This window comes from Nothobranchius furzeri, chromosome 2 (genome assembly GCF_043380555.1).
Source record: "Nothobranchius furzeri strain GRZ-AD chromosome 2, NfurGRZ-RIMD1, whole genome shotgun sequence".
In the NCBI taxonomy this organism is placed as follows: domain Eukaryota; kingdom Metazoa; phylum Chordata; class Actinopteri; order Cyprinodontiformes; family Nothobranchiidae; genus Nothobranchius; species Nothobranchius furzeri.
Window position 1 is genome coordinate 57,289,545 of NC_091742.1, and position 72,089 is coordinate 57,361,633.

At 42.5% G+C, this 72,089-nt stretch overlaps 1 protein-coding gene across 2 annotated transcripts; it reads right to left on the reverse strand.

Moving 5' to 3' along the window:
- Positions 1–6,321: 6,321 nt before the first annotated feature.
- On the reverse strand, positions 6,322–10,456 carry LOC129165198 (uncharacterized). Of its 2 annotated transcripts, XM_070546706.1 has the most exons (3): positions 7,988–9,384; positions 7,864–7,892; positions 6,322–7,727 (listed from the first exon to the last, which is right to left on the reverse strand). In XM_070546706.1, the coding sequence occupies exons 1-3, from the start codon at positions 8,199–8,201 to the stop codon at positions 6,972–6,974; spliced, it is 999 nt and encodes a 332-aa protein (XP_070402807.1). In that variant the 5' UTR covers positions 8,202–9,384; the 3' UTR covers positions 6,322–6,971. The 2 variants fall into 2 exon arrangements, with proteins under 2 accessions (XP_070402807.1, XP_054603732.2); XM_054747757.2 differs by adding an exon at positions 9,890–10,456 and having other exon boundaries at positions 6,322–8,128.
- Between the last annotated feature and the right edge of the window lie 61,633 nt (positions 10,457–72,089).

Sequence of the window (72,089 nt, forward strand, 5' to 3'; positions counted from 1 at the left end):
CTCCAGTGATGCCAAACACTTCCTGCTGGACATAAGAGAAGGAGATGACATCATGTTGAGTTATTAATGCTGACACTAGTGGAAGCATGACAGCATAGATTTGTAATGTGGGCTTAGATGGGCAATGTCAAAAGAGTGTGCTAATTATTAAGAGGGGCATTTTAATCCAGAGCTGTATTGCATTGATGCAAGTGTGTGTGTGTGTGTGTGTGTGTGTGTGTGTGTGTGTGTGTGTGTGTGTGTGTGTGTGTGTGTGTGTGTGTGTGTGTGTGCGCGTGTGTGTGTATGTGTGTGTGTGCGTGTGATAGGTAGCAGAGCTGGCAGACTCTAGCTTTGACAGCAGCACATACTATTTGTTTACGAGCTCACACCACATAGTGTATAAGTATCACAAGTACATGAGTCATGCGGTGAGGAGGCTTCCCATGCCGCAGCATGTGGGTGCAGGGCCTGTGATATACTTGACTTCTACCAGCAGGTAAATATATCCAAGGGGCAGAGCACACAACATGTTGTTGCTATACTTTCCTCAACACGTTGTGTATACCTGGAGCAGTAAAAAAGAACATAGATGTGAATAACGGTCAGGGCAGAGTCAGATTTTAGTGACATCTGAGCATCTTCATTGAAAACTTCAACATGACACCATTAAAGGAGGTGTCCATGTTGTTGTAGGAATTTCAGAAGTAAACGAAATGCATACAAATGCGTCAGGATAAATCGGCCCTGGCATTTTTACAAATCGCCGGCCATCAGTTGGCCCTCCCCATTGGGAGAGCGGTGGGGTGGGGGGTGTTGCCGCCCGCGGACTCGTCTCTAGGGCGAATGTGAGATCCAATATGGACTGGGACTGTTAAATTACAAGCAGGGCCAGACCGCTGCGACCGGGAGCCCTGGCATTCCAGATCAGCTCATTCTCCACGGGCGGGCATCAGCGGGACATTAGCTAGATGCTAACGCGGTAAAACAACTCCTACTTCATCGCTCTACTGCATTTTTCTGGCTAAAAATGCCTGGAAAAACTCTGTTAGCTTCTGGTTACCGTGCAGCTAATGTTGTGCAGATCACCAACTGTGGAGTAGTGTCAGCCCAAGCTGGACAAGCAGCCCACTTGGTTAAGCGGCCCACCGGGACAGTACCAGAATGCCAGATAGGCCAGTCCACCCCTGTATGTAGGTGAATAAAGTACCAAACACTGCTTTTTGGCTGTAGCGTTTATTGCAACATGACACCTTCGACAGTAGTTAGCTTTGGAAGAACATGTGGCCTTCTGGTTTATACTTGTACTGTTAAATAATTTCATTTTCATTCATAATAATTGGGGACATTTGGAATATACAGGAAATGTTATTTGTGTTGACTCAAAGAAAACTAAAACAAACAATCCTTAAAAATATCAGGAGGTAGAGCGGGTAGAACAGTAATCAGAAGGTTTTAGGTTCAATTCCAGCTCTTGCAAGAGGATGCTGCTGTTGTGTCCTTGGGCAAGACACTTAAGCCACCTTGCCTGCTGGTGGTGGTCGGAGGGACCGGTGGTGCCTGTGTTCGGCAGGCCTTGCCTTCATCAGTGCGCCCCAGGGTAGCTGTGGCTACATTGTAGCTCATCACTACCAGTGTGTGAATGACTGATTGTGCTGTAAAGCACCTTGGGGGGTTGAAGAACCCTAAGAAGGCGGTATACAAATGCAGGCCAAGGTGGATGTCAGAGTTGAAGTCGCTCTGAAAAGAGCTGTTGTGTCTGTAATCACTTGCAGCGTCGCAGAAAGGTTCTGACTCAAGTTCAAAGGAGTTTGGTTCAAAAGATGCTTCTTTCCCGATATGGCCGAATCGGGGTCAGCTGGAAACTGAATTACTCGGAAAGTCATTCTAGTTTTAATAAACCACAATGTTATGAGTTTTGGGCAAGTTTGGCAAGTCAGAATTTGACACGTTTCTGCATATTTACCAGCATCCTTCAGAAAGCCACGCCTTTCTTCAGATACAAAATACAACTACAGAATAATCAAAGTATAAGCTAAATGTAAAGATATGATCCTTTGCACTTCCTTTTTTTAAGGTGACTAGGTCCTTTCCACGTTTGCTTATTTGAACTTTCTCTTTCATATTTTCTTTGCATTGAGCTCGTGTCCCTGCACAGACATTTATCTTTTACATTTCCTCCTCCAGGCGTTCTGATTTCTTCTTAAACATTTTTATTTCTTTAGATTTTATTAAGATACTTACTCCCCTTTTTGTTCCGTTCTGTGGTAGGTCACTATCTCAGACATTTTAAATGCTGTACAAGCACTTCAAATGTGAACTGCCTCTACTCTGAAAGCTCGTATTACATTTGACCAAGATCTTCTGGTTTGCAAGATTTATGCTCAGTATCATAGTTGGGCATGCTTGGATACAAACACTCACCAATAAAACACAAAAGAAGAGAGGACCAAACGCTAAAATTTATTTTTTTGTTGACTTACTGGAAATAGTTGAGCCAAGCATCAGTTCTCGCTAAACTATGTCCAACATTTAGAGCAGGGCTATTCAATTCCGGGCCAGGAGGGACGGTTTCGAGCATGTTTTAGTTTTAACCCTGCTTCAACACATCTGATTTCAACCAGCAGGTGATTAACAGGCTTCTGCAGAGCCTGATGAGCTGCTGCACAGGCGACTCAGCCACTTAATCTAGCGTGTTGGACCAAAGAAACCACTAAAACATGCTGGATACCGGCCCTTGAGGCCGGAACTTGAATAGCCCTTATTCAGAGGCACATCAAAGTCAATTGACTACAGTATTTCAGTGCAAAAAAGGCCCTCTCAATACAATGTGATACCATCGATTAATATTCTGTCTCTTTCAACACACCACCACCACTCCATTCTGCATTGAAATGCCTCTATATTAGGTAGTTTGATAAGGACAGACAATTAAAGTTGTTGGATATTAGATGTAGAAGTACACCAGATAGTTGTATCCAAAATACATTGGTAGAATGATGGAAATTGAACTCCATCTAGATCAGGGGTGTCAAACTCTAATTCGAACTTGGCCCAAATAAAAAACTGGAATGAGCCAAACTTCATTTTTATAGAAAAAGTGACAGCTAAAGTGCACATCTACAGATATGTATTTGTTGAAGCTTTTCAGTTGGAAATGAACTTATTGTTGGAGTGATATTGCATCTGCAATTATCTAATTACACACGAGCAAGTAAAATGTCAAAGAAAACTGGAGTTCAATCAGCTCTGTCTGAAGGTTGGTTGGTGCGCTTTTCACATCAGCTGTGAACACATTACTGAGTAGTTGGGAGTCTCGATTTCTGAGCTTCAAATTTGGCTAATCGCTGAGCCAACTTGGCGCTGAGTAAGAGAAGTATTTTCAGTTTGTCCCACATTGAGAAGTAGTACACACGTAGATAACGCTAATGACTGTAAACGGAAAAGGAGGGGGAGTTTTCACTGATGCGCTAATGCCGCAAAACACTATGGGACTATGGGAATTGTACTCTTTATGGGATATGAACCAGCAGCCCATTTCAAATGCATATGATCTGTGGGCCAAACATAGACCAGATTTGACCCGAGGGCCAGAGTTTGGCACGTGTAATCTAGATCTTTGTTTTCCAGATTAACCATTTGACTCATTCTGTAAATCAATAATAGTCTGTTTTTGTAGTTGAAAATTGAGCGTAACATTCTCACCTACTAACCTGCACACAATCGTGCTTTTGTTTTTTGTTGGTATAAAATAACCAATTATAGCCGAATAAATAAGGCAAGTTAACATTTAAATAAACAAAAGCCAGGTAGCAACACTTTGAGTGGTAGTTTTCTGTTTCTGTAAGTTATTTTTATTGGTGAAACTTTAATCTCATACTGCAACCAGCCACTAGAGGGAGTTTATTCTGCCTTCAACTGACACATTATTTTTTTAGCATAATAATGTAGCGTTGTGGTTTTATGCTCTTTTATGAAAGAGGAACCATGCTACGTATTAATTCGGAATATTAATTTTAATAAATCAATAACCAAATTTTATATTGTTCAGAAGACTCAAAGGTTGTTTTCATCGATAAACTGACGATAATATCTGAGTGTCTGTGTTTCAGTTCAATGAGGAAACCAGTTTCACAATTAAAAGTTTTAATTCTTCAAATTAAACTAATGATTTTGAATTTGACAAACAGGAAATACAATCAACATTGGTAACTTTGTGGGACAATCTTTTTAACAGTTGATATGCTGTTCTGGCTCAAATAGACCTTCTGGTGAATTTATGAAGATTGAGAATGTTGTGGGAGTGATCTGAGGTGAGATGGATTCGTGTGTGCATCTGATTTTGCTTCAGGAAGAAACAGGTGTCTGAGTGAAAAGTGATGGTTTGAATAAACTTAGGTTTTTAGTTGGAAAAGATGCATCAAAACGCTAAACACCGTGTTCTGTCTCACCGCATCCTTGTGGACCCTCTTTCGGATCCGGGCCGTGGAGGATGTTGGTTCATCCAGATGACACCGGCGGCTGACAGGAGACGAGGTGTCGAACGGACCCGGTCCAGAGTTGCCCTCGGTACACGTTGATGGTAAAGCGTTTTGTCGACGCGCTTTCTTAAGTTAATTCACTCAGAAATCAAAAGACTCGGTAATGAGTCTGCGTTAGAAGTCGCGATTCAGCTATTCTGCCTGGCGTGGCAGAAACAGCGTGAGAGAAGGGGGGGGAATTGAGCCCATGGGCTCCGTTCCCCGTTAGCGGTTGTTCACAAGTCCTTCCTCTCTCGTTGCCCAACACGAACTGAATCATAAGACTGAAAACTTACCAAAAACCTTTCTCTTCTCAAAGCAAAACCTGTGCATCATCAAATGTGTCTGGAGTTTACTGTGGGAAGGTGTGTGTGGGTGTGTGTGAATGTTTGTGTGCTTGAGTGTGAAGGTCAGTACCAAACATTCTCAACACTATCTAATTATGGATTCATTAAGCCATTATAATTACCCCAAAGCATAAGAACCATTCATTTGATTAAACACATTTATAATGAGCAAAATTATAATGGTTATTTTAACATTAAAATCAAGAAAAAGAAGTTTAAACTTTATGTTTTGACTTGGTCTGGGTACAACTCATGTAAACACATCTTCTGGTAGACTGCAGGTGGCTGATGTTATGGTTTCCTCCCAGACTCGCTGGCGTTCAGGACTTAATCTGTGGGTGAAAGTTCTCAATGACCCAGCTGTGACCTAGCTGCGTCCAGCACCACCTTTGTGATAGAAAACCCATATTTCCTCACGTTACAGTCCCCCCTTTTTGTGACGACATGGTGGTCAAGCAGAGGCCACCTGACGTCACAACCACAATAACATGATGTACTCGTGAAGGTAGACATCCCAGATGAAGGCAGGAACGATGAAGCGTCACCACAGGTCACGTGTAGAAGGGAGTCTATCCTGATCAGATCATTAAGGCCAAAACTGTTGCAATCATTGTAAAGTAATCCACTTAGGAAATCTTGAAAGCAGAGCTATTTCAATAGCAGTTAATTTTCATCAGCAATAATGCAAAGGTATTCAAAGGATAAGCAGCTCGTATGCCACACGGAGCTGGGCAGGTGATGTGTTCCTCAGGCGTAGTCCAGGCGAAGTCCAGTGACGACCTCGACACCGCTCGAACCACGACCGAAGCCCCATGCGACAGGAAACCAGTTGAAGGATGGTGAAGACGACCCCTCTGATGGGATGTAGTCCATACGAGCTCGGAGAAGGAGACAAAGTGAGACAGCCCACACGATAGATAGCATTTGATGCAAAACAAAGAAATCAATCAAAACCTATCTATGGGTGCCTCTGGGAAAATGTGGATGCCTTCTGTGAATTATCTAAAGAAGAAATGTTCGGCACCCTGCTCTACATGTCATGTAAAAACGTGATGCAGAGAAAACACAAATAAAAGAAAGCAAATCCTAACTGATATGTGAAACTCAGCAGGCTGCACTAATTAAAGGCATATATAAAAGAAATAATCATGAAAATGAAGGGCAAATTGGCTTGTGGCCCTTTAAGGGAAATAGTAACAAAATAAAATTAAATTTGTAATCAAATATAATCATGCTACACAAAGCACTAATAAAAAGATAGAGATGTAAATCAGTTCTAAAAATGTAAATCAGTAGGTTAGTAATCCCTAAAGATGTGAGTTAGTAACAGGACCCTGGCTGGAGGCAGGTAACCTGAAAAAAAAAAACCAAAGGATATCACATTTGTTAAAAATTCATCCCACAAACGAGAGAATTTGTAACGGTCCACCAGTCAGTGGAAAAGAATCCGGTCAGAATAGAGTCGGTCAGAATAGAGTTGTGCAGTAAGCGTTTTGAATCTGGTATTGCGGACCCACAGAGACACGAGTTTGGACGTATCTGTCGGAGCAGGCTCATAAGCGATTTGGTTATCAAACTGTTTGTATCTTGTGTTACGAACCCACAGGGAAACTTGTTTGAATTTACCTGAGGGTTCCGTCCGGAACTGGAGCGAAGCTGATGGTATAACTGTTAGATCAGAACCTGATTTTACCTGCTCAAAGTTGGGTTGCAGCTTAACGGAGGCAACTTTGTTGTGATCAGAAATAGTAGTGAACTGGAAATGCGAAACTGATGCTCGCAAAGCAGGAGGAGGCTCCCCACCCCCCTTGTTTTTCTCAAACTTATGCCGTGTCTGTGAGACAGGAGAAGCACAACAAAGAACAGTTCTTAAGCTCTTAAAAGCCCTATTACCAAGAAGATGCACATTGTCACCTGAATCGTGCTGAAAGAGTAGGTGTTCAGATGTCCAAAGACCTGGAGGTGTTGGACTTGGAGGTTCTGAAAAGGAGTGATCCAAGGATGGTTGTGTCACGGGTGTCAAAGCAAACCTAGCCATGTTTAGAATCAGATACAGACATGATGCTAGCTTTAGGAACATGGTCTGTCCTGAAAACTGAAGCCAAGAATACTTTATTCCCAAGAATTATGGAGGTTCCCACACAGAATCAGAAAAACCCGGTTTAACCAGAGTAGTTACAGACTGACTAGAATTCCGCCCCGTAGAAGGTGCAGCACCTAACTCCGGGTCGGAGGTCAATGTCGTCAGCTGAATTGGTGGAAGGTCAGTGTCGATTCCTGCAATGACCCGCCCGCTCGGAGGAGGGTTTCCCCCGAACAGCCTGAAGTCCGCCACGGAAAAGTCAGTGCCACTCGGCACCCCCCTTTTGTCAGGAGGGGCCCCGAGCAGAGCACCACTGCACGCACCTATACCTCCCGGGCCGGGTGGCACCCCCGGGCCCGTGAGAGAGATGATCGCAGCAACCACCGAGCTTCCTTCAATATCGCCACTGACCACTTGACTACTGGAACCTGCAGGGTTTTCTGCGTCGTCGTGGTCACCTGTAAGAGAAATCACAGGAAAGAGAGCACAGAGGCCCGAGACTAAGTCACACCCCTGTGAAAGGAGAAAGGAATTGGCCACCGTATTAGCAGAGGTCACAAACTGAAAAGTGACAAGGTCATTCACATAAAGGTCAAGATGTCCGGGCACAAACCCCTTAAATGGCATGGTAGCTCCGTCCGGAGACCACAAGTGTTTCACGGCGGCTGACGTTCCCATCACGCCCCGATAAAGAAGCTGGTTTGTGCATGAGGCGGACTGACGAGTAAAACAGACCTCTGACTGAAGCGGTGGATCACAGCCTGAAGATTTCACACCCATGCTGGAGAGATGTTCAGCCTTTAACATGGATGACAGAGGAGAAGCATTAGGAACCAAAGGGTTAAGCACAACCTGTTTGTCAGAGAGGTTAACCATAGGCTCAAGAGATTTATTCAGCTTAAAAGTAGCAGAGAAAGTGTTGTTTATTTCAAACCTTGATATTGATGGTGGGTTTATGACCCCCTGGAAGAAATAAAAGTAAAGAAAAAGCGTTATGACTGTAAACAGCATGTTGCTTGAATTCACGTCAGGAATTGCAGACCAGAACCACCTCTGACCCAGTGCAGCTGGCACCGAACCGCAGCCACCAGTCCTCACTGTTCCCGACCGGCGGCACCCGCCTAAAATGGGCCCGTTCGGGCGGGCGGAGGGACCAGCGATGCTCGGCCGGTGAACAGTCTCCTGCGTCTTGGCATGTTCTGGAAGCAGAACGTCAGAGAACCTTACATCAGGTGTAACAGTACAAGAAAGATTTTGTCGTGTCTCGTCCATCTCCCATTAAGTTCAGAGCAACTCGCGTTTTTACCTTTTGAGCCGACGTACAACTCCGGGCAAATTCCTCAATTTGTCTCACACAAACAAGGACTGTCCGTAGCTTACTTAACTTTATGACACAGGGTAAAACAAGGAATTGTTGATAGAGAAATGAATACACACAACTTCACAAGATGGAAGAAAAAGGCATGGATCCGAGCAACGGAGGCTGTGAAAGCCGACCCGTTCACCGGTCCAAAATAAAAAAAAAATAATAATAAACCCCACGCTGCCGTGTTGGTATCAGACGGACAAACGTAGCAAAATGTAGATTCTACACACCGTAGTGAATTACAAGAATCACCGCCAATGCGGGTTTTGTGAGGACACAGACTGACTGTGTCAGAAATGGTATGACTATTTAACGGGACGCGTGCCCTATTTGTCTAACTGTGGCTTGCTAGCTTAGCTCTCCGGCCAGGCCTAGCGTTCTTTGTCTGTAGCGGCCAGACTTAAATCTTCCCGATTAACAAGTAGGCATCTCGCTCCACTTTTAATACGGACTCTAAAAAGCATACGCAATCTGAATGCAGTAACGCGTGACGGCCATGCTTCGCTTTACGACGTTTACCTAGCAATCAAGCTACGGTAGGTGTCACCGAGCATTCCGTTTAGATTCGGCGTCTATCAGTCGCCCATGCAATGGAAATATTTTCCACAATAGCTCGCCCACAGTGTCAACACACTGAGACGAAAGGTGTCCGAGAATTTAGTCTCGGTTCGGAGGTTCGGAGAATTTTGTGATAATGTTAGGAACTGAGGATAAGCTGCTCACGGTAGCTCACCCAGCAATGGTCAGAGCGGAAACGCAGCTTTCCGACCTGAGGTTAGAGTAGAGACGCGGCGGCGCGTCAAAATGGACAGAATTTAGTCAAAAGCACAACTCACACGTTCGCTCCGAAGGCGAAGATGGGATAAATCAAAGTTAGGTCTGTAATCTGCGGACAATTTGAGATCGGAGATCTTCTCCGTCAAGTTATCACCCGGACGTCTCCCGGAAGAGTGACTTCAGCGGAACAATTTCCGGTTTTTCAAAATAAGACATCAAAGTGAAACACAGAGAAAAGCGTTGTTTGTAGCTTTTAGATGTTAGGAATCAGACATATCGCAGATATAGAAGACTGGATACGCTCGCCATTAATGTAGCGTTGTGGTTTTATGCTCTTTTATGAAAGAGGAACCATGCTACGTATTAATTCGGAATATTAATTTTAATAAATCAATAACCAAATTTTATATTGTTCAGAAGACTCAAAGGTTGTTTTCATCGATAAACTGACAATATTATCTGAGTGTCTGTGTTTCAGTTCAATGAGGAAACCAGTTTCACAATTAAAAGTTTTAATTCTTCAAATTAAACTAATGATTTTGAATTTGACAAACAGGAAATACAATCAACATTGGTAACTTTGTGGGACAATCTTTTTAACAGTTGATATGCTGTTCTGGCTCAAATAGACCTTCTGGTGAATTTATGAAGATTGAGAATGTTGTGGGAGTGATCTGAGGTGAGATGGATTCGTGTGTGCATCTGATTTTGCTTCAGGAAGAAACAGGTGTCTGAGTGAAAAGTGATGGTTTGAATAAACTTAGGTTTTTAGTTGGAAAAGATGCATCAAAACGCTAAACACCGTGTTCTGTCTCACCGCATTCTTGTGGACCCTCTTTCGGATCCGGGCCGTGGAGGATGTTGGTTCATCCAGATGACACCGGCGGCTGACAGGAGACGAGGTGTCGAACGGACCCGGTCCAGAGTTGCCCTCAGTACACGTTGATGGTAAAGCGTTTTGTCGACGCGCTTTCTTAAGTTAATTCACTCAGAAATCAAAAGACTCGGTAATGAGTCTGCGTTAGAAGTTGCGATTCAGCTATTCTGCCTGGTGTGGCAGAAACAGCGTGAGAGAAGGGGGGGGGATTGAGCCCATGGGCTCCGTTCCCCGTTAGCGGTTGTTCACAAGTCCTTCCTCTCTCGTTGCCCAACACGAACTGAATCATAAGACTGAAAACTTACCAAAAACCTTTCTCTTCTCAAAGCAAAACCTGTGCGTCATCAAATGTGTCTGGAGTTTACTGTGGGAAGGTGTGTGTGGGTGTGTGTGAATGTTTGTGTGCTTGAGTGTGAAGGTCAGTACCAAACATTCTCAACACTATCTAATTATGGATTCATTAAGCCATTATAATTACCCCAAAGCATAAGAACCATTCATTTGATTAAACACATTTATATTGAGCAAAATGATAATGGTTATTTTAACATTAAAATCAAGAAAAAGAAGTTTAAACTTTATGTTTTGACTTGGTCTGGGTACAACTCATGTAAACACATCTTCTGGTAGACTGCAGGTGGCTGATGTTATGGTTTCTTCCCAGACTCGCTGGCGTTCAGGACTTAATCTGTGGGTGAAAGTTCTCAATGACCCAGCTTTGACCTAGCTGCGTCCAGCACCACCTTTGTGATAGAAAACCCATATTTCCTCACGTTACAATAATAATAGATATCCATGGATAAACTGATCTTAAATAAATTATATTCACCTTAGGTAGAGTCCAGGCTTTAGTCTGTAACATTTATTTCAAAACTGTTTTAAAAAATGGGCCGAGGCAGAAGCATCTCATTGCTATAAGTCAAGCATAATGAAATGCATGTGTCAAGCCTCCAGTCAGCTCCATGAATCACAAATAAAGTATTAATGCAAGAGTCATTAACTTACTAATTAGAGCTTTTGCTGGCATTGGAGTGTCCTGTGCAACAACTCCTCCCTCCGTCAACTTAGCTTAGCTTCAAAGATCTTCTTGTCTCCCCTTCATGGCCTTGATGTTCTTTTGCCGCATTTATGATCCAACATTTATTCGCTTGATTCTCAAACTTCTTTGGAACCATCTGATCTTTATGAACCACATCAAATGTTGTTTATTTGAATGAGCAAATGCAAATGCAAATCAGAGTTCTTCCGGTCAACCGCGAGACAAGTGTCAGATGCTGCCAAGAGTCTTCAAAATAATATCACGGCGCAGTGCCAGCAAAGAGCTGCCACAACAGTTTGACATTTTCTGGAAGGGATGCAGTTTTTGCTGCCTCATAGACTCGTGTTTGACAGGATGTAAACCAGCCAACCGAATCGAGCCACATGGGCTCCATCTGAAAGGTCAGGAACTTCTCAAAGCTGCCGCCCAATCAGAGCTGAGATACAGCTGTCATGATTGGAAGAAATGGAGGAGTGGAGTGGAATAGCTCCGGGGCAACACTTCCTCTAGTGTCGCAGTTACATGAGCGAGTCTGTGAGACTGTTTAAGGCAAATCTGACCCCTGGATAACACCGGGCTAACCTTTAGGGATTGTACATCAAGAAAGCTGTTTCTGTGACAGACTGGAGCTAAAAAGTTAACTTTACACTCACTATAGATACATTTAAGCGGTGTAGACCAGTCGCTGAACATTGATAATGACCTAACATCACAATTTACTGAGTTTTATCTGATCATACTATTTGTGAATTTGTGAATAAACATGTTGTCTCCACCTCCGCTCTTTCAGTCATTACTGAGGGCGTGCAGCCATCACAGAAAAACACAATTAGGGGTTACTTCTCATTAGGCTGCATCATAGAGGAGACATGAAGACACACACATATTGGTTATTAAAGCTGCCCAGACGAAAGGAGAGCTGTCACTAAAATCCATATTCATAATTGCAAGATCTGATTCTTTTCTATTAATTAATTAAGTGTAGCTTTTCAGAGTTTGACACACGTTTAGCTAAAAATCTCCATTTAGCAGCGCTCTTTTTCTTAAAACAAAAGTTAGTGGATCTGAATGTATGAACAATATTTATCTTTGCTGTGGTTGAAAGATATTTAAACTGTCTTCAGCTTGGAGAAAAAGATTATTTTTGGCCAGATTGCTAAGCTAACCGCTAGTCACAATGGAGGGGACTTAAATGGGATCTGTGACAATTCCAAACAACTATATCTCAAAAATGTATATCTAGTTTATGAGAATACAAGATTTTTTATGCTGCCATCAGTTTCCCAGGAAATGTCTTCCCCCCCCCCCCCCCCCCCAATCTGTCCAAATTCACTTGCTTATCCAAAACAGGGTCGCAACTCCAGCAGAGTGGCTCAAACCCCCTTTCCACAGAAAACTCCACCAGCTCCACATGCAGGATCTCTAGATGTCCCCTCACCAATGGGAAGATATAATGATCCCTCCAACATGTCCAATCATGTTACTTCCAGCTGAGTCGACTAACAAGTTTAAAACCCATCCTGACGCGGAGGCATTTGGAATCTGTCAAACAGTTTTATAACTTCTTGCTTATACTAAGCAAACACAATCATCATTGCCTCCCCAGTTTTGACTTTGTACCAGCTGCAGGTCGCTCAAAACGCTGTAGCTAGGTTCTCGACAAGCACGAACAGACAAAATCACATTACTCCGGTCTTGGAGCCCCTCCACTGGCTTCCTGTTACCTTTCAGGTAAGGTTTAAGGTATTGATCTTTGTGTTCAAAGCTCTGAATGGCCTGGTACCATTGTACTTGTCTGACCTGCTCACTCCTTATATCCCTGTGCATGTGCTGTGGTTTGCTGATATCCGGCTACTCTACACACCTATGAATAATAAATTGCAGGGAGAGTTGGATTTTTTGTGTGCTGGTCCCAAGCTTTGGAATTCACTCCCCCTCTCAGACAGGAATTGTTTCTTGCTAGCTTCAAATCTCGTCTAAAGACCTACTTTTAGGGCTTGGCATTTGGCAAGTGCCACATTTGCTCTGCTCAGTGGTTTTAATATTGATTTGTTTAATCTGTTTAGTAATGTTTTGTTTTATTTGCCTTTATGAATGTTGTTTTGTACGATACTTTGCTCAGCTCTCATGTTGTTTTTAAATGTGCTTTAGAAATAAGTGATAAATGACCCACAAATAAAGTGGTATGGTATGGTATGGTATGGTATGGTATGGTATGGTGTGGTGTGGTGTGGTATGGAATGGTATGGTATGGTATGGTTCGATCCACGGACTTCCCACCACTAGGAAATACCTGGAACATGTTCTCTGAGTGGCTTCCAGGGGTTGTTTCCACAAATGCCCATACAACCTCAGGTGACTGCTCTCTACATGTCCTTTCCAACAGAAATATATTTATAACTCAGCTTAAACTGCCCAGGGCTGCTAAAGATGTTGTTTAACTCGCTGTCTATATTTGTGTTTCCAAACAAGCATAGAAATATTTGGGAAATTCTTGTTCTTCCAGTATTGCTAAAATGTTCAAGACTCACAAACAGTGAAACTAAGGACTGGTACTGGTCTTTGGATCATTTGATATGAGACAACACAAAGACCAAAAACTATGTTAAAAAGCAAACTATGTTTAGGAGCATTGATGTAAAACCATGGTCCTGGAGGGCCACCATCACACATGTTTTAGTTTAGATTAGTACCTGCTCCAACACACCTGGTCACCTGTTCAGAAGGTCATCAAATTCTGCAGAAGCCTGTTAATCACCTACTGATTAATATCAGGTGTGTTGAGGCAGAGAAATGTAGAGAAACTAAATTATGCTGGATGGTGGTCCCACAGGACCAAGATCGAACATCATTAGTCTAGAGTAGTGACCCCCAACTCCCTTCCGCAAGGGCCAGTATCCAGCATGTTTTCCTGTTCTCCTTGCTTCAACACACCTGGTTTTAATCAGTAGATTATTATCAGGCTTCTGGAGAGCTTGATGAGAACCGGCCCTAGGGAAAGAGAGTTGGAGATCACTGGTATAGGGTATTTTATTTAGACAATCTCTATGATTACATAATGTGTACATCATTTTTTTATCCTATGTAGGAGGCACATTGGGGAAAGTTTTTCTTTGAGAAATAAATGTGAATAAGAGAAAATGTTTAGAAATTAAACCCACAACCTCCCATTTTATGTGGCCTAGGGATAAGGTCTCTGCTTTCTGCAGATGATATGGTCCTGTTGGCTTCATCAAAACGTAATGTTGATGGCTTTCACTAGAGTGGTTCACAGCCGAGTGTGAAGCAGCTGGGATGAGAATCAGCTTCTCTAAATCTGAGATCATGGTCTTCAGTCGGAAAAGGGTTGAATACTTTCTCTAGGTCAGGGAAGAGGTCTTGCTACAAGTGGTGGAGTTTAAGTATCTCGGGGTCTTGTTCACGAGTCAGGGAAAGATGAAGCATGAGATCGACAGGCAAATTGGTGCAGCATCTGCAGTGATGCGGGCGTTGTACCGGTCTGTCGTGGTGAAGAGAGAGCTGAGCCAGAAGGCGAAGCTCTCAATTTACCGGTCAATCTACGTTCCTACCCTCACCTATGGTCACTAGCTTTGGGTAGTGACCGAAAGAACGAGATCGTGGATACAAGCAGCTGAAATTAGATTTCTCTGCAGGGTGTCTGAAACGAGTATCTGGTATGGATAAAGCATTTTTGACGAGTACGAGCATGAAACGAGTAAATATCGTAAATATCTGTAATCGTGCTGAAGGAAAATCCTCATTGGGTAACTGACTGTCTTCACGCTCTGTAATTGGCCAGTCAAATGGAGTGCCCGCCCCTCCCTACACACAAAACTCTGCAGCCGGGAGCTCACAGCTCAGTCCGCGTCCGGTCCATCCACGCACACACACACAGGCAGTAACGAACCTCTCTGTGCTTGCTTCACTGTTCACGTTTCTTCAGTACTCCCTATGTTTTCTTCAGTTTGATTATTTTTAAAGTTACTTTAAAGTTATTTAAAGTTACTTTTTTCGTAACGTACGTGGTGCATTTGACAAGACAGAGCTGAAAACGGCTTGAGCTGCGCCAGTCACTGCCTCCGCTCCGGTTGGTTTTTTTTCCCTCTCTCTCTCCTCTTCCTCAGGATCCACTCCCTCTTTCCTATTCTCTCTCTCTCTCTCTCTTTACATTTTTAATCACAATTGTCTATTTTTTGCTCATTTTGAATATATTTTAATCATTTTTCTAAATTCTTTTGTCTATTTTACAGGTTTTGTTTTTGTGAAGCGCCTCGTGATTTTTATCTTGAGAGGTGCTATAGAAAAGATCTTCTCTTCTCTCTCTCTCTCTCTCTCTCTCTCTCTCTCTCTCTCTCTCTCTCTCTCTCTCTCTCTCTCTCTCTCTCTCTCTCTCTCTCTCTCTCTCTCTCTCTCTTAATTCATGCACTTAAATATTAATGTTCTGATTTTATTGAAAAACTTGTTCTGTAATAGTTCCTTTACTATTGTGATCAAAAACATTTAATCTCAACTCTGAGGCTGCTCTGTAAATAGTTTTCAAATAAACAATACACATAGCAACTTCTGATCAGACTTAAAATAACATTTTGATATAAACCTCACCCACTTCCGGTTAAACTACACCCACTTCCGGGTTAGGCCACACCCACTCAGAGTACAGATACAGATAATTTAGATGGTTGAACAGATACAGATAGATACAGATAGTGGTGTACTTGCTCATCCCTAGTGTCTGGGCTCTCCCTTAGAGACAGGGTGAGAAGCCCGGTCATCTGGGAAGGGCTCGGAGTAGACCCACTGCTCCTTCACACTGAGAGGAGCCAGTTGCGGTGGCTTGGGCATCTGATTAGGATGCCTCCTGGATGCCTCCCTGGTGAGGATTTCAGGGCACGTCCAACAAGGACGAGCTCAAGGGCAGACCCAGGACACACGAGAGGGGTCTATGTGTCTCGGCTGGCCAGGGAACGCCTTAGGATTCCCCTGAAGGAGCTGGCTGGGGAGAGAGAAGCCTAAAACGTTTGTAAAGCTGCATTCAAATTGAATGTTAAAATGATCGAGATTAAAGTTGTGGAAGTAGTGATTCTTTTATTTTAACTTTGGCCCCAGACTAGCCACCACCTTGTTAGTATGGCTTGAGCCAATCTGTTTCTCTTTTAAAAATCCAAGTCTTAATATTTACAAGCTCAGTCAGTGAGAACTTGCATGCTTTATACAATATTTACTTTCATTGCTCACACTCTGCCAAGACAACTCCAAGCTACTTGGCCATGCACAACTGCCCTCCTAAAATAAGCTATCTGGTGTCTGGATAGCAAAGACGTCATCAAGGATTTGACCATCATTTGGATGTTTGATTGTATTGAAATCTAAGACCAATTTAAAGCTTTGGTATCTTCATCAAGTTGTCGATGAAGAGCATTCCAAATGGACTACCATTATCCCTCTAATTTGCCAGTACTTGTTTATATGATCATTGCTGCTCATTATTATACATCATTAGACTAATTAAAAGATTTATTTTTCAACCAACTCTAGTTGTTTTTTTTTTTTTGAGGCTGATGTCCCTCTCTGTCCTTTGATAAAACGGCAGCACACAAGTTCGTCAGAACACTTTTACCTATGCGTGATTATTTTTTCCCTCCCTCCCGTATCTCCTGATATTCCACAACCCAATTAGGCTTGAGCAGAGCAGTGTGAGCCCTGAGCACCACGATGGCTCTGAATGCCCAAGGTGTGTTATTATCTTGTATTAGGGCACCACCTGCCTTGCCGTAATGATTAGATAATTGGCTCAGTGCGTGTCTTGAAATAATAAAGAAAGGAGACATTTTACTCTGATTAAGAAAAGAAAGTAGAATAATAAAGAGAGCAAGGCCACCAGGATCTTTGTGAAACACTTCCTGGGTTATAAAGATGAAAAAACACAATTTTCTTTTTGGTATAGTGACTTTAGTATGATCAAAGCAGAAAAAAATGGAGTTTTAAATAACTATTGGGCATAGAAGCTATTCTAGATAATAAAAGGGGAGTAGAGAATGAAAACTGAAGTTGGCACTAAAATCCTAAAAATCTAATATTTATTAAGATGACTTGATTATTTTGTCAAAAATATTTAATAACATTTTAAAATCCTTGACCATATTAACAAGAAATATAAAAAGTGAAAAAGCCTGTGTTCAGATTACAGTTTGACAATGAGATGTGTGGACATAGCTAAACTTTAATAATCGCTGTGATTAATATAAATCGCTTTTTCTCAGTCATAACCTCGGATAGCTGAAATTATTTTCAAAAACAACATGAATGCTAACCTCCGCACCGACTGGCCACTTTATTGGGCACACCAGTCCAACTGCTTTTTAATGCAAATTAATAATGGCAGTTCAATGTATTTAGGCGTGTTGACATGGTCAAGATGATCCACTGCAGTTCAAACCAAGCTTCAGAAACGGGGAGAAAGGTGATTTAAGTGACTTTGAACGTGGCATGGTTGTTGATGCCAGACAAGCTAATCTTTGAGCCTCTATAAAGTATATCAAATTTTGTTGGAGCTTAAAATGTCCCAGGAGCCCTGAGAAATGGAGAACTAGTACACGCATAATAAATGGGTACACGGGCTGCATGGTGGTGCAGTGGTTAGCACTGTTGCCTCGTCCCACCAAGGTTGCAGGTTCGAAACTCGGCTGCGGCCTTTCTGCGTGGAGTTGTGTTCTCCCCATGCATGCGTGGGTTTCCTCCAGGTCAGTGGCGGAGCTTGATATGTGCAACATGTGCGGCCGAACAGGGCGGCAGTCTGGAGGGGGCTGCATTTAATTTCTTTTTTTTTTTGTTTTTTTTTTTTTATTTAATTTTTTTTTCTTCCATCAACCGATACATCAACAAAACATATAAATCACATGTTCTTCATAATAATAATAGTGATGATAATAATATTTCTGTAGTAAAAGCACAACAAAGTCATTGTTTGCGTTTATATTGGGATTTTATTGCGCCCCCTTGTGTCCGCCGCGCTGGGGTAGTTGCTGTAGTGGGGGCGGAGGGATCTCGGAGAGTGATGATGGAGGGATACAGGTACCGTTTCACATATCACCACTCACAAACATAATGGAGAAGAAGCGATCGAAGCCATCTGGTGCCCAATTTTGGAAAAAAAGAAAAGAAGAGGAGGAGAAACGAGGAAAAGATGCAGGTATGCATCTCTTTATTATTTAGTTGGTATTTTTCCCGCCTGTCCCCCAACTTATTGATTAACTAACCTCTCTAATCTGTATGTTTTGCATGGTGCTATGATGATCCCTTCAAATGTCTTTTGCTAGCTTCTTACGTTGCATGTATTTAGAACTACTTCCAACCGCTAGCTTTTTCTTTGTCAAATGAGCTTTTATGAAAAGCTAAGAGTGGGAAAACCCATAGGCTGATAACCAAACGCTATCAAATTAAAATGAGTCTTTGAGAATTTTGCTGAAATACATTGACGGCGGGCGGCAGGTCTCGCGCCGGCGCCATTCGCCTTTCTATTTGGACTCGGGAAATGGGCTACGTATTTACCCCACGAAAAACGGAGCGGCAGCGGGCCGCTGGAGGTGCCCTGCTAGTAAGATCCCGTTTAAACTGTAAACTGCCATAAAATAAAAACTATAATAGCTAGAGCTGTCTTTTTTTTAGCTGAAAGTTGAGACTGTCTCGCCTTTCAGCACTGTACAAGTCGATGATGTCATCGTGTTGCGTTAAGTGTGCTGCACAGCACACCGCGCCTATGTAAACTCACAGTGACCTTGAAGCAGCGTGGGAGAGTTGAAGAATTTAACCAGTTAAAATGGATTCATGGATATTTAATCAATAGTTGTGGCTCCTCTGGTCATTTAGTTCTTTGTGTGCCGGAGACATTTGCTGAATAAGGAAATAAAAACTTAAAATGACAAAAAAATTAGGGAAAAACACTTGTTTTGTATTTTATCAATTATTAATGATTAATAGATTGTTGGTGTTTTAACTTTTGGTGAAGGAAAACACACAATTTCCAGGCAGCCCCAGTCTGGAGAAGTGATGGTGACATCAGCCGTCAAAAATAAATAATACTCTGAGGTTTTTATGAATAATTTGTACTTTTACTTGAGTATTTCTCTAACACCAGTACTTTTACTTGTAAATGAGTAATATTTTAGCAATGTAACAGTACTTGTACTTGAGTACAGATTTTCTGAATTCTTTCCACCACTGCTGAAAACTGTAAATGCTCATTGTAACGTTAATTAAAATGCTAAAGCAACAGACGTGACATGAAGATTGTATTGTTTGTTTTATGCAACATCAGGAGCCCTACACAGATATTTTGGGATGACATCAGCTGCCACTGAGGAACAGCCATCTACCTCCACTGCTCATACCAGTAGGCCAGTATTTGAACTTGAGGAGGGACAGTCTGCTGGCACCACATCTCCCCAGGAAGATACTTTAGGTGGGCTTTGCACACGTGTGTGTGTCCAGCAAACATTTAGCTATAGACATTTAAATAGTATTTTCACAGAATATGGGAATTGTTCCATATAGCAATGTGGTGAGTTATGCTTCCATTTTCTGTCAATAGAGAGACCTACCAGTATATGTGAACTTGATGAGGGACAGCCAGCTGCCACGTCTCCCCAACAAGATATGTCAGGTAAGTTTTGCACAAGTGTATGTGTGTGTGTGTGTGTCCTGCAAACATTAGAGGAATTTGAATGTCACATATTGTATTTTAATAGAACATGTGAAATGGTCCACAAAGCAATGTGTTGAGTTACGCTTCTGTTTTCTGTCAATAGAGAAGCCTGAACGATCAACCAATGAGTCCCATTGAAGTTGATGATGAGCCTCTTTCTTCAGACCCAGCCAAGTGGCCATCACCAATTACCGACAGCATACGCACAGAGCTATTTCGAAGAGGACCTACCAAGGTGCCAACTACTTTCATATTTCCCAGGAATGAAGGCGATGGCAGGTGTTGTCATCATCACTATTTCAGTAGAACTTTGACAAGTGGTGAGAAGGTGGCCAGGAGCTGGATGTTGTATTCAGTTAGCAAACGTTGTTATATATAATACACTCCACGCCATTTGAAACAAAGTTGTAGGTGTAATTTTTTTTCTTGTTTGTGTGTGTGTGTGTGTGTGTGTGTGGGGGGGGGGGGGGGGGCGTCATGGGGGATCTCGCACAGGGCGCCATTTAGGCCAGCTCCGCCTCTGCTCCAGGTACTCCAGTTTCTCCCACAGAACACAACATGCCCTATAGGTTATAAATTGTAAGTCGCTTTGGATGAAAGCGTCTGCTAAATAAATAAACATAAAAACATAATAGGGCTCATTATAAAAAGACCTGTTTTTCCCACCCACTTCACCAGTGTGTTTATGTGCGTTTGTATGTGTTAGTGTATGTGTGTGAGTGTTGGGGTAGTTTGAAGAGAGATAGAAACTAAACTAAAGTCAGGGTTTCTTAGTAAATCCCACTCAAGCCTTACATAACATTGATTAATGGATCTTTTAACAAAAAGGCTTTAAAAAAATCGTATTTGCACTGCAAGTAAATTATTAAATGTTTGCATCCCAGCATGTTCTGTGTTCAATTTTGCATACATTTTGTGATTTTGTAAAGTGTTCATTTGTTCCATAAAATTCTGAAAAGATAAAAATGTCCCCACTGAAGCAGTGAGTCAAGAATGAGTGTGTGACAAAGACAGGCTGCTTGTAGAAGGGCTGTAAGAAGGGTTGCTAACATTGAAGAAAAGTACCGGGCCGGACCACAAGCTGTGGATCTTTCTGACATTCACTTATAATTTGGATTTTACCAGTATATCCTGGAACCTGAGTGGTGAGTGCTTGTTTTTCTCTTTTTCAACTTGGCTGTTGCTAGCTGAAGCTAACAGCTAGGTAGTACTAACAGAGGCCTGGCTTACCGAGGCTTTGCCGTAGCGTTGCTGCGACCAGCTGACGCTGAAGTGGGTTGGAACATGTAACTGTAGCAGGAGTGGTTACCTTGTGACATGACTAGGAAAGCTCGCTCAGAAAACGAGTTTTTCTCTCGCATTTTTTAACTTTCTAATTAACATAATAAGTAGGTCACACACAGCTTTGACTTTTTGACATGCTAGACAACCCAAGCAGGTTTTATATAACAAAAAATGTTTGATTACATTCTTGGACTCCTTTAAATGATGCCCAGTTGAAAAATTATCGATGCCTTCATTACCTATACCCATAATAATCAGGTCTAAAATACATGGCAGCGGGCCAAAGTCTCTGGGCGATCCCATAATTGACACAATGTTTTCTTATACGGAAGTCTGTGAAAACAAAACACATTTAATGATGTATAACAAATGGTTACAGAGCTTTCGACATTCATAAATGTTGTTGTTTTACACATTTACCTCTTCATTTACCTCTTCTTGCCGGTGATGAAAGGGAGGTTGAATGAGCTGATGAAGTACATGTTAGAAAATTGCACTCCCAGGATTTTTTGACCCCAATGGCCTTCTGTAACTGTCGTAAAAAAGCTGCTTGCTTGCAGTGATTTAGGTATGTACTGCTCCCTATTGCCAAGGAAAATACACACACATATTAGTCATTAAACTCTTCAACTACTTCTCTCTCTCAAAACGTTTAATTATATGACATATCTGAAGTAAAGTGTTTTCATGCCATGTGTTTTTTATTGTAGGGTGTTTTTATCATAGTTTTGAAATTGTATGATTTCTAAAAACATAACAGAAAAAATCGTATCACATAACTGAATATTAAAATTGTTAAGAACATTTTTATTTAAAGGATTAAATGTGTTATCTGGGTTTCTTCTGGTAGGCATGGACCCAAGAACACATAGCACCATTATACAGGTCCTTCTCAAAAAATTAGCATATTGTGATAAAGTTCATTATTTTCTGAAATGTACTGATAAACATTAGACTTTCATATATATATATATTAGATTCTTTACACACAACTGATGTAGTTGAAGCCTTTTATTGTTTCTAATATTGATGATTTTGGCATACAGCTCATGAAAACCCAAAATTCCTATCTCAAAAAATTAGCATATCATGAAAAGGTTCTCTAAACGAGTTATTAACCTAATCATCTGAATCAACTAATCAACTCTAAACACCTGCAAAAGATTCCTGAGGCTTTTAAAAACTCCCAGGTTTGTTCATTACTCAAAACCGCAATCATGGGTAAGACTGCCGGCTTGACTGCTGTCCAGAAGGCCATCATTGACACCCTCAAGCAAGAGGGTAAGACACAGAAAGAAATGTCTGAACAAATAGGCTGTTCCCAGAGTGCTGTATCAAGGCACCTCAGTGGGAAGTCTGTGGGAAGGAAAAAGTGTGTCAGAAAACGCTGCACAACGAGAAGAGTTGACCGGACCCTGAGGAAGATTGTGGAGAAGGACCGATTCCAGACCTTGGGGGACCTGTGGAAGCAGTGGACTGAGTCTGGAGTAGAAACATCCAGAGCCACCGTGTACAGGCATGTGCAGGAAATGGGCTACAGGTGCCGTATTCCCCAGGTAAAGCCACTTTTGAACCAGAAACAGCAGCAGAAGCGACTGACCTGGGCTACAGAGAAGCAGCACTGGACTGTTGCTCAGTGGTCCAAAGTACTTTTTTTTGGATGAAAGCAAATTTTGCATGTCATTCGGAAATCAAGGTGCCAGAGTCTGGAGGAAGACTGGGCAGAGGGAAATGCCAAAATGCCTGAAGTCCATTGTCAAGTACCCACAGTCAGTGATGGTCTGGGGTGCCATGTCAGCTGCTGGTGTTGGTCCACTGTGTTTTATCAAGGGCAGGGTCAATGCAGCTAGCTATCAGGAGATTTTGGAGCATTTCATGCTTCCATCTGCTGACAAGCTTTATGGAGATGAAGATTTCATTTTTCAGCACGACCTGACACCTGCTCACAGCGCCAAAACCACTGCTAAATGGTTTACTGACCATGGTATTACTGTGCTCAATTGGCCTGCCAACTCTCCTGACCTGAACCCCATAGAGAATCTGTGGGATATTGTGAAGAAAAAGTTGAGAGACACAAGACCCAACACTCTGGATGAGCTTAAGGCCGCTATCGAAGCATCCTGGGCCTCCATAACACCTCAGCAGTGCCACAGGCTGATTGCCTCCATGCCACGCCACACTGAAGCAGTCATTTCTGCAAAAGGATTCCCGACCAAGTATTGAGTGCATAACTGAACATAATTATTTGAAGGTTGACTTTTTTTGTATTAAAAACACTTTTCTTTTATTGGTCAGATGAAACATGCAATTTTTTAGAGGAATTTTGGTTTTTCATGAGCTGTTTGCCACAATAATAGAAAAAATAAAAGGCTTTAACTACTTCAGTTGTGTGTAATGAATCTAATATACATGAAAGTCTAAGGTTTATCAGTACATTACAGAAAATAATTAACTTTATCACAATAAGCTAATTTTTTGAGACGGACCTGTATGTATCCCCAGTGTTTCACTTTGGTTTTTTTATTTTTTTATTTTTTTGCTTTTTGCAGAATGTACTAAGTTAGATTCACAAATATCATATGTAGAATTTCTGGTATAGTCTTTTGCACTCAGCAACTGTTTTGCTGCATTATTTTTCAGCATCCACTGAAAACCGGTAGGAGAGTTTGGGTTGGATGTTCAGTCCTCTCTGCTATAGTGGTGGGTGGTGGGGGGTGGGGGTTCTGGTGTCAAGGAAGATAGCTAATTGTACAGGCTGCTGTGGGGAGTCCCCAGGCAAAAAAAGATAACATGAGCGCTCCACCGAGGTCTTATCAATGAGCAGTGACCTTGGTAGGCTTTTTTTTTTTTGCTCTTGCACACAGAGATGCGTAACTGTGCACAAGCTCCCAGGGTAGAGAGAGTGACATCATCTGTAGGTAACCAAAGGGATAAGTGGGAGTGGGTATGGTGGTTCGGGCAGTGGTTCCATTTTTAAGGTGCAAAAGGAGAGTGGTGGTTAAAGTGTCCATTAGCTCAGTTTGAAGATGGACTCCTGGGATTCAGGAAGCTTCGCCAAAGACAGTAACAATGTTAAATTGGGACAAAACACTTTCCCTAAAAGCTTCTTTGAGAATTTTTTTCTTATTCTCTGCTCTTTCAAAAGGTTGGGGTGTGTTGTGTTTGGAATGTCACAAATAAAATGCCTAACATATGTCTGAACAACAAATAATTATCACATATAATAGATATGACAGCAAACATATCACATTTTACAATGAGTGCAGCCCTTAGTGCAAAGTTGCATCTGCATGTGGATGACAATATGGGAAGAATAACTTCTAGTGAAGACAGTTTACACCGTGATTCTCGCTTGCCACCATTTTGTCGGTGATTACCAGTGCAGAGTGGCTGCATGAGCAAGCTCAACAAATGGGGGATGTTGGGAGAAGCATTGTGCTGCCTGTTAATTCGTCATTGTTCTGGCTGTTAATAAAGTGTGAAATTTAACAAGAAAGTGATGATTGCTTTGATATGCTGAAATCTTACTGGTACAATAAGGCAATCAAATAAACAGAATTTATTTTGTTGTTGTACTTGCGTAACAATTTTTTGCAGCAGCATTTTATGTGTTGTAATGTAGGTCTAAGAGCGATCAATGCTCACTAAAGGTTATAATGCATTAAGGAAAAGCATTTGTGGCTAAATAAACAGATCAAGAAGGAATTAAAAAGGTGCGGATGAGTTTAGTTTGTATTTCTTCGTTGAGACAGCTCTTGTCATCGCAGACTTCCATTACTTTGTCAGGCGTTCATGTAAACATTCTCGCTATCATCTCAGAAAAGGTCTCAACAATCCAAAGACTTTGACAGGACCTGGATGTGTGTCCACCCTCACTTATATATTTATCCTAATTACTGTGTAAGTAACCATATTCATAATATGGGAGTAGGGTTACCACTACTGTCCTTTAGTTGGCGATGATGTACTTTTGTAATTACGTTGTTAGCTTGCCTAAAGAGAATACCCCCGTGCCTACTGGGGGAAAGTTATTCATGAGCACACAGTACTAAGGCCCAGCCCCAATACTCAAACTTTCACCCCTGCGTTTCTCAAATGTGTGTTACCTTCCAAGGTGCGTGTGTAAACAGTCCCGATTCTCACGTCGTCCCCTTTTGCTTCCTTGATTTGCACTTTGCAGAAGCCCACATTGGTCCAAACTTCATCTAAGTTGAAGTACCTACCCACAATCCATTGCTTTTTGCTATGTTGGCATTTTAGGAGAAGGCAGAGAAATGGCTTTTGTGGAACTATGTACTTTCAATTGCAAGTATTAAAATATTGAATACTTTATTATTGTGTAATAAATAATAATAATAATAATAATAATAGTAATATCAAGATCTGCTCTGGAGTGCTTCCCCTCTTATCTGTCTGAGCATTCATTCTCTGTGGCCATCTCTGTCAGGATCTGGGGTGAGTTAACACCTTTCTGCTAATCATGTCACAAGTCTCTGCAGGTGGGCGGTTCCGGAGAGCGGCCAGCTGCGAGCCATTCCTAATCTACCGGTCCAGCGTTTATAAGGAGCCGGGAGATCACTTCACCTCACCGGATGATTACTCACCTTGGGTAGCTCTCGCCAACTACAGTTATAGTAGCTAAAGGCTTAGTCCATGCTTTTTGTGCTCTCATGTGCTTTGTTGTTTGGATAAACTTAGCCCTGCTCTCTCCAGGATTCCTCGCCTCAGACCACTTCTGCAATAACCTGGACAACTCATTCTCCTGATCTCCCTCCTCGCCTGGACCGACCCGCTCTCCCACCGCTCACCTCCTTTGGATTACAGATACCTGGACGCTTCGCCTTCCCTTGGATCTCGGATACTTCAGCTGTTGCTCACCCCAGCCCTGCCTGCTCCCCCCAAGCTCCTGACTTTGCCCTCCCATAGTAAGAACCGCAGAGATTGAGTTTGAGATTTTTCCCCTCTGTCAAACCCCTCACCATTGCCTATCCCCACAGACCCAGCCCGGAGCTGTTCTCGCAACCACCGTCAGTCTGGCGGTGCCCCCTCAGTTCTCCTTTAAAATAAATTTTGTTTTTTCCTCCTACCTACGTCTCAGTGCTTGATTCTGTATGTCTTGAGTCAGGAAACTCCCCTCAGTCATGACAGTCTCCAAGTTTTGGTCCTCAACCACCCCTCTTACCCATGGTGTCCCACAAGGTTCTGTGTAGGGGGCTCTACTCTTCCTCCTGTCTGCTTCCTCTTCAGCACATCCTGAGTTCCTTTAAAGGAATCTCCTACCATCTTCATGCAGTTGACATCCAACTGTACATCTTCTTTAAGCCCCATGAGATGTCTAAGCTGCCGCTGTTCCACACCTGCTTAGACTCTATTAAAACCTGGATGGCTGGGAGCTTTCTACAGCTGAATGAAGATAAGACTGAGATCCTCATCTGTGCCCCAGACAAGCTGATTCCCAAAGTCAGAGACTCTTGGTCAGCTTTCTTCTTACACCAAACCCTCTGTCAGGAATCTTGGTGGTTCAGAATGCCTGTGCTCAACTTCTGACCAAGTCCTCCAAACACACCCACAGCACCCTGCTACTCCTCCAGCTTCACTAGCTGCCAGTCAACTTCTGGGTACATTTCAAGATCCCAGTTCTGGTCTTTAGGGCCTTAAATGGACAAGCACCATCATACATGGTTAATCTTCTCAGTCCCTATGGCCAAAAGTTCCAAAAGTGAATTTTCCATGATATAATACCTTTAATGTTTCATTCTGGCCACCATCTGAATGGAAATTCAGACGCTGGCAAAGAGAAGAAGCTTTGCCACACTCACCTTACAGTTGACCAAACAACAGCTGCAACAATAAAATGTAAATTACAGTCAAACCTTTTGTCTCAATAAGCATGTGCCATTTATGACAAGATGCCTGGGCTGCTTTTAGTCACATTGACAACATGGGATGCACAAGTAGGAACCTAGTAATTAGATACTTAAAACAATCAAGCAAATTAAATAATTACAAAAAATATCACAGTGAAAACATTCTAACTGCTTTTTTTCTTCTCATAATTACATTCAGGACCAAGTTTGGGCTTCTTTTGCTCATAGTACAGAGACTAAAACCTCTACTTTTTTTTTCTCAAAAATGCACTATTGTCCCCAGCACTTACGTTCAAACTTTGGCCTGGCCTACAAGAAAGGAACTCCTTTTAAATTATTAATGACAAATGATTAGATTTATATGTCTCATTGAGATAATTAATCATTTCTTCATTCACACTCTGGTAGAGGAAAACTAGTTTGTAGCCACAGCTGCCCTCGGGCATTAAGATGTAGAGGAGGCTGCCAGTTTGTACCATTGGCTCTTCTGACCAAAACCACATCTATATTAAGTAAAAGTGTCTTGTCCAAGAACACATTGGCACAAACTGTGAACCCTGTGAATTTTGGACAACCTGCCTAACTTCTGGAACCACTTTCCCCAACAAAACCGTTTGGCTAATGAGAATCTCAAAATATTATCAGCATGTACCTAAAGTCTGATGGCATCAAATTCAGAATAAAGCATGGCAGTGGAAATGGCTCGACTGCTTTTCCCCCTTATGGTCCCAGATAATTGTTGCAGTGCTACCATTCCTTGGGATTGTGGAAATCTTGACCATAACAAAACAAAATTATTATGTAATAGTGTATTCTACAGTAGCCTCAAAAAGATCATGATGTAACATTGCAACGCATTGTGCGATGTACCCCTAGACAAACAAGCATGTATTTTGCATGGGTGCCTATGAGTCTGAGTCGCTCTGTTCATCTCAAAGTTGTAGTTTTGTCTCCTAAAGATGTTTAAAAAGGAAATAACTAAGCACTGCCATTGGGAGAGGTGCTAATTGGACCCTAGATACACAGATTTATCCTTTTTTTTAAAGCCAAGAAAGGTCTGCGACAACATGTTGGGGAAATTGGCCAAAGTGGACAGACAAAGTGGTGGTAGTCTTTAGGTGGAAGAGCGGATTATCAACATAGGGATCAGATCAAAGGGTGCGCATATATTTGTTCCATACATTTTGTGGGTGGGAAAGGTCCTACGTCCGAGAATGATGAGTCGATACTAGCAACAATCTCAGATGTGAAGTTATGCAAGAGGCAGCGGTATAAACAAAGAAGTCCGGCTGAAAGTATCAGCCAAACAACATCCGAAAGTGTGTTAAAAAGGCTTTTTACCAGAGGTGGTATGTAAAAAGTAGTGGCACAAATAATAACGTAAGAGTAAAAAAAAAACACTTTCAGAAAATGTTATGAGTTTTATGTGCACCACAATTCTTTAGGTAATTACAACTGAGATACTTTGTCAAATCCAACTCTAAATGCTACCCTTTTGCCCATCTCAGACTCTTCTCGATAAATTTTTGGACTGTCGGACTTCTACTACGAGAGTTTTGAGTAAACTTTACACCTAGCTCAGCTCACACCACCGGTCCAGTCTGGATGTTCTAAAACAAAAATGGGAGCTGGACCTGGGTGTTGGATTGTTATAGGAAGTTTGGCATGGTAAATTATACAGAACACATATTAATCCATAATCTGTTTGAGACAAAGTGTTCAAAGTGGTGTACCGTTTGCCTTGGTCCAAAGGCAGACTACTTAATATCAAACCAGACTCGGACCTGACAGGTGATTGTTACAGCGATCACCCGCTATACATTTGATCACCTTTTGTTGTATGTTGGCTTATTCTTTTCAGGTGGAAAGACTCACTTATCGGCATTTGGTCAAAGGATTCGGAGACTATGTTTCATGTGCATCTGGAGAAGATTAGGAGTACCTGGATGGGCTCAACATATCTGTGTGGATGGGGAAAGGAGGTACAGTTCAATTCAATTCAAAGATACTTTATTAATCCCAGAGGGAAATCAGAGTTTCAGTACACACAATTCTGAGATCAGGCATACATACATACCGTAAATCCTCTAATACAGGCCGGTATTCAATTAAAGGCCGGGTCTCCAATTCTGGCCGGTGTCTGAGTCAGCGGAGGTAAATAATGGCCGGTCTCTTATTGTGGCCGGATGGCATGTGGTAACAAGCAAGTACGAGCGTCCCAGCGGCAGGATTATAGTCCCCAAATCAACCAGCAGGAGGCAGTAGAAGTTCACGCAGACCTTTTTTAAGCCTTTTCTTCAACGCTTAGTAACGCTACAGATACGATCCTCTATCACGCTCCTACCACACAGAGTCACGGTGTCAGTTAACCATGCTAATTCAACCCGCTCCACAGAACACACATCACCTTCCCTGTGGCTTACATAACACTCACACAACACGCAAATCAGCACATAGGAACTAGCAGAACGATAGGAAACACATATAACCTAATACCCAGAATGCACCTGGCTTACAACCCCAGCCAGGTCATTACACTATCAAGTTCAAAGAGAACGTGCTGATTATGCTTCAGAACACTCTGGGGAGCAGCAGTAGGGGGTGTATGAACTACAGCAATCCCTCCGCGGTAGATGCGTTGCAGACCTGGCCGCGATAGGTGAAAATCCGCGAAGTAGGGACTCCCAGCATGCCCCTCGCGGGGATTCCCTTCACGTCGCACCTACGTCACAAACCGCGGCTATAAACGGAAGTCGCCTTTCCAGCTCACCACTCAGTCATCGTTTCTTCAGATTCACGATCAGAGTTTCCAACCTACCGATCAATCCAACGAACTATCAGCTCATAGTAAGTTATCTTACTTACTTCTGGAAAGCCCGGCATTTCCGTGTCACTTCGTTGACGCTCGAACGCTCGGGGGTTTCCTAGAGCACCGACGCTATCACTTCCGCGTCTGTGAAACCACGCTCCCTATCTAATTATCGTATGATCACATTCTCTTTTTGGGGCTAAAACTCAAGTGCCAGACCGTAGGTACTGACACGCGATCGTTCATGTCGGTTCTTTGCCTTTAATGTTTTCTGTCTTTTATTTGCGCCTGATGTGTATCGCTGCTGTGGAGCGGGGCGCATCAACTTGTCCTCCGACGCACAGATCACAGCAGGGAGCGCTCAGCTGTTTTCGCGGTTGGTAGATCTGCCTCCTGAGCACGGCCACAGTAACAATCAGGTGTCGCCACCTCAAAAACTAATTTAACACGCGATCGTTCATGTCAGTTCATTTCCTTTAATGTTTTCTGTCTTTTATTTGCGCCTGATGTGTTTCGCTGCATGCTGTGGAGCGGGACGCTGCGCGCATCACCTTCTCCTCCGACGCACTGCTCACTGATACAGCCGCCAAACAGCAAGCACTCCGCTGTTTTTGCGGTTGGTAGATCTTTTACAACTGCAGTTCAAAGGTAACTCATAAGGTGAATATATATGAACCCAGGTAGCCGTTTTTCTTTAGGATTGAGAGGAGATGCAGGAAGATAATAAACAGACAGGACAGAAAAATAGTCAAATAAAAACAAGTTAGTTTTTGTACCTGCTGTTGCAACAAACAGACACAATTGAAGGTCATCAGAAGTGAGGAACAGAAAATGAAATAATTATTTTAATGTTTAGAGCAGCAGGAACTCTGAGAGGCTGCAGGCGCATCAGTGAGTTTGCGGCCGCTGCGCAGGGGGAGGGGGGAGAGGGCTGAAGCAGGAACTACCGTTGTTAAAAGAAATGTGTTTAACTTTGAAAATGTGGGCGCACTTTTAATTGTCAAAAACTCCAGCGAACCATTAGTTCATTTTGCTCAAATAGAAATAGAGGCCTGCCTCTAATACTGGCCCTCCTTCCAATAAAGGCCTGGAGCTTGATGAGCTTGAGTCAAATACAGGCCCGGGCCTGTATTAGAGGATTTATGGTATAGATACATGACAAGAATTGGTGACTGTGGTCATTCGCAACCCGAGTCGCACTACCTTAATAGAGATCAGAAAAAAAATTAGAGATCAGATGGTTCATATATAAGGATTGAGTCAGGTGGAGGAAAAAAAGGCACTTCGGAGTTACCCTCTACAGGGAGGGCAGCTTTGCAATGCAAAAAAAACACAAAAACAGATTTCAGACATTACACAACATAAGTGTCCACTAGGTGGGGCGGTAGGGTTGGGGACTCTCCACACATCAGTGCATGCAGCCACGATAAGCAGCGCTCGTCACCTCAGTTTGAACAGGGGAAGGAGGTTGTTGGGTTTTAGAGAGCACAGTGACTCCTGGAACGATTCAACGGCCTTCGGCCGCAGTCGCGTCCAGGCTGGGATAGGGAGACAGAGTTGCCATGGTGACGGCAGCATTCCACATTTCTTCTGAAGGGGAGTACATTTTGTTTAAATAATCAGAGTGGTAGTTCCTACTGATATTTGTTTGACTCGCATACAAAGTAGAAAATGAGAAGTGATAAACATGCTACTTAACAAAATTGGTCAATGGTAAAATTCTATACAGTTCATATGTAGGAGTATAGGGACCCTAAATCATGCCCATCTACCGTATTTTCACGACCATAAGGCACACCTAAAAGTCTTAAATTTTCTCCAAAATGTACGCCGCGCCCTATGGTGTGGTGCGCCTATTTGTTGTGAGACGTGAACGTAGTAGAAGACAAGGGGCATGGCGTGAATGTGCGGACATGAGCAAAGACAGACCTGTGGATTTGCCACATCGTCATCAACATCCTCGCTGTTTGCCTCAGACTCCGGCTGTGAGTCTCCACCCATTTCCTCTGCTTCCAGTTCAAAAAACAGCCGTACTATCTGAACTGCCTGGTGGACATTTATCCTTCTCATCATCCTTTATTAAAGCCTAATAAAAGCCGACTAAACTGCAGAGACAATATATCTGTCCGGATCGCTCCAAAATTATGAATTTTACCGTCAATATCTGTCTAATTGTTTGTTGTTACTTCGTTCGCGCCACTCCTTACCCTGCGATGCGGCTCCTTTTTGTGCCCATCTCGTTACTCGTGCAGCCTTCCTCTCTCTCTCAGCTACATAATGATACTTTTTATCAATTGAATGTGTGAGACTTCCACCAACAGCAAAAGGATCTCATGTTTTTGTGGGTTTTTTATGTTCACAAGCACATTCCCTCTCACAAATTACTAACCTGCTGTTTTGACAAGTTGTCAGACTGTCTAAAAATAGGTTGTTTTTTAGTTTAGTATAATGGGCTCGACACATGGGAGGCGACATCGCCTCTCCTCCATTTTCAATTAGACATGCACGCTGCCGTGGATCGCCTCCCGTGTGTCAGGTAATAAAAGCGACAGCGACACATTTTGCTGATCGCGGTCGTTTGTCGCCTCCCGTGTGTCGAGCCCACAACTCCACTTTTACGTTGCCTATTAACAAAATTTAAAAACTGGGGTGTAGTTTATAATCTCCTTTTTAAAGCTGAATTGAAACCGAAACTCAGGGAGGCGGAATCTTGCTGCTACAGCGTCCCAAATCAGACCTGATCTAAAGACGCGGATACGTGTCCATGGACCCCAGAGGGTTAATAAAACACAATTCAAATCACACTATTTTCTTAGGCCTATTAATAACACACATATGATTTTGTACATGTGGAAAGTTTATGTGGTTAAATCCAACTACTACCGGTTAACACATTCTGAACTTCAACACAGCGCTTGAAGCGGCGCCCAAATAGTACCAGAACCGCTCTCGGCGCATGCGCAAGCATGCATCAACACTGCTCGCCCGCTATTTCCCTAATAACAAACGCTGTTCGTTTTTATTTCTACACGTTTCTTTACTCACAAAGATTGTCAAGAAAGTATGTTTGTTTCATGTCAAATTAAACTGATCACAAAACACAGCTTTACTTTCTTCATTTCGTTTTCCTCATCCAACCCCCATAAATCCCTGTGTGTCCTCCTGCAGCACTCCCGGTGTACGCCCGGCTTTAGTAGGAGGGAGACCCGCAATTATCGCTTTGTCGCGCATGTCTCATTGAAAATGAATGGAGGAGAGGAGAAGTTGCCTCCCGTGTGTCGAGCCCATTAGAAGAGCACGGGCCATCAGCGCACGCAATGAGGAAGTGCACGTGCCTCTAAACCAGGTCTGAAACAGGACTAGACCAGTAAAGTGAAGCATGCTTTTGGGTGTTTATAATTTTCACAATGTCTGGTTTGCACTGATATGTTCCGAGTCCCGAGCCAGCACAGATGTTTTACAGGTACGTTTTGCCGTGCCCCCGCCCGCACCCTATAAACCGGTGCGCCTTTTGTATGTGTTAAATACCAAAAAGACACCCGTAACTGAAGCTGCGCCCTATGGTCGTGAAAATAAGGGACTTCCGGACCATTGGTCCTCGGAAGAATGAAAAAAATGAATGCAAGTTTTCTGCCATGGATTTCCCACATGATGTCAGTGAATTTTAAAGACACATTTTGATACCAAGAACGTGCTTATTTTAAAACAGGGGGAAGGCTATTTTAGGTTTTGTGTGAAAATAAGTGCAGGACTACAAATGCTCTTCACACAAGTGACGTCATCGAAATAGATACGGAGATAACTGAGGGAAAATGGTTGTAAGTTCAGCAAAATTCCCACAGGAGGAAAGAATCACCATAAATCTGGCCCTTTGTTAAGTAGCAGCTACTTTAGGGGAGAGGAGATTATGTGGTGAAGTCACATATGAGACGTGCTGATTTCTGGTGTGTAGTCATGCTAATTACGAACTGTTACAAGCTAATAAATCTCAAAGTACATGACTGGCGTGGTCGAAACACCCATCATTACTTTCATTTAATTTGCAGTACAACATAAGTGCGATCCAGGGCGTAAGGCAAAACAGATATTAGAAAATAGCGTTATTAGCTCCGTTGACTTCATTTTTTCGTTCTTCCGGGGACCCATGAGCCGACCGGAAGGGGAGGAGACTTAGGCTCCCTATAGCCTGATAGCAACCTGTTGATGGTCCTTCTTTGGCACCCATGGAGGTTGTCTATCCCACACAGAAATGGTGATTGTGGAACCAGCTTCCAGGCTGGAACTGTGATTAATAATGCATCCTTTAACAGCATGGATAACTTACTACAGTCAAATGCTGAGGATGGGGGGTTGGAAAAGGAGATTGTCATGCTTTTACTCCCAGTAATGTTGCAAATCTGTCGTGGCAGCTTTTCTTCTAACCCAGTTTCTAACACCTTGGAGCGAGCAGAGAGGCACTATTCAAATGGGGATAAAGTAGGCTGACAGTTGCTTTACCCGGCAGATATGTCCTGCTTCAAAACCTAAACATCTCTCCCCCGTTGTACCCTGAGAATAAATAAAGAAATAAATCGAACGACAAGCAGAAAAAGAAGAAATACTAGCGTGGCTTCATCCCTCCGGAGGATAACAAGAATAATGCCTTCATTTGCTGCAGGGGCCTCCACTCTTCACAACGTATAGATGCAGCTTTTATGGCTGTAGTATTTCTGATTGGCATCCTACGACAGCCATTTCAATTATTTAATAGAGCTCCCATTCCCTTAGTGGAGAGAGAAAAAGAAATATGTTTGTGTTTGCGTATTTCTATGGCGCCGTGCTTTATATTGTCTTTGTTTTGGCCCTTTTTGGGGGATTAACCTGAGTCGAGAAAGGACAAACGGAATAAACAAAACAGATATTATTCTTTTCTCAATAACGTCCTTTTTGATATTTCTGATGAATGAATACAAAATGAATTCCAACTTTTATTCCACCAATGGTCAAGGATAAAAAAGTCCCTCTAAAATAACAGTACATGACTCTGAGAAACGATCGTAAGAATCAGGGCCTTAGGCTTTTGCCAACCTGATCTACTTCCTGCCGTAGAAAAAAGAGGAAACGAGAGTTGGTCTCTGTGGTGTATCTGTCTTTTTCTAGAGTCTCCTGTGGCAATTTTCAGGTGTTTTAAGATCTTCTGTTCCTCCTCCCATATTCTATTTCTTTCTCCTGTGTTTCTCTGGTGGTGTTTCATCATAAATCTCTAAAGGGTCTATCATAAATTATTTAAACCGGTGCAAGTGATCTCCTTTACCCATGAAAACTAAGTAAAACCACCTTCATAGAAAATACAATTGTGTCTTATGGGAAGGTTTACTTTAGGGAAGTTACCTAAATAGTACCAAGGACATTTGGGATGTGTCCATCACCGTTGGACCGCCGGTGCCTCTAGTTATTCCCACTACCCTCATCTCCACACACTGTCTTTATCATGACTGATCGCCTCAAGCTCGTCTGACCTTGACCAACAGATAAAACAGCAGGCAGATGAGGAAGAAAGGAGCCTTGGAAGGGATGGGCAACGAGAAAACACCAAAATAGAGCTTATAGCTTGCTTTCTTAATTTTTTGCTGTTTGAAAACCTCAATTTGCATTGCTAGGGATATCCTCTGGGAGGCTTTATGATAGATGAATGGGATTGCTCTACCATGGGGAGGAGATGAAGTCTGGAATGACCCGCTTTTGCAAATTTGGCCCCAGGGAAAAGGAAGAGGAAGTTGCAAAACTTCAGAGTTTGCAGATTGGATATCACTGTTCACCCTCTGTAGTGACTATTAACAGCGCTAAAGTTATTATCACGTCATATTTGAACATGTGGATTAAAACTTGCAATTATTAGACACATGAGTGGCCTTTTTTTTCTTAATTTTTTTAAACATTTTAAATCATAGATCTCACAAAGCACGATGTCTTAGTTGTGATGTATTTTTGAGCAGTAAGAAAGCTGGCAGAGGTCACTAATTAGAAGGCGTTGTTCACTTTAACAAAAAACAAAAAATTAAGATGTCTTAAGACAAAATAATCAGGTATAATGCTACTTTAGTACATGGCCAATCAAGAGATGAATGAATGAAAGACAAATAATCCAAATCACTTTCCATAACTATCAGATGTTAATAATTTGTTTTAATTTAGTGGTGTGCATTTAAAAATTAATTAATTAATTATTTAAGCCCAAATCCAAGCAGATGGCTGTTTTTTGTACACATTTAAGTGGTTTGCAAACAGTCATTTATGAAACATAATACTTCTGTAAATTTGGGATAAAATTGTTATTTACATAGAATCTATGGTTATTTGCAGAATACAAATGAAGGTTTTTTTTTAAACCATCCTGGTCATAATAATCCTATAGTTCATGGCTGGTGGGTTTTAGACAAGAAGGGCAACAGCTTAAGAATTTCAGTCAACTAAAGCAGGAAAAACTACCAGACTGTTAACCTTTAAAATAAATGGTGCAAACTAGTTTGTAAATATAAATCCTAATTTGCCATTCTGAAGATTGTTTTTGTTGTTCCTGATCAACAAGCAACATGTGGTTGCATTGCTGAAGTTGTGCAAATTGTGCATTTTGGAGTGTTAAAGGTTCAGTCCTCTCTTGGAATTACTTTTTTCTGCCACAATAACTATCTAATGCAAATATGACAATGAAAAATGATTTAACATTTAAGCAAAACTCACATTTTGCATCCACTTGTGGTACCATGTGGATCTCTCCTTTCTCTATATACACTCCAAACATGAGAAAGAAACATCCATCCGTTTTCTGTCAGTGTTTACTTTCAGGAATATTGTGCCTAAAACATGTTTGTGATGTCACAAATGAGGTAAACAGCATAAAACTTCCTGTAACCTCTTCAGGCTGGAGGAGCTGCAGCTCCTCGAGCCTCTCTGGCAACGGCTTTTCAAAGTGAAGGAGGGCCGACATCTTGTAGAGAACTGTTCACCTTGTCTTCAAGTAACCCCCACCCCCCTTCCACACACTCACACACACCCCGCGCTCTCACAGATATTGGCAGAACTTACAGATATTACTAGTAAAAACTACACATTGCCTTTTTAAAGTGACAGAGTGCTGAAACGGATCATTCTGTAAGGTACTGAGATGGCTTCATGTGAGAGGAATTTTATTCTAAGATCTCTGTAAACATGTTTTGTATAGACTATAGAACTAATACATCAGCATAGGTCTCTTTTAAAAGACCTTTATAGCTGTTATGGGCAGAAATCTGCTTTGTAACGGCACCCACTCTGCCATTGACAACTAAAGTCGTCATTTTTAATTCAACCGTTCACTGCCAATGATGACCAAAGTCGTCATTTGCATGTTGTTACTGTGTGGGCGTCGGAACGAGCCCCCGCACCGTGAGAACAAACATCTCAGCTCTAAAGCCGATCTTCATCCACATACGTCCCACGTCACGTGATCAAGAAGCAGAACATCCATGTGTTATCGTTTTACTGCTGTAAAAAAAGTGAGGCGCGAACCGGAAAAGCTTCTGCTGATCACAATTCAACAACGGATTATGTAAGAACGGATAACGCTCGAAACGCGCAGATTCTTCCTGATGTAAGAGGCGAGTCTCCTCTTTGTTTTGGTTGTTTTGGCGTTGACATCATCCTAGCGCGCAATGTTCTGTAACTCTTAAAAAAACAGTAAAAACGGTGAGAAACGCTGGCAGCGAATGAGTTAAGCTGTTTACCTCTGAAACTGAGGTCACTGATGAAGCAACAACAGGGAAGGTGATCATCTTTCATAAGGGCTCCTTTTTAGGTTTTGAGTCCATAAGAGAAAAAATCAGTAACACTTTATTATAAGGGTCCCTTCATGTTACTGAGCTTATTAATGTTTAATGATGCACTTATTAAATAAAGTAATAACAAATGTTTAACCATAATAAGTAATGCATTACTAAGCAGATTTCCCCCTCGCCCTTTGTGCTAACCGTAAGGACATTTAATAGTTTACAATGTTAATAAAGGGATCCTTTGTTCATTAATGCCTAATAATGCACTAAGTAACATTAATAAAGGGATCCTTACCTAAATATCCTTCAATACTGGCTGTATTTGTATTTTAGTACAAAAAGGGGAAAAAAAAACACTAATACAATATCAAACAACAACAAAAAAGCTAATTCTACACCCAAAGCTTTGTGTTTGCTCAGCAACAACAAGGTTGACAAGACTGTTGATTATAGTGGTGATCAACATTTTCCAAAACACTTTAGCACCACTGTTTACTGTCCGCATTGTATTTCCTAGTCAACAATGACTGTATGTCTCATGATTGCAGGGTGGAGGAGGAGTGGAGGCTGCCTTTAGCGGCATATATTTGTCAATGAAAGAGCAACAACAGGCAGTATTTTTAAATTAATAAAAATAATTGCAGATTTATGAGCCACAGAAAGACATATTTCATCAACTGGGGGTAGCATTTATTGATTTACATTGGTTTGATATCATTATTCTGAGAAACTTCAAGCTGTCCTTCAATAGGCAACACAAGCTGACATTTGAGACTCCAGCATTGAAATACAAATCCTTCAGGCTTATTTTAAAATAACACTTGGCAGGTGAAGGTTCCATGGGTAAGCGGTCCCTGACTGCCGGGTTGTGCCGGTGTCTTGGTAAATGTGCTTTACGGTGAAAGCAAGCTGACAGTCACGAGTGTCAAAAGTAGTTTGCTTCCATTCCGGTTTCCCTCTGTGCAAGTGACACTTGTGGTATACATAGAAACAACATTTAACACACCCTTTCATGGAGCCACGTCACCTTTCTTTCATTATATTAGCACCTCCGAAGGGCAAGATGCTGAGTTCCTGCCCTCGTCTTTGACTGACACAACGGTTATGAGCAACGATAGCTGCCGGGGCTCAGAGGGAGCATCTAAATGAACTGACACCGGCGGTGTGTAGACAACTGGCACCAAACCCACTGACAACATTGTTATACTAAGGATTTTATCCAGAATGATGAGCCACAGAAAATCAATGTGATTGATGCGCGGCGCTCGCTACATAATTCCTCACGTTTTGTTTGAGACACCTACTGAGAGGGCTTGTTGTGAGTGCTGCCATTTGGTAAAGTGCTGCTGCTGAGTTATGGATAGCAGTTATACACCTTTAATTTGGTCATACACAGAGGAAATTAGAGCCATGCAGCAAGTGAAAAGTAGTCCAGCATCCTGTCCGACAGCAGTTTGTAGCAGTTTAGGAAGATGTCAATTATGAATGGCTAATGCCAGCAGCACAGGCACCATGGCAGCTGGATTCTCGGTCGGTGCCAGGGCTTTTCACTTCCAGGGTATACTCATTCCAGGACCTTGGTGTTGGCTCAACTAAGTCCATAAGAAGTGCTGCCTGAATAGTAATCAAGGTTATTTGATTAACTATGACATCTAAAAAGTTCCAGTCATTCATATGGAACAGTTTGACAAACAAACCAAGGCTCATTGGACCTGAAGTCTCTTGTACACATTAATTTACTGGATTCTATCGAGGTCCACCAAAAATGCATCTCACACTAACTCAGCTCATAAAATTGCAATGATACAGAATTTACTTTACTTTAAAACCCTAAACTATAAAGTCATTATAGTAAATATATTAATTTTAGGTTTCTAAAACCTTTGTCTCTTTAACAGGAGTGGTACTTTCCTTAAACCACATGCACTGATCACCCTGCTGCCCTCTGGGAGGCGCTACAGGAGCCTCCGGACTAAGACCACCAGGTACCGGAACAGTTTCTTCCCAACAGCTGTCAGACTCCTGAACTCTGCCTCCTGACATATGACCCACATTAAACTCATGGACTGCTTGTATTAACTACAGCCTGTACATACTTATAGTCATAGAATATTCATAACATACTTCATACCGTGTACATTATAACATACGTAATAGATCCATTCTGTAATATACTTACACATCTACATTATTGCTAATATATATTGTTATACATCTATATCACAGCTAAAGCACTTCTGGATGGATGCAAACTGCATTTCGTTGCCCTGTACATGTGCAATGACAATAAAGTTTAACTCTGTTCTAATTCTATTCTATTCTATTCTAAACCGTCTTTAAGTCTTTGCGTGTTTTCTGCCATCTAGTGGTATATTTAAACATTACAGGTGGTAAATGCTACTTTTATTTCTTTTGAACATGTTTGTATAGTTATTTATTTACATTGTAAAGTAAACAATTTAATAATTAATCATTTTTTGTTTTTGCGTTAAGAAGTTATAGGATGTGAGATTGTTTAAAAAAATCTGGATTACTCAGAAAATGTGTAAAGGTAAAAAGTTAAGTTGTTTACTAATGAAAATGATGATTGCACTTACTCAACTCAACTTTATAAATCGCGCCTTACAGGCAAAAAGATGTCACCAAGGTGTTACACTGATCAAGTAAAAACATAAAACATTAAATCCAGAAAATAAAAACATTGTATCACAAGATACAGATAAAAATACAGTGAGTACACAGATTGCTATAAGTAAAACAATAAAACTAGTTAGAAAGATTAAAAGGCAGATCATAAAAGTAGGTTTTTAGCCTTGCCTTAAAAACAGCTACAGAGGTGGACGCCCTTATGCTGAGAGGGAGCTCGTTCCAAAGCTTAGGACCTGCCACAGCAAAGGCCCTATCACCACGTGTCTTTAGGTGCATTCTTGGGACCGAGAGGAGCATGAGGTTCTCCGAGCGGAGTGACCGTGCAGGGGTGTACGGTTGAAGCAGTGACACCAAGTAAGGAGGGGCCAAACCATTCAACGTTTTAAAAACCTGCAAAAGTATTTTAAAACATGGTCATACTTGCGACTGCCCTCTAAAAATCTGGCAGCAGCATTCTGCACCATTTGCAACCTGGCTATTGAGCCCTTGCTCACACCGAATAAAACCACAAGCATCTGGCTGCAGACATCAGCTGGCATCTTTGCCATGACCGGAAATGACGTAAACGGAAAAACAAGACATCGGGTCATTACCTTCGCCGGAAGTAGTTTGAATTTGACGAGAAAAACCATACTGTGTCGTTTTTCTCTTTGATACGTATATAAACACATACATATTTAAGAGAAAAATTATACAGTGGGTCATTACCTTAACCAGAAGTCATTACTTTCACAGGAAGTAGTTTTTTTAAACAAAAATGACCGAAAAAAGCTTTTTATTTCGGATTTTTTTTCTCTTCAAATCTGGACTGGCAAACTTTTAAATAACATCGTTACCTACGTTGCTTGAAAATTGAATATTAAATCCCTTTGTCCTTCAGACAGGGAATTTTTATGACAGTCGCATATATATATATATATATATATATATATATATATATATATGGATTTAAATATTATTATAACTAAAAGTACAACTAAACATGTTAAAAAGCACAATATATTAAAAACGTGCATAGAAAAATGTGTATTGTCTGTTTTTGAGTGGTAAATCGTTATACCTTTATCAGCTCTCCCTGTTTGTGATTTTCTGAGTACTCTACTTTCAACACATTCTCACTCCCAGCGCATCAAAAACAAACGCTTGGTCAGCCACCCTCCGCGTCAGACCCCTGATGCCAAAAGTGCCCTTTTTCGTCACTTATGTGCGAAAAGGGGGTTTTCCCTTTTCTGACTGCAGATCCCAATGCAGTGTAAAACTGACGCGATGGGATGTCCGCAGCCAGGGCACCAAACAAGCTCATTGTACCTCACCCTAACCTTATCCTCTTGTTAGTTAACCGTCCCCTCACCCCATCCTAACCTTAACCATCTTGCTAGCTAACATGTTAGTGATGTGTCGGTCGCTCTAAAAGCCGGCAATATGAAGTGAACGGTGGGAGCCGCCTTGTCATTGGTCGGGTTTGGACCGAAGCAACGTGAGGGGGAGTTTTCAACTACCACGGTGGACGTTAAAAGCAGAGGGTATTTGTAACCTCCCCCTCGCCAGATGGTATGTTCTAACGTTCCCCTTGGGCGGCAAATACAAAAATTCACAGTCAGAATGCATGGGAAACAGGGTAAATTCTAAGCTGTTTTAGATAAAAGAATGGGTACGGAAAGTATTCAGACATCCGTCAAATTTTCACTCTTTGTTTTATTGCAGCTATTTGCTAAAATCAATTAAATTCATTTGTTTCTCATTAATGTACACACAGCACCCTATATTGACAGAAAAACACAGATTTTTTTTAAATTTCTGCAGATTTATTAAAAAAGACAAACTGAATATCACATGGTACTAAGTATTCAGACCCTTTGCTGGGACACTCATATTTAACTCAGGTGATTTCCATTTCTTCTGATCATCCTTGAGATGGTCCTACACATTCATTGGAGTCCAGCTGTGTTTGATTATGCTGATTGGACTTGATTAGGAAAGCCACACAGCTGTCTACATAAGGCCTTACAGCTCACAATGCATGTCAGAGCAAAAGGGAATCATGAGGTCTAAGGAACTGCCTGAAGAACTCAGGGACAGAATTGTGGCAAGGCACAGATCAGGTCAAAGTTACAAAAGAATCTCTGCCTCTCCTCAGTGAAAGCCTGCATGGAGTTTGCTAAAAGACACCCGAAGGATCCTGAGATGGTGAGAAATAATATTCTCTGGTCTGATGAGACCAAGATAAAACTTTTTGGCCTTAATTCTAAGTGGTATGTGTGGAGAAAACCAGGCACTGCTCATCACTTGTTCAATACAGTGAAGCATGGCGGTGGCAGCATCATGCTGGGAGGGTGATTTTCAGCTGCAGTGACAAGATAACTGATTGCAATCAAGGGAACAATGAATACGGCCAAGTACAGGGATATCCTGGACAAGAACCTTCTCCAGAGTGCTCAGGACCTCAGACTGGGCCGAAGGTTTACCTTCCAACATGACAATGACCCTAAGCACACGGCTCAAATAACAAAAGGAGTAGACACTCTATGGCTGTTCTTGAGTGGCTCAACCAGAGCCCTGATTTAAACCCAACTGAGCATCTCTGGAGAGACCTAAAAATGGCTGTCCACCAGCATTCATCACCCAACCCAGGTATAAGAAACTTGCTGCATCTCTACCAAGAAGTCTCATGGCTGCATTAGCTAAAAAGGTGCTTCTACTAAAAACTGAGCAAAAAGTCTAAGTACCTAGGACCATGTCATATTTCAGTTTTTCTTTTTTTAATAAATCTGTAGAAATAAAAAAAAATAACTCGGTGTTTTGCTGTCAATATGGGATGCTGTGTGTACATTAATGAGAGAAAAAAAATTAAATTTTAGCAAATGGCTGCAATATAAAAAAACTGAAAAACTGATGGGGGTCTGAATACTTTCTACCACTGTATACATATATTACATATTTAAAATGTGCCACTTTCATTTGGCCACAGCTCTTTAAAACTTTTAATCAAAATTAATAATAAAAATTGTTCTGACATTAAACAAAAGGTTTATTTTTTTCTACAGTTGTTGAACTGCAGCCTCTAGGGTAAAAAAAAAATTAAGCAAATGAATTACTTATTACTTTAAAGTCCGTGTTTCTGATTGTAGGATGATTCATTAGTGCACATGATCATTTCGTACAGGATACATGGTTTTTCAGCAGCATACGTTGATCTACAAAGTAAATTTTCAATATAGAGCTTGGAGAGAAATGTGCTTTTTATACATTACATCACTCTAGACCTGACATTCATTAACAAAATTATATATTTTTAAAATTATTAATTTGATACGTGACAAAGAAGTCCCAAAATTTTTTAGAGGATGAGCTTACGTATTTACAGGTCTCCTCAGTTACCACCAGGAATAATTTATATCTGTCGAAAATAATATAAGAAATTGTACTACTAATTTGCCAAAATAGACTTTTTTTCATCCCCTTTGTCTTCCTTTTTAGACAACATCCAAACCTCTTTTGAGAATGGAATGGCTAAATTAATTAATTCAATTGATTTTCATTGTTAATTGTAATTTCCAGCAAACAAACAACATTTTTCAGTTGGTAACGCAATTGGAGTATTGTAGACAAAGACAGTTCTCAGCACACAGCTGTAACATTTACATACTGTCTGGGGAGTTTTAATTAAATATTAATTAGTTATTTGCTTCCCCATGTGTATCCATCCTATTGGTGGATTGTGACATGCGAACCAACAAACTGAGGAAAACAACCAACCAAAGACTGAACTCTACAAAAAAAATGGGAATAAAATATGAGAGGCGTGCACTTTTCTTTATTAGGATAAATATTTTTATTAGTACCTTTTGATAGTTTTTGTTTGGAGAACATAGGATTTTTTTTAATAAAAATAAATTAATTTCTGTATAGAATAACTAATGGCATATTTTATGCACTATAATGTTGTACAATAATGGGTAAATATGAATCAAAACTAAATTATAGAAAGAAAGAAAGAAAGAAAGGAAACAGAAACGAAAAAAAGAAAACAGAAAAGAAAGAAAGAAAGAAAGGAAACAGAAACGAAAAAAAGGAAACAGAAACGAAAAAAAGAAAACAGAAAAGAAAGAAAGAAAACAGAAAAGAAAGAAAGAAAACAGAAAAGAAAGAAAGAAAACAGAAAAGAAAGAAAGAAAGGAAACAGAAACGAAAAAAAGGAAACAGAAAAGAAAGAAAGAAAACAGAAAAGAAAGAAAGAAAACAGAAAAGAAAGAAAGAAAACAGAAAAGAAAGAAAGAAAACAAAGAAGACAAAGAAAACAAAGAAGACAATCTTTATATAGCTCCTCTCAAGATAAAAATCACGAGGTGCTATTGACTTACCGGTATATACTTTTTGGCTTAAATTCAACTGTTACAATTTGGCCAAAATACCGTGAATCCTCTAATATTAGCCTGTATTTAATTAACTGCCGGGTATCATATTTTGGCCGGTGTCGGAGTCGGTGAATAATGGCCGTTTTTTTATTGTGGCCAGGTGGAATGTAGTAACAAGCAAGTACGGGGGGTGGTTGTGTCATCCGTCTCACTTTTGATTTGCCAGTGATAGAACGTGAGGGTAACTTTAACCGTGCGGAGACGAAGAGGAGGCGAAAATTTGATATCAAGTTCAAAGAGAACGTGCTGATTATGCTGCAGAACACTCTGGGAAGCAGTAGCAGGGGTTGTATGAACTAGTCACTAGTCGACTTCACCGCTCTATAGTGACTTTTTATGCCTGTCATCGACTAGTCACTGTCACGTGATAATGACCGGCAAGATGCAATCCTCGGAAAAGACAGCAGCCTGCTGTCAGCAGGTGACAAGCTCCTGCGCGTCGGGAGGCAACGCGCTGTGCCAGAGCGTCGGTACTGACACCCGCGGTAAAACGGACATTTAACCAACTTGTGACGTTTACCCTCTTGCAATTTAACATTCCCCTCACCCCATCCTAACCTTAACCAGCTTGCGCATGCAAAGCTCTGATTGTTGATGCGCTCCAGACATCTGCGACCTGAGCACGGCCACAGTAACATTATCAAATCAGGTGTTGCCACCTCAAAAACTAATTTAACACGCAATCGTTCATGTCGGCTCATTTCCTTTTATGTTTTCTGTCTTTTATTCTATTATCTGTGCCTGATGCGTTTCGCTGCTGTGGATCGGGGCGCATCACCTGGTTTGTTCTCTGTGACACACCTAACTGATGCGGCCGGCAAGCAGCACGCACTCTGCTGTTTTTGCGGTCAGTAGATCTTTTAGAACTGCAGTTCAAAGGTAACTCATAAGGTGAATATACATGAACCCAGGTAGCAGTTTCTCTTTAAGATTGAGAGGAGATGCAGGAAGCTAATAAACAGACAGGACAGAAAAATAGCCACATAAAAACAAGTTAGTTTTTGTACCTGGTGGTTTCAACAAAAAGACACCATTGAAGGTAATCAGAAGTGAGGAACAGAAAATGAAATAATTATTTTAACGTTTAGAGCAGCAGGAACTCCAAGAGGCTGCAGGCGCATCAGTGAGTTTGCGGCCGCAGCGCAGGGGGAGAGGGGAGAGGGCTGAAGCAGAAACTACCATTGTTAAAAGAAATGTGTTTAACTTTGAAAATGTGGGCGCAATTTTAATTGTCAAAAACTCCAGTGAACCATTAGTTCATTTTGCTCAAATAGAAGTTGAGGCCTGCCTCTAATTCTGGTCCTCCTTCCAATAAAGGCCTGGAGCTTGATGAGCTTGAGTCAAATACAGACCTGGGCCTGTATTAGAGGATTTACGGTATTTGTTTTTGAGGCATTTTGTTGTAGCAGTACCTAGACTAACTGTATCGAATAATGAGGCAAAATTTCCAAATTTACACCAATTGCTTGTCTTGATTGGTCTTTTCTAGACTAGGAGGTGTAACATATTGGGGGCTTGTCTGGGATATGAAACAAGACTTTCCTAATAAAGGAAACAAAAATAAATAAATAAAAACCTACTTCAAATGTATTATATAATAAGATGTATTTTCTCCATTTAAATTAAAACACTACAAAAACTCACATTGGCTCTAGTAAATAATCTGTGTGGATCAAATGATCAGTTTATGTGGTTTGTGTTTGATCTGCTATTCAGAAAAACTAACTATTTCGAACACCGTCATAAGTTTTTCTCTTCATGCAGGAATTCAAAAATAACGTTTGACCACCTGTTCATCTCGTCCCACGTAATTTCGTTCAGCATATGTTTCATTGCATCTAATGAAGACTGGCATATGTCTAATAATTAACTCAGTTTGTGCATGAACTTCAGTCAGAGAAAGCTGTCAAATGTAACATTCATCTAACATCTAACAATGTAACAAAAAAAGCACACATTAATCTAACAATAATTCAGACATTTCAAGGGTTATCACAAGGATCATGCAATCTGATAATTTCTTTAACATTTAAAGTTATTCAAATATTTTTTTCTGCTACATGGCAAAAACAAATCAATATATAAATTAAAAAAAGAAACACAGGAATCCATACTCAGGCACACACGCACGCACGCACACACACACACACACACACACACACAAAATCATTTAGCTTTAACAAATTTACTGTTTTGGGGTGGCATAAATACTTATACCGATTTGTCATATGTAGTTTAGCATTTTGCTTTTATCTATGTGCTTTTCCCATTGTGGTTGTTATTTATTTTGTCCTTCCCCTTTCTTCTTGACAAATCTATGAAGTTAATATACCTTTTGAATAATAAACTGTGAAACTGTTGTGAGGCAACATTGCTACAAACTATGATCTGCTCAAGAAGCCATGTGGGTGTTGGGTTTCCTTTTCAGGCACTAAAGCAAGGATAAAATAGCACGCACACCAGGACTAGGGTACTTAAGAAGGTGCACGGAGAAAACTAAATCCCCCACCTTTGTGGGGAGGCTGAGATTGCTTTGATGGCTCCCTGTAGTACCCCAGCTGAATCACGTTGAGAGCAATTGGAACTTAAGTGAACAAAAACCGTGACATTGTGGCCTGTAATGTCCCCAACTGAATTTAGACACAAAATAGTCAAATAGAAGAGGCGAAATGTACCCTGTGGTAAATTTGTTTAAAGGTTAATATCACTTATTTATTGCAATAGTTACTTTGTGGCAGCCTAAATTGTTATTTTCCCCTCTGAGTCCAAGTGAAAAAAGGTTTCAGCTGTGCTGTTGGTGCAGTTCATTTCTAAAACCAGCTATGTACCATAATGATAACAATGATGAGTCTATGCAAATGTTTGCTTAAATGCAAACATCTATTGGATTAGATTTGTGCCAATAGGATCAAGAAAAACACTTTGAAGATCAAACAAATATTAATACATTGAGAGAAAAAAAATCGTTTCAAAAGAAAAACTTACTATCTGATTCAACTTCTTAAAATGAGTAACAAAGTATGTTTCCTTTTTCTGTTTGCCTCTATGTGTTTTTGTTATCAATTTCCTTTGTTTCATTCTCGCTGCACAAAGCTTTGCTCTCACTACCAGATTTGCACTTACACTACCTGGCTTTCTCCTTTGCAATCCCTGAGTTTTTGGTTGCAATTCTGACACAACCCTTTCGGGTGGGTGGGACTTCTGAGAAGTCCTCTCTCATAGGACAGTGGTTTCTCTTGAGTGACAGTTCAGTGACCCGGAAGTGATGTAGCCTCCAAGACTTTTTTTTTCCACCTCGGTCAACAACATGAATTTTGAGCCCCAAACACATCCCAGAGGAGGATTAAGCAATAGACGGCAGGATATGGAGTCTTAGTTCCGGATGTTCCCGCCTCTGACTGACTAACAGCAAAGTGACTGTACCACTGACTTGTAACATTGATGTTCTCCACAAATAACACAAGCCTGGAGGAGCTCTGCCATTTTTGTAGAGTTGCTAAAGCTAACGGTTAGCTTCTACTAGCCGAGACACTTTCTGCTGTTTTGTTCTGCTGTATGCCACGTTGTTAATTTTCCAGTAGCGTGCGGCGATTGGTAGAACCTGTCCCACGACCGAGAGCCGTCAATGGAGCGTTGCCAGACTAAATTATATATTTATTTAGTCTGGCTTGCCAGGCTAGTGTAACAAGCCCCAGGAGTTGGGCCTGTTGACAAGATTAACTGTTCCTGTAAAACAGGAAAAAGATGAGACAGAGACAACCGGTGCTGTTAGTCTTTGCCTTGCTCCCGCCGAATTTTTATTAATACAATCACATCATGTATCTTCAAGTTGCAAAACCATCATCCTTCACATGGTCAAACAAAACACTTAGTATGTAGCATCCTTAAAATTTAAATCATACATGCATTCGGTTCCTCTCAGCACCGACATTCACAACCGTATGAAATGTATGCTTTAATACCTTTTACCTGTGACTTTAATCGAGAATATATCTATTTCTGATCTTAGTCCAACATATCTTTACTGTTTTCTTAACCAAAATATATTTATTCTGCTTCAGGTCTAAATATTTATTCTGCTTTTAACAACAGTACCCGGGCTTGTTATAACGCCCAATTAGCTCATTAGCTCACAAATACATCATGGAGGAATCGCGTATATTCTGGCAGCTGAGCATAAACATTCCTTTAAAAAATCACTTTTCAGAACCAGTAACCACACATTCTTTACTGCCAACGGCATCTTAACCTATTTATGAAACGTATCAGGAGACAACCGGAGCTTATCTAGCTAAAACAGCACGAAATAAGTGTGGAATAAATGTAAAATAATAATCAACATGGCGGCCGCGGCTGGCCCGACCTCAGCATTTTTCAGTCTCTCTACCTCTTACATTAAACCAATCACAGCATTTACACTTCCACATTGAGCTGTGTTTCCCATCAATAGCTTACAACCGTTTTCATGTTGTTTTACTCAGTCACTAACCTGTAAAACAGGAAAAAGATGAGACAGAGACAACCGGTGCTGTTAGTCTTTGCCTTGCTCCCGCCGAATTGGAGAAGGGGACCTCTAACCCTGCTACTCTGCCTCGCTATTCAAGGCGCCACCCTGTGGCCTGGTGTTGTAATTGCAACCAACAGAAAGACATCAGCAGTGCCACTTTTCCTCATTTCAGCATTAGTTTCTAATGGGACTACACATTAGTGTGTCACACACTCCCTGACAAATAAAAATGACTCCCGACATTCAAAATACAAAATTTTTTTTCAAACGTAACACAGTCAAATATTTAACACAGCATTTGTACGGAGTAAGAGTATGGTATAACTGAGTAAGGAACACAAGATGTAAACCCTGGCCCAAATGGCACAAACGGCGTTGGCGTCCATGGCTGGTATGGGAAGAATGGCGCAGCTAGTGCAGACACCATGGCTTGAGGCTGTAGCGAAGGCTCACCCAGTGACTCATAAGTGAATACTTGTCTAGGTCTCCTTTCTCTGGTGGACCTTCGCAATTCAGCCTGTGGATGATCTGGATAATCTGGCTGTGACTCTACCACCGGAACAGGGGGCATCTGTGGTACCGGTAGATTGTCTCTTTTCGTCTGTTCCTGCTCACTGGGAGCTCCCGCAATTTCACCTTCTCTAGCTGGTTGCAGGAAGTGGTCCCTTTGGTCCTCTGGGGTTTGGCTTGTTGAGGGTATGTCTGGCTGACTGTAATCAGTGTCCCTTCCCACCTGACCAGACTCTCTGGGGAACCTAAACCAGTACCCTACTGCATCCTTAGCACATTCCGAGTCACTCGAGTCATCTTTCTGTCGATGTTGGTCACTTAAGTTAGCTTTCCTCTGTCTTTTCGGTCTCTCAGGTGCTCGCGCAGGTCTCAGAGGGGGGGGGGGGGGGGGGGCTCAACTGGGAGGTCATTAACTAGTAATAGAAGGTTGCGGTGTAGAACCCTCGTCTTACTCCCCTCACTGCCCTCAGGGTAGACTGCATAAACTGGAATGTCACCTACTTGCCCTTTAACTACATAAATGGTTTTCTCCCAGTAAGATCGAAGCTTTCCTGGTCCCCCTCTTTCACCAGTTTCTAACTAGGACCCTATCTCCAGGCTGTAAAACTACCCCCTTCAGCTTTTTGTCATAGTAAGACTTGTTTCTCAAACTAGAAAACCTACTTTTCTCGCTCGCTATTCTGTACGCTTCTGTCATCCTTTTCGCCCACTTTTCTGTGTAACTTTTGTGTGATATTATCTGTTTCTGTCATGAACCGAGTTCAGAAGCTCCGTGAAGACGCCAACACAGTAAAAATATATTAAAAAGTCTTTATTTAATGCAGAGGTACCTGGAGGGCAAGGCTGAGGCAGGTTCAGAGGCAGGCTAAGGTCAAAGTGGCAGGCAGAGAGCAAGGCAGGGGTCAGGCAAAAAACAAGGTCCAGAGGCAAAGATCAGGCAGGGTGGATGGCTGGAGAACTACTGGCAAGGCTGTAATAATCTGGCATCTGTTGACTGGATGGCTGGTTCTTTTATAGCAGGGGAAGCAGGTGAATGGGATGAGGCTGATTACAGGAGCAGGTGGAATGAATGGAGCTGATTGAAGCTGACAGGTTGCTGGGGAAAGCAGGGCTTGGCTGGAGCTTGGTGAGAGGAACCAGGTGAGCTGAATGAAGGTATAATGAGGAAGTGGAGGAGGGTGAAGGATGGGAGTCATGACAGAACCCCCCCCTCAAGGGCGGATACCAGACGCCCACAGGAAACCAGAGCAGGGTGGGAGGAGGGGGACCAGGAAGGAGGGCCAGAGCAGGGCGGGAGGAGGGGGACCAGGAAGGAGGGCCGGAAGGGTCCGGGGGGCCGGCGACGGGGAACCAGGAGCCGAGACAGTGGGAGTCTGGGGGGTCGGCGACGGGGAACCAGGAGCCGAGACAGTGGGAGTCTGGGGGGCTGGCGACGGGGAACCAGGAGCCGGGACCGTGGGAGTCTGGGGGGCCGGCGACGGGGAACCAGGAGCCGGGACCGTGGGAGTCTGCGGGGCCGGCAACGGGGAACCAGGAGCCGGGACCGTGGGAGTCTGGGGGGCCGGCGACAGGGAACCAGGAGCCGGGACCGTGGGAGTGTGGTGACAGAGGACACTGGACCAAGACTAAGACTACGAGGGGACACTGGACCACGACTAAGACTACGAGGGGACACTGGACCACGACTAAGACTACGAGGGGACACTGGACCACGACTAAGACTACGAGGGGACACTGGACCACGACTAAGACTACGAGGGGACACAGACTCTGGGACTTGAGGGGACACAGACTCTGGGACTTGAGGGGACACAGACTCTGGGACTTGAGGGGACACAGACTCTGGGACTTGAGACTGGGGAACTTGAGACTGGGGAACTTGAGACTGGGGAACTTGAGAGCAGGAGGGGTCCTCTTCAGAACAGGAGGGGTCCTCTTCAGAGCAGGGGCAGGAGAGGTCCTCTTCAGAGCAGGGGCAGGAGAGGTCCTCTTCAGAGCAGGGGCAGGAGAGGTCCTCTTGAGAGCAGGGGCAGGAGAGGTCCTCTTCAGAGCAGGGGCAGGAGAGGTCCTCTTCAGAGCAGGGGCAGGAGAGGTCCTCTTTTGAGCAGGGGCAGGAGAGGTCCTCTTCAGAGCAGGGGCAGGAGAGGTCCTCTTCAGAGCAGGGGCAGGAGAGGTCCTCTTCAGAGCAGGGGCAGGAGAGGTCCTCTTCAGAGCAGGGGCAGGAGAGGTCCTCTTCAGAGCCTGGAGGTGGCGACCCTTGGACTGGAGGCTCGTGGAAAGGTTTCACCGGAGCCCCTTGGACAGGCTGGGCCGGAGCCTCTTGGACAGGCTGGGCCGGAGCCCCTTGGACAGGCTGGGCCGGGGCCTCTTGGACCTCATCCGTCGAAGCAAGATGCGATGGGTCCTCCCGGACCACCGCCAGAGCAGGATGCGATGCGTCCTCCCGGACCACCGCCAGAGCAGGATGCGATGCGTCCTCCGAGACCACCGCCAGGGCAGGATGCGATGCGTCCTCCGAGACCACCGCCAGGGCAGGATGCGATGCGTCCTCCGAGACCACCGCCAGGGCAGGATGCGATGCGTCCTCCGAGACCACCGCCAGGGCAGGATGCGATGCGTCCTCCGAGACCACCGCCAGGGCAGGATGCGATGCGTCCTCCGAGACCACCGCCAGGGCAGGATGCGATGCGTCCTCCGAGACCACCGCCAGAGCAGGATGCGATGCGTCCTCCGAGACCACCGCCAGAGCAGGGTGCGATGCGTCCTCCGAGACCACCGCCAGAGCAGGGTGCGATGCGTCCTCCGAGACCACCGCCAGAGCAGGGTGCGATGCGTCCTCCGTGACCACCGCCAGAGCAGGGTGTGATGCGTCCTCCCGGACCACCGCCAGAGCAGGGTGCGATGCGTCCTCCCGGACCACCGCCATAGCAGGGTGCGATGCGTCCTCCCGGACCACCGCCAGAGCAGGGTGCGATGCGTCCTCCCGGACCACCGCCAGAGCAGGGTGCGATGCGTCCTCAGAGACCACCGCCAGAGCAGGGTGCGATGCGTCCTCAGAGACCACCGCCAGAGCAGGGTGCGATGCGTCCACCGGGACCACCGCCGGAGCAGGATGCGATGCGTCCACCGGGACCACCGCCGGAGCAGGATGCGATGCGTCCACCGGGACCACCGCCGGAGCAGGATGCGATGCTTCCACCGGGACCACCGCCGGAGCAGGATGCGACACGTTGGAGGGTTCTGGGGAAGGTGACCACCTCTCACAGCAGGTCAGACCCTCCATGGCGACATCCTTCAGTGCAGACCCATATACCCTCCGGACATAAAGGTAGTAATTACCAAGTGCTGGGACCGCTATCAACTCTGGATGGGTGGAGAAGATGACATTTAACCTATCAGCCGCCCGCAGACGTAAGTGGGGGCAGGTTGGCTTGGCAAAGACCTCCCACACAGCCTCCTCGACCATCTGCATCATCCCCTGAACAATCTCCTCCGTCGGGACCGGTCCAGAAGCAGAACATGAGGTGCCGTCCGTGGAACCCGCCGACACCAGCACGGGAGAAGGATTAACGCTCTTATCAGCTCCAGAAAACCTCCGGGACCGCCGCCGTCGTGACCTGACAGGAGGGGTTTGAGGCTGGAGCGGCGTGGTCATGAACCCGCTGCACAAGACGTTTGCAGCAGGCCTGGACAGAGGAGTGGAGCCTCTGCGTGGCTCTGGCCTGATGGCCAGCCGCGTTCCCCAGAACGGTGACTCCTGCTCCTTCTCTAGCTCCATAAACTCCAGGAGCGTGAGATCCTCCATGACAGGTACGATGAAAAAAAAGAAGAAAAAAAATACTCCAAGTGCTGTGTCAGCGTTGGGTCAGATTTTTGGCCAGATTATTCTGTCATGAACCGAGTTCAGAAGACCCGTGAAGACGCCAACACAGTAAAAATATATTAAAAAGTCTTTATTTAATGCAGAGGTACCTGGAGGGCAAGGCTGAGGCAGGTTCAGAGGCAGGCTAAGGTCAAAGTGGCAGGCAGAGAGCAAGGCAGGGGTCAGGCAAAAAACAAGGTCCAGAGGCAAAGATCAGGCAGGGTGGATGGCTGGAGAACTACTGGCAAGGCTGTAATAATCTGGCATCTGTTGACTGGATGGCTGGTTCTTTTATAGCAGGGGAAGCAGGTGAATGGGATGAGGCTGATTACAGGAGCAGGTGGAATGAATGGAGCTGATTGAAGCTGACAGGTTGCTGGGGAAAGCAGGGCTTGGCTGGAGCTTGGTGAGAGGAACCAGGTGAGCTGAATGAAGGTATAATGAGGAAGTGGAGGAGGGTGAAGGATGGGAGTCATGACAGTTTCTCCCCAACTAGACCAAATAGGATGTCTACAGGAAGACGCGGGTGATGTCCAAATAATAGAAAATGCGGGGAAAAGCCTGTGGACTCATGACGCGTACAGTTGTAAGCGTGAACTACGTGTGGTAAATGTTCTTTCCAATTTCCCTTTTGTCTCTCACCTAATGTTCTAAGCATCTGCAAAAGAGTCCTGTTAAACCTCTCGGCAGGATTGCCTTGAGGATGATATGGTGACGTTCTTGAGTGTCCAGTACCTGATTTCTCCCTCAGTGTCTTGAAAAGTTCATTTTCAAACTCACGCCCTTGGTCGTGATGGAGTCGTGCAGGGTATCCAAAGCGTGGGATGAACTCTCCAAAGATCCGCTCAGCCGCCGTTTTTCCAGATTTGTTTTTGGTTGGGTACGCCTGGGCAAACCTAGTAAAGTGGTCCAGGACGACCAGGATGTATTCGTATCCCCCTCGACTTGGTTCCAGGTGGAGGTAGTCGATGCAGACCAGGTCCAAAGGCGAGCTGGATGTGATGGTGCCCATAGGAGCGCGTACTTGGGTTGTTGGTTTTTTGCTGATTATACATGCACACTTCCTGGTAACATAGTTTTCTATGTCGTTCTTCATGTGCGGCCAGTGGAACCTCTTCCTCGCCAGCGCCAGGACTCTCTCTTTGCCGACATGTCCCATATCGTCGTGTAAGTGCTTTAACACAGTTTCTTTGTACTTAGCAGGGAGGATTAGTTGTCGTCTCTCACCTGTCTGCCTGTACATTAGTCCATTTTCAAAATGTAATTTGTTCCATTCCTTCAACAACTTTCTTGTTGTTCTGCTCACTGTGTTTCTGACATCATTAGTTAAAACTGTCATTTTCTCCTTTAGTCTGATTACTTCCCCAACAGTTTTGTCCTCTCTTTGTGCTTGAGCGAGTTCTTCTTGGTTGATTGTAGGGATTACAATTGGTGGCTCCTGGGCTTTATTCTCAGCAAGGGCTAGGGCAGCAACCCACGCCACATCACTTTCTTGAGCCACTCTAGCTCCGCTCCAGGCTGCTTGAATCACCTCCGGTGATAACTCCTCAGTACACTCACTAACGTACGTGTCCATATTAAGGGGGAGACGTGACAGGGTGTCAGCATCAACATTGGCCCTGCCGGGTCTGTACTTGATCTCAAAGTTAAAGTCTGACAGTTCCCCAACCCAGCGATGTCCCACAGCATTAAGCTTGGCAGTACTCATTATGTACGTTAATGGATTGTTATCCGTATAGACAGTAAAGTGTGGGGCGTAGTACAGGTAGTCTCTAAAACGTTTGCATACTGCCCATTTGAGTGCTAGAAATTCTAGCTTACCGCTATGGAAGCGATAGTTCTTTTCTGCTGCTGACAACGTCCGGGACCCATAGCCTATCACCCGTAGCTTTCCATCCTGGCGCTGGTAGAGAACAGCACCAAGGCCCTGTTCCGAGGCATCTGTGTGAAGGCAGAAAGGTGAGTTAAAGTCTGGGTAGGCAAGGACTGGAGGGCTGGTGAGCATATTAATCAAGTGTTCAAGCACTTGCTGATGTTCATTGGTCCACTCAACAGGGATCCTAGATGACGACTGGGGACCTCTAGTCTTTGGTTGATGTGATGGATGGGTTGACCTGTCCATTTTGGCCTTTAACAGTTCATAGATAGGCTTTGCAATCCTCGAAAAGTCTTTGATGTAGCTCCTATAGTAGCTGAGGAAGCCGAGTAGGCGCCTTACATAACCAACTGTCTGAGGTGTCTTTGTTTTTAGAGACTGTACTGCGTCTAAGTCCTTTGGATCGATTCGCACCCCCTCGGCAGACACAAGTCGGCCCATATACCTTACTTCTCTGCAAAATAGTTCACACTTTTCAGGTCTTAGCTTTACACCATGTCTCTGGAGCGCTTTTAATACCTGTCTCACACCCTCAACATGCTGTTCAAATGTTGGTGCGTAGCACAAGATGTCGTCCAAGTTTGGGATGCAGCAATTGTCTCTGAGTGACCCCAACATCTCCTCCATGCTCCTTTGAAAATCCGCCGGTGCGTTGGAGAGGCCAAAAGGTATCCGCACCCATTCATAAAGCCCCCAGGGAGTGACGAAGGCTGTAAGGTGACGTGACCCTTCTGTCATGAAGCCCTGGTGGTACGCCTTTCCCTGATCAAGAATAGTGAACCACGAATGCCCCCCAAGGGTGTCAGTTAGGTCTTGGATCCTAGGGAGGGGGTGTTTATCAGGGATGGTCTTCTGGTTCAGTAGGCGGTAGTCTATACAAAGGCGTAATGAACCGTCTTTTTTCGAACACAGACAACGCGAGCTGCATATGGTGACCTGGATTTAACAATCCACCCTTTTGCCAGGAGGTCCTGAATGTACTCCTTTACATCAGAAAACAGAGGCTTTGGGACAGAGGAGTAGGCTTTTTGCACCTGGATGTCATCTTTGAGGTTGAGTGACATTTGTAAACTAGGAATACAACCGATGTCATGTACATCTTTGGCGAAAGCTCCTGACTCCTCATACAACATCTTTTCCACTGTGTCTTGCTGATGTTTCTCAAGGTGGCTTAAATCTACTGGTGGCTGCCACAAGGTTCTTGGGAGGTTTGCTTCACTAGCATTACTCATCACGAGTCAAGATGGTCGCATCCATGAATGTTAATTTTCAGTGTGACGTAGATCTGACTGGATGTTCTGATCCCCTTCTATTTCTTATCTGTGGCTAATGCCTGAAGGGCAGAAGACTGTTGCATGTCCAGCCTGCATGTGAAACTCAGAATAATTGATCGTATTTCACAAAAACAAAATAAAAAACATTTTCTCAGTGAATTTGAACTAAAGCTGAACAATATTTCCAAACCAACATTTTCTGCTTCTGTCATCCAGATGCAAAAATGACATTTTTGAGACAAAACAGACTTTTAAAGACAAAAGTGTATTTTCATAGTGGAAACTGTAGAAAGCTGTTTTTAGTGTACATATATACAAGTTACATTTTTGGATAAACAAAGTAACATATTGTTCATTTCACTTAGGGCAGCTGAAACCACAATGGTGCCATTTTTATTAAGTTTTTTGGCAATGGTTTTCACTTTATGTTCACATTAAACTCAGCTATAAATCATGTCAATGTTATGTTAATTTTGCGTGTTTTATTTTAGTGCTAAAAATACTCTCTGTATTTAGAAATTTTTTATAATGAGAACATTATTGCTACTTTTAGCATGGAATTAATAGCACAGTGTTTTTGTTGGGATTGTATGAGTTTTTGCAGTAAATGTGTTTTTTTTTCTTTAAACAGGGAGTGAAAGTGGAGGGAAACATGCAATAATTGTAACAAAACTAAAGACTTTGGGTTTCTTTTAGCATTATCCTTTAGACAAACTGCAACATTATCACAACATAAAATATAATTATCTTTAATAACTTGACTCTTTTTAAAACTAGGTTGTCTGTAGAACAACTTATTTTGTGATACGGAGTCTGTGAGCTAACATCCATCCATCCATTAATGTCTGTTTGCTTCTCTGGGGTTGGGTCCTGAGGGCAACAGCCTAAGCAGGGAGGCCCAGACTTCCCTCTCTCCAGCCACTTGGACCAGCTCCTTCAGGGGAATTCTAAGGTGTTCCCTAGCCAGCAGAGAGACATAGTCCCTCCAGCGTGTCCTGGGTCTTTCTTTAGGTCTCCTACCGGTTGGATGTGCCTGGTCAACTTCACCAGGGAGGCGTCCTAACTAAATGCTCAAGCCACCTCAGCTGGCTCCACTCAATGTGGAGGTGCAGCAGATCTACGCTGAGCCCCTCCTGGATGACCAAGCGTCTCACAGGATCTCTAAGGGAGAAATCCTGTCCATAAAGGTTATAAACAGAATCGGTGATAAAGGGCAGCTTTGGCGATTCCAACTCTCACTGTGAGCGAGCCCGACTTACAGTCAGCAATGCGGACCAAGCTCTGGCACCGGTCATACAGGGACCTAACAGCCCATATCAAAGGGCCTGGTACCCCATACTCCTGAATTGCCCCCCACAGGGCCCCTCGAGGGATGCGGTTGAAGCCCTTCTCCCAATCCATAAAACACATGTAGATTGGTAGGGCGAGCTCCCACGCACCCCCCAGGACCTAGCACAAGCTAATTTAAAGCTAGTGCTAAAATGGCCATTAAAAAGCCTAAAATATATTCAAGATGGCAACAAAAGTAATTAGTTTTATTTTTTCCTGTTTGGGCTATTGTAATGACATTCCGTTAAGTACAAGCCTCCACAAACAAACCTGCAACTAATATGTCAACGCTCACTTCAGCAAAGGTTATGTTGTGTTTTAGATTTAAAACTTTATTTCTCAACAAAGGTAGTTTTTCTGTCAAGTCTACTTCTTCTTTTCTTTTCTTTGAAGACAATTATAGCTGTGAGGTTAAGCAAAACAGGAATTTCTTTCCAGTGTAACAAAATAAAAGAAAAAAAGCCTAGACAGCATCAGCACATTTTTGCACTGTGCGATCCCATATCATCCCTTCATCTGATGAATGTGACAGTGTAGATTTTTTTATCAAATAAACCCAGTGAAGAAAAGAAGATTCCACGAAGATTTGATAACACACTCGAGGAAAAGCAAAAAAAAAAAAAAGGGCAAACCAGATTGGACGGCTGAGACAAAATAATTGGACCTGTGTCGGTAAACTGAGTGGACGTAGACCCATTTATCAATGGAGTCTGAAGCCAGGCAGTAACATCTTTCTTCAAGAAAGGTCATTGTGAAGAAATGCCTGGAAAAAGTAAATAAAATAAGACTATTTGCTGATATGAGAACAAATTACAATATTTTTTAGCTGCTTTTACTTTAGAGGTGGGGTCAGGAGTGTTTTTGCGGAGCTTATTTTTTATTTTTTTGCCATATTACTTGAAATGCTCTCAACATGTCGATGACAACCAATAATTTAAATGTTTTTAGAAAAAAACGTATTAGTTTTAATCACATCACAAACACCCTGGAAAATCCTCATCCAATCATCATGACCATCATGTTCTTAAGAATTGGATCATAATGAAACTGGACTCTGAACGTTTCTCCTGGCATTCTTGGCTGTAACACTGAAGTTGTGAATAAACCAAGAAAGCTAAAAACTGTTTTGTTTTTTACCATAAAAAGTCACGCTATAGTAAGTATACCAGCTAGCATACTAGGCTTTTATATGGTTACGTAGGTGTGTTACATTAAAAGAAGAAGAAACGATAAAAATCACAAGGCGCTTCACAAAAGACATTTTTATGAATTATTTTTTTAAATGATATAAAACGTGATTTAAATGTATTTTAATAAAAATAAATGAGGAAAATACAATAACTGAAATTTTAAAAATGAGAAGGAAGACAAAATGAATACTAAAAGTCAATACGGGTTCCCGAGAATGACAGAGTTGGTAAAAACAGCAGCATGCTAACGGTTGGCTTCTACTAGACTAGACGTGCTCCCATCTTCCTGTAAAATCAACACAGCCTTCTGCAGTCACGAGCCAATGTGGGTCCACTCAATGCACATTTACAGTGAGACATAGATCTGCCTTGCTTTTGCAACTGAAGGTCTTTATTTTGAAAACGAGCCACTAAACTGTATTTTAGCTCAATGTTTTTAGGCCAGAATTTTCCTCCAAAACAACAGAAATTTTATCCAGTGGGTTGATCCTGATTTCAAATAGTTTAAGAAAAAAGCAATGTACACCAGTCAATGGAGACGGTACACATGAACAAAAGACTGTTTCATGAGAAAACCAGGAAAAACAAGGCCCTCTAAGGAGCGTCTGGTTGTTCACATATGTTCCAACCAAGTTAATCAACACTTGTCATAATTTGTTTCATGAATGATTTGGACAGGAAATTGCTTTTAAATGAGCAGAACATTATATTTAAGAGCACGTCAAGGTACTAAACATGAACAGACGTTTTTCAAGTTGTAATTTTTTGCTTTCAAATGGTTTTCTCTTCATGTGGTTTGGCCACAAGTAGCATCATTGTTGCACACAAGTCCTTGGGGCTATTGCTGTGATATGACTCATTCTTTTTTGTTTGTTTGTTTGTTTGTTTGTTTTTGTGAAGGCAACGTTGATTGAGTTTTTAGGGCCAGACAGCCTTGGAGGAAAAAAAAATAACACTCAGAGATCTATCTGGTAAATAACACGATCTACACCGTTCCAAATACACATTATGTCCTGCACAGCAATATTGCCCCAAACTGCAAGTTACATGGCACTGCATCAAAATACAGACAGCTTGGAGGGAAAGCCAGAGGAAGACGAAGGCAAAGCATGGGAGGTTTGATGCAGAAAAGGGGGAGAGCGAGTTGAAACTGCACACGAAGCTTTGTAAAGCCTCAGCCATGAAACATCGCCTTCCTCATAAGATGATTATGTTGTTAAATGAGATATGGCAATACTCTTGTAAGCGCTTAATCCAAGGATCTCCAGCTGCCATGCAAATGTAGCGGATGTCAGCAGGATGACACAAAGCCGGGGAACCAGAATTCTGCTCATCCTCCACTTCACCTCTCCCCCCCGCCTGCTTTTGTATAATTTTATAGGCCTCTGGTTGCTTGAGCTCATCGTGCTAATTCTGTCTCCGAAGTTGGCGGAAGCTGTGGCATGTCTGGTCTGAACTACTGCTTGCTAAGCCAGTTTTGTTTGTGCAATGAGAAACTGAAAATTTTTTTTCATCAGACTTACTTTTTGTTGCGGGGGGGGGGGGGGGGGGGGGTGTAGTTTGATATCCAGAGCAACTTCTGATAATCATTTTCTGCATTTACTCCAGGCTTTCCCAGCTGGGATGTTAACGGGGGTGTGCAGGGTAGACTGAATCAGTGAAATCTTTCTCCGGGGGAACATTAGAATATAATGTTTGACTCGGCCTCTTGGGATTCGTGTTGATGACATCATGACTAGGAAAGTGCAAATGAACACCACTCCAGACCCATTAAATCAGATAGCGTGATCATCTGCTCTAATTTGCCATCAGTCGGACTAATTGCATCTGACTCCAGAGTGTCGTGTAATTCTCTCAAATTGGTTAAAGTGACTGCGATGAGCTATGCTTACACTCACTTTATGTCAGGTGATTCAGGTATGTCCTAAAACTAACTAATTGCAACTTGAATATTACTTTGTGGAAGAACGGTACGTCTACCATTTGAACAGCAAACATCCAATCCCAAAACCAAAGTATGTTACCACCATAATATACATTGGGATCAAGCTTGTCAAATCTAAGTTGTTGAAAACTGTTTATTGTTCAGTCTACCAGAAGGTGCTTTTTTCCTTCTCCACGTGAAATTTATATCTCTAACTGCCCCTTTCTCTTTTCTTTCCCCTTCCCTTTTATCACTTTTCTTTTCCAGTACTCCCTTCTGCAGCTCTTGGAGCTTTGTGCTCATGTTTGAGTTCTCACTGGCTGACAGGTTGTCACAGATAATAAGTTTTAATTCCCCGTGTGGGACCAAAACTCACTTGCCTTGTAATTTCCTCATCATTTTATTCCCTTTTGAAGCCCTTGGATGTAGATTGGTGAAATGTCAGCTGGAACTTTGTTGAGATGAGACGGTCATGTATCCCGCTGCATTAAGACTGGACTCTGTCAAATTAGTGACAACTAAGCTGTTCCCACACTCTTTCATTTATTTTTATATTACTTTGATTAAAAGTTTAAATTGGTTGATTGGGAGAGAGAGAAAAATGCCAGATTGCAGGGTTTGGATTATACGACGGTGGTGTCTGAACAGTGAAACGGTTGGTGCTGACTTGCGGGAGTCGTATGATTTCACTCCAACCCCTGATCCCCATTTGTCCCAGCGGTGATGTGTCTAAACGCACCACAGCCGCTCTGATGGACACTCCGCCTTGAGCTCCCGTTCACCCCTTCCACCCCTCAATGCCACTTTCTCCCCAATCCAGAATAATGAGCCTTTCAGAAATTCAGCTCAGGGATCCCGGCCCAGTGGCATGCTCGGCAGTCCACACTTCCTCGTCTTTTCCTCCCACCGAAGCCCCGGAGCTTCCAGGATGTCGGGGAAGTAAAGAAAGGGGGGAGAAAAAAAATCACAGCTCTGTTGGCCAAGTGTGGCCGCTGTTTCAACAGGATAAGTTGGTGAGGAAAAGTATCCTCTCAGTCGGCCTGAATGTAAACGAAGAACCCTTCGCTGCCACCCTGGATGCCTGATCTGTCTTCTGCTTTGGATGGCTGGATAGATGTTCTCAACCTCATAAAGGACGCAGCTGTGCTGTATCCGAGAAAGGATAAAAACACACAAAGACAACTCCTGTGAATTTATGTCGAGGTCTTCTTCTTTGCAGCACAAAATTGTCACAGACTTTCCAACTATGAGGTTGGAATAAAGTCTGCCTTCTTTCACAGCCTATTAGAGCTGGGGGAAAAAATAACTCCTAATGTCCTTCACCTATCCAGAGAAACATGTACAGGGGGTATATTTTGTGAGACAGTTGAATTCATTTATAAAAGAAGAATGTAGATGCGTCACACATTTACTGCCCTTTTCTACTTTTGAATCATCTATGTGATTCTCAGCGGATCACGTGTAATGGATGCTGTTAATGAAGGTTGTTAATTTAAAGGCACCTGCGGGCTACAGCTTTTGCATCCGTACGGCTGCCGATCCAGTGTTCTCTCTGTACGCTGACAGAGGAAGGCCCAGAGAGAAGTGAGGAGATGGAATTGGATTTGAAGCTCTGAGGCAGGTAATAAAAAGCAACACTCCCACACACCAAGGAATGTGATTTCCCCAAGTACCCCTGGCAGACATGTTGAATTTCTCGCTGTAATGTATAGGCAACTGAGCAATTCATAACATGGTGGGCCTCGTTGTGTACACCAAAGCTGAAGCTTGTTTTCTCATTAAAAGGCTTGAAAATATGCCTTGAACTTTAATCAAGCCTGGTGTAATGTACTTTCTACCCATGCAGTACCTTGTTCTGAAAAACGCCTCTGTTGCCATGGTAATTCCTCAGCGGGCTGAGCAACTTTGGTAAAGAAAATGGAGGATTGCTTCTTATGAAAGCATTTGATTAACTCATAAAGCAGGAGAGTGAGACAAAGCTAAAGAAGAAACTGTTTTTGAGCACATACATAGGCTGAATGCCACTGCCCAGTGGTAGCTCAACCTCTGTTGAGTGCAAACTTTAGGTAACAAATGTTATTGGTGGAATACTGAGCGGTAGTCTGGTAAGCCATTTTATATATGGATTATATGTGAACATTTAGTCTGACCACTACTTATAGACAGAGCCCATTCACGGGGCGGAATCTACAGTTGTCTTATAAACTGTCTTTGCTATACGACAACAAACAACGTGACATACTCACCCTTACGGATGTTAGCTCATTCACTGCTCCTAAAGTAGTCATTTGCATTTTTTTTTTATTGTGTGGGCATCAGAACGAGCCCCCGCACCATGAGAAGAAACATCCCAGCTCTAAAGCCAGTCTTCATCCGCGTACATCACACGTCACGTGATCAGGAAGCAGAAAGTCCATGTGTTAGGAGATCGTTTTGGGCCGCAGCTGTAAACAAAGTGAGGCGCGAACCGGAAAGGCTTCTGCCGATCACAGTTCGACAACGCATTATAAAAGAACGGATAATGCTCAAAAGGCGCGGATTCTTCCTGACGTAAGAGGTGAGTCTCCGCTTTGTTTTGGTAGTTTTGGCGTTGACATCATCCTAGAGCGCAACGTTCTGTGACTCTTAAAAAAACTGTAAAAACGCTGGCAGGGAAGGGCTTTTCTGATCCGGACACGTCTGGCAGTGAATGAGTTAGTCAACATGGCAGTCCACCATACAATGTCGAAGAGGACTTAAATACATATTTTTTCTATATAAAGGAGTAAGGTTCCTCTATCTGCACTTGACTCAAAGAAAAGCCCATGCCTAAACATCCCAAAGTTCATGCCAATGCCGTTTCAAATGAGCCTTGACCATCTTTGTTTTTTCCCTCAGTCACAGTAACATCTCGCCCACACCAACAAAGTGATGTGATTGGCCCGCCTAGCCGATAGAACGTTATGATTGGCAAGACACAAGACTGATTGGGCATACCAAAGTTCCAATAGAGTGTGGCAAGACCAACGTGGACAGCTAAATCATTTTGCTTCTGCTATGGTCTCTAGATTTCTATAGCAGCGAAGGGCTTTCGGAGCCATATTCCGATTTTGTGGAAAGCCTGGCAGTACACAAACATGGGATGTTTTTAGCATCACTTTTGAAGAACAGAAAAGGAAAAATATTTGTCAATTTAAACTATTGCATAAATGAATAAAACAATTAGCAGGAAAAAAGTGTCAGGGTCAGTTGGTATTTGTTATTTCCCCTTATCAGGATGTGTGAAGAACAAAAATGGTTGTCTATTTGTGACCGGTGTGAAACAGATCCGTTGAACATAACAGGGCTTTCACAATAACCATTAGTTTCTAACATCCTAGTACTGATCGGCAAAGTGTTGAGGATACATGCACTTTTTTGTCTGCAGTAAAAACAGCATTGGAACTTGTCACTGAACATCTATCACCAAAGCTTGCTTACTAAACTCAGGGTTTATCACACCAAACACTTGTCCCCAACATGACTGAAGGGAGTACGTTTATGGGTCTCTTGGTGCTGACTCTTCTATTTCTAAAAATAATGTCTCAAATGATGACCAGAGCTTTATCATTACCTTTTGTTATGTACTTTAAAGAGGTTCATTTTATAGAAGGACAAAGAAAAAAATCTAACTCTTGTATTGTATCCCAATGGTGATCCTCTCAAAATCACTGCAGGGGGAATTTCCTTACTGTGACAACCTTCACTACAGCAATAGAAGGCAGTATGCACAGTGACATAAAATGATCTAGAGCATCACACAAATCTTATCTGATGGTTTCACATCTCTCCTAACCGTTCCTTAATTTTCTTTCCCTGTGCTTCTGGCTGAGAATCTTCACATTTTAGAGTTGGGTTTCTGCGAAAGTGGTCCAAGTGAGGATATAAAGACTGCAAAATGGAGGGCAGCAGTGCAGTCATAGCTCGAAGGCTTGCCAAAGTGGTCATTAGGCTAGAATATACAAATAAATATATATATATATTGGATTTGACTTGGAATGTGACTGAGAAAAAGTTTGGACTGCAACATTTTAAATTCATTTTTGTGGAAGAAAGGATGTCCCCTTGGCGTTAACTTTGCATACCTTTTACATGTACAAAGGCATTTTAAAACAGAAAAAATTAAGGGCAAAAATATACATTATGGTATTTTTTAATTACATTTTCTATACAACTTTAACTGAAAAGGACACCAGTCAGTTGCTGCCTGTCAAGGCCTGATTGAAAGTGGCAGCTCAGATAATTAAAGCTAAAGTAAACTGTGGTTGTTTTTGCACAACAGAGAGGTACGATGGAAAAACAGCTTATCGGATGCCATGTTAAACATGGCTGGCAGCAGGTGTCAGTCCTGCTTAAGTCCGACCTTGCAGAAAGGCTGCATTTTTCAGTTTCCCCTTCAGTAGTTCCAGCGTGGTGTCCTGAGAGAGGTGGGGGAGAAGGGTGTCTATGTATAAGGGCCCTCGGTAGCTGTCTATACAGGGCTGTCGGAGCAGCAGGGACGGCCCTAGGCTGGAACTAAGCCTCATGCCTGCCTCGCTGACACTGATCCGCCTCCCTTGCCTCGCTGCACACCCTAAATAAAGCAGCTCTGGGAACAAAGGTTAAAGAAGATGGAGGTTTTCACTCTGAGTCATCTAAATGATATTGAATTCCCCCTTAGCCATGCAGCTCACAGTGGTTTCTAGTAGGATTTGCATTCAACACAAAACTTAACGGGTTTCTTTAATCTGTAGGCAAAAGGGCAGCCATCCTCTTGGCTAATACTCGAAACATTTGGTGAAGAAACATTAGTTTCTTATTTCGTGTGTAACAAAGGAGGCTGACTGACAGTAATGGAAGGGAGGTACATAAAAATAGTGTCAATCTCAGCCTCATGATGGTTCACTGAACAGCAAATCACTGGCAAATGTATTTCAGGGTTTCAAGTATGCCTTTTTCTCTCAAGTCACTGTGAAAAAAGCTGAGAAAATTCACAGCAGAGGCAATCTGAGGGCACGAACTGTGAAACGGACAACCTAGAGTACGGCCGGGAAACGCCTCAATCCCTCTGTTGATCCTAAACCCCGAAGATGCATCGGCTAAAGTGCTGAATGGATTTTCCTTTTTTGTCCAAATAAACACAGTCAGCAAGGTAGAATAGAAAACAGATGACCGTCAGTCGATCAAAGGAAACTCATAGCTTGCCAGCACAGCAGGATGTTATTGTAGTGCAGAAACATGATAATGCAGGGGAGATTAATGAGCAATTCACTGTGTAATTATTTACAAGCACGGTCATTAAAGCGAAAAGATGTGATTTAATGGTAAACACTGCTGGGCAGAGCTGTTAGTAGAATCTAGGCTGTAGGCAGTGTGGTGGTATTTAACGTAAACCACCTCGGAGCAGTTTCTACCTTTTGAATACTTTGCAGTGAAACCAACTGTCTGCCATTAGGAGATCCAGAACTAAGATGGAGTGTAAAAATAAGAGACGGACTGCCATCACTCTTTGAACGTGTAATAACTAGGAGGCAACAGGGGTCAAGTGCCTTCACTCTGTCCACAGCTTAGACTGTACGGTACAAAAGGCAGGCAGTGAGTCATTTTACCACTTGACTTTATTGGAAAATTGTGGTGTTGACTGCTCCGGCTGTGGTAAGATGGTCTATAGAGGTTAGGCATCGTCAGAGACACAGGTCTAAGTTGGGACCTCTCTGGTCACTATGCAAGCATCAGATAACCGTTTTCTTTTTAAATTGATCTTATATTTGGATATTGTAAAGTTCAGTGAGTTGAGCAGAAATGGGAGGAGGGAGCTGAGGTGATTTGCTGAGAAGCTTGGGCATCTGATCAGGATGCCTCCAGGTCATCACCCTATGGTGGTTTCTTGGGTCTGTCCTGCTGAAATGACCAGGGGCAGAGCTAAAACTTTTTGGAGGGATAAAATTTCATCTAGGGTTGCAGGGTACTATTAACCCTGGTAAACTACCATAAAGACATTTCCAACACTGCTTATACAAAACAAAAAGACAGTAGTGCGACCCGCACAGACAAAAGTGAAACTGAACGCGCGTATGCAGCAGAAGCAGAACCAGTGACCACAAGCATCGGGATTGCTCCATTTCCACCTAGGAAGTGGTTGAAGTCTGCTGTGTGGAAATATATCTAATATATCTAAAATATTCCCACGCAGGAGACTTCAACCGCTAGTACGTTCTTGTGTACTTGACAAGTATGATCTAGCTTGTACAGCAGAAGGTCTGTTCTACAGAGTTAGGGAGGACAAGGATGGCATCTGGAACAGAACCGTGCCCCGTTGCATCGTTGCTTGTTGCTGTGGTTGAAAAAAGTAATCAAAATAAAAGTCCCTCAAATAAAATTATAATGAATACATTATTTGTATATGTTGTCCACTTTTGAACAACATCGATCAAATACCAGCATTTCCCAATATTACATGAAGAAAAAGTTTATTTTTCATCAAAACAGAGCTAGTTAAGACAACACTTTTATTTTGATGGTGGGTTAGCTAACTAGCCTATTGAGGGATTGTGTAGCATCTGAAGAAAAAAAAACAAATATACAACACATTTTGCAGGTTACACACAATTATTTACAATGACATACAACTTTCTGACATTAAACACTACAGTTATGAGCTTTGTCTGCAGTTAGGAGTATAAAAAATTGCGAAACAATGCATTATGGGATATTTTGTTGCCCCAAGTCCGCAGAGGGATGCACTGATGAATTCTCGATACAGTGGGCAAAACTATGAGTGAAGTTATCATGTACTTAGGATTGGAACAGTAACTGGACCAACGTTGGATAGAAATTTTAATTTTAGCGCTGAAGGGCGGAGCCTATTAAGAGAACACAGCTGGTTACATTTTTCAATAAGAATAATCCTGTCAAAATTTGGTTGGACAAAACGTCCTTTTATTAATAGCCCCTTGCCAAAATGATGCCTCTACTTATGGTCCTTAAACACATATAGTTGGTGAGAGTTAATGGATCCTAACAGTTAGCAATATCTGGCCCAAGTTAAGCCCTGATCACAAGGCTATAGAACAAATACAGTCTCACCAGAATCTGACTGTTTTCAGACATTTAATTTGTGTAAATTAATTTTTATTAAGCAAAATGTTGTGTTTGAATATTTTGTATTTAAAATACACAAGCAAAAATCTCATCCGTAAAAATTCAACAGCATTTCAACGTTAAAATGTTTTTATCAAAAAATCAACAGCAGAATAAAGCTGCAATAAATTCAACAACAAAAAACTCAACATCAACTGAGGTGACATACTGGTGACCCAAGCAAAAGCAATCGTCACTCAATCGAGTCGAGTGTCTTTTAGCCAATCAAATAACACTTATCTAATCACGTGACACCAGTGGGGTGGCGACTCAATCAAGTGACGATTACTTTAGTTTGATCACCTCAGTTGTAAAATTTTTACTGTTGAAATTCTGATGTTGAGTTTTTGCTGATGAAATTTGTACATTGACACATTCATAAATTATGGTGTACAAATCACTTTACAAATACATTGCTAAAAGAAAATGTGCAATTGCTGTATATATGTTGCAATTAGTTTGCAGTTACATTATTTGCACCACTCAATAAATAATGGAATAATTTCTCACAATTTTGTGTCTCCTACTGATAAAATCTCACTTTAATAATCTTTATTAGCTGCTTTAACTAGTTCTCAGTCATCTTTAAACTATGATTAGGCTGTAAGAATTTAATATACTGTACATGTTATTTAATGAACCATAAGACATGAGATTCCATAGTAAATATGAAATCAATCTTATGGATCTTTGGGTACTTTTAACCAGAAGATTGGAACTTTTTATTGCAGGGATTATGTAACACTTCGTATTAACTCAGAGACAAAAGAGAGTCAAGTTTAAAAAGTTTAACGATTTATTACTAAACAAATTAAAACTAGACTAACTTTAAACACTAAACGTATGCTGTAACTTAGGTGAAGTGAGACGGAGAATGGTGTAGTGTGGAATGTTGTTCAGAACCAGCAAATCCAGAGAAACGATTAGTTCTGATGGGAGTGAAGGTGATGTCTTCACGCTAAGCTTTGATTGGGAAATTCATAACACACATTGAGACGCCATCCTGTCGGTCTACGTACCCTTGGCGGAAGTCCCCGTCTAGATCAGGAGGTGTAGAGGTCCAGCTTGGACCTTTCTGGAGCCGAAGCCTGTAGAACAGCCGCGGCCGCCGACCAGGCCAGTCTTGAGATACTCCCGGGTCACGACAGTTTATTGGCATTTACCAAGACCCAAAACGGGGTTGTGATGGTTCAGCTTTTATTCTGAAAGGAACCGTTGCTTGGTTGGAACAGCAACAGATTTTCCAGCTTGTCGTTGGTTCTTTCGGCTGAAGAGGAAAGTTACGGATTGGCCACTCTGACAACTTCTCTAGAACGCTTTGAACTGGAGTTAAAGATGACGTGGGCATAGTTTTATAATTCGGATGTTTTGATTTATGGTCGAATGAAAAGACGACAGATTTACCAAGCACCACCAAAACCACTCCTCCGTCAGATCTGGAAGATCCTGATTGGATCAGTAAAAGCAATGTGTCATGTGGCTTAACGCTACATGTGATCAGTCTCTAGTGGAAACATTTAGTTATATTACTTATTATATTCTGTAGGATTATAATATAAAGTAATTTATATTTTCATTTCACAAATTGGTTCAGATCTTATTATTGACTAACACTTTGTTTGATTAGCTTATTAAAAATAGAGTTCTTTGATTTATTAAAAAGAAAGAGTCCTTGTCTTCATTCTTCTCTTGGTCTGGAAAGGAAAACAGTTTAGAAGCAAATGCACAAGACCTTGAACAATATCTCATGCAGATCTTGCTGAGGAGGGGGGGAAATGACCTTTAGGTGGAAAACAGTCGTTTCATTTCGTTACAAGGCTGTTTTTAGACAAAATCACAAAAACCTGTGACATTTTCTTGGATTTAGTTTCTACATAGTGGCAGTTGCTCATTAAAAATTTGCCTTTGGAATGTGGGCCGAGCCGTTGGCTCAGGCGACAGGGATTTACATGCAGGTGACCCGGGTCCGAATCCAGACTGGGCCAGATTTCTTCAAATCAGCTCAGAAAGTTGGACCGAGCTTTCTTGCACTCCAGCCGGTCAGAGAGGACAAAGCAGCGCAGTGCAGCAGGTGGACAGGTGGAGTGAAGAAGGAGCTCATGGCAGCAGACAGAGCAGGTGCATGGCCTCTAAGCAACAATTAGATCATCATCAGGAAATGTGTTTGTTCAATAGACCATTATGTCTAGGACATAAAATAAATGGAAGTAGGGCTTGTAAATGCACCTGTAGATATTGAATTAAAGCAACGCATTCAGGGGAAAAGACATACTCTGTGTAAAATCTGATACAAGTGACAAGTCATATGAACCGAATGCAGTCAGAGGATTAATAATTCAAATCAACAGAGCCCTTTCTGAGACAGAAAGGGAGAAAACAGAGAAATAGGAAATACGATTCCCCATGTGTGCTCACTTCCTTTTTTTTCCTCTACAAGATTTATGAAATCTGGGACACCGAGTTATATGTGTTTAGAATTCCTTCATGTGTACTTTTACAAAAGATTTTTTTCCCCCCATGAAGTCAGCTGAGAGTGAAAAACTTAAACGCCAAAGTTTATCTTAAAAATTCTGACAAAAACAACATCTGATGTGGCAGTTTCTGGTCGGAGATGCTCTTTGGCTTGTAAAAGGTTCACGTTTAGGTCAAAAGGAGATTGCTCTTTATTTATTGATTAAGTATTCGACGAAACAGAGTGCTGTTTGAAATTGCGATGCTGCGATTATCCCAGTGATGTGTTGCCAGCCAGCCTCCTGTTGGGGTTAATAACCAAATCTCCTGCAGCACTCGTCTCCTGAGTGATGCAGCAAAGGTGGACTGACCTCAGCTATCTCCTTGAGGAAAATAACTGCATGCTGTTGTTTATTGTTTTTCCTTCTTCCATGCCTGTTCCCCATGTCCATGCTTGTTTTTGATTCGTTTGGCTTCTGGTATGCTACACAGAGATGCCCTTTCCTTCCATCGCCTTGGGTGCTGGTGCTGGTCTGGGACTTTACAGGCACCCACATCTAGAGAGAAAAAACACCCCGTGGCTGTGCTCGTCCTCTTCCTTGTGATCCCAAAGCATCCGGAGGATTGTTTTGAATTCTTCATCCCCTCTAAAATTCACTCTGAGTTGTAAATTTCCAGTTTGCTAATACACGTTGTATCCATCGCCACCCCCTAGGACGTGCTGCTGGGGAGGCCCGTGTTCACAGCCGGACGCGGAGACAGACACATGCACGACTGTTTTCCCGCCAAGTCGGATTTGTAGTATTTTCCCCCAAGAATCTCATGGCGTTCACCCGATAAGCTTTATCCTGCCAGTTTCTAGCTGCCTGGCATTGAAACGCACGCGAAGCCTCCGAGACCTTCCCTATCATTATTCATGAACATCATTATTTTGCAAGCGTCTGCATTCTTTCAATGAAAATCTTCCCAGCCACTCTAACTGGAGGCAGCCTCTGGTATCAGCGTGCAGCACTTTTTTTTAAATATTCTTTTTGGTTTTAAGTCCAGAAAATTAAGTGTGTGTGAACCATCGTAAAACATGCAGCTGACAGGCATTTGGCTAAATCTTTCCAACGCTTAATCACCCCCTCCTCTCGTTCTCTATCCCCCTCCCAACCCTCTAATTGGTTTAATGTACAGTGAAATAAGGTCGGCTGTTTGCTTTTTAAAGTTAAACTGTGGACAGATTCTGCCTTTCTTGCCAAATGGCTGTCAGATTCCGTTAGCCGCTTAGGTAGATTGAACAAAAGGGATGCTTTAAGCTGAAAATCCAATCTGAGGTGGGCTGGGAGTGAAGTATTCTTTAATAACCAAATGATGCATGAATTCTTACAGTGGTAGTAGTCCGTAGCAGAGGTTACAGAAAGGGCAGTGCACTTTGTTAGACTGAAATATAAAGTTTAATGAATAACACCTCAAGCAAACATTTATTCCTTCCAATTGCTTTTTAAAAAGCACCCAGCTACAGCATTTTTCCAGCTAGGGAGCTG

What these genes read in the sequence shown, in the direction of transcription:
- LOC129165198 (XM_070546706.1), bottom strand. Translation starts at nt 8,201, where the DNA reads ATGGACGAGACACGACAAAATCTTTCTTGTACTGTTACACCTGATGTA. An exon ending in TTCGGTGCCAGCTGCACTGG is followed by an intron (nt 7,893 to 7,987) that starts GTCAGAGGTGGT and finishes TATTTCTTCCAG; the next exon opens with GGGGTCATAAACCCACCATC. An exon ending in AACCCACCATCAATATCAAG is followed by an intron (nt 7,728 to 7,863) that starts GTTTGAAATAAA and finishes TCCATGTTAAAG; the next exon opens with GCTGAACATCTCTCCAGCAT.